Genomic DNA, 72,089 nt, shown 5'->3' with positions numbered 1-72,089 from the left:
GACCACTGATGATAAGCAAGAAGCAGCTCTACCTCCTGAAAACACAGTAAAAGCATATCAAGCTACTTATCAGCTACCGCCAGATGATGAAGGTGAGTTCAGTGTATCTGATTTGGTATGGGGTAAAGTGAGAAGCCATCCATGGTGGCCTGGACAGATTTTTGATCCTTCAGATGCCTCTGAGAAGGCAATGAAATATTATAAAAGGGATTGCTTTTTGGTAGCATATTTTGGGGATCGAACATTTGCATGGAATGAGGCATCTCTGCTAAAACCTTTCAGGTCAAACTTCTCTCTGGTTGAGAAGCAGAGCAATTCAGAAATATTCCAAAATGCTGTTGATTGTGCTTTGGAAGAAGTATCAAGAAGGGTAGAGTTTGGATTGGCTTGCTCATGCCTGCCAAGAAACATGTATGACAAAATTAAATTTCAGATAGTAGAAAATGCTGGAATCCGCCAAGAATCTAGTGTAAGAGATAGTGTGGACGAATCCTTGCATGCTGATGTATTTGGACCTGATAAATTAGTGGAGTATATGAAAGCATTAGGACAATCTCCAGCTGGTGGGGCTGATCGACTGGAGCTTGTCATTGCCAAATCTCAGTTGCTTTCATTTTATCGCTTGAAGGGTTATTCTCAACTGCCTGAATTTCAATTTTGTGGAGGATTGTTAGAGAATGCGGACACATTACCTGTTGAGGATGAAGTGACTGAGGGTGCATCTGCTCTTTACAAGGATGATGGGCAAAGTTCATCTGGTCAGGAAATTTTACAGACTCAAAGAAGCTCTTATCACAAACGGAAGCATAATTTGAAGGATACTATCTATCCTAGGAAGAAAGAGAGAAGCTTGTCTGAATTAATGGATGACTCATGGGATTCTGTAGATGATGAAATTGGTGCTGATGGGAAACCTAGTAATAAGTTACTTTCACCGTCTTCTGGGAAGAAGCGGAGGGGCTCTGATTCCTTTGCTGATGATGCAGCTATGATAGAAGGGAGGAAAACTATCTCCCTTGCAAAAGTGTCCACTCCTGTTACTCTTCCTAAACCTTCCTTCAAGATTGGTGAATGCATTCGTAGAGTTGCGAGCCAGATGACTGGGTCTCCCTCTATATTGAGGCCCAATAGCCAAAAGCCAGATGGAGGCAGTGATGGACTTGTTGGTGATGGATCTGACATATTGATCCAGCATTCTGAGGATCTTGAGATGAGGAGAATGAATGTTCCGACAGAATACTCGTCATTAGATGAATTGCTATCACAGCTTCTCTTGGCTGCTCGAGATCCTTTGAAAGGATATAGTTTCTTGACTGTCATCATTAGTTTTTTCTCGGATTTCCGGAACACAGTGATTATGGAGAAGCATCATGATAAAGTAGGTGGTAAAAGGAGACCAGCATTACCGTCCATTAGTGGTTCTCCTGAAACATTCGAATTTGAGGATATGAATGACACTTATTGGACAGACCGGGTTATTCATAATGGTTCAGAAGAGCAACCACCACGAAAAAGTAGAAAGCGGGATACCCATCTTGTGTCCGTGAACCTGGATAAGCCCCTTAACAGGTCAAATTCTAGGAAGCGTTATTCTGATGGTAATGGTGGTCTGTCATCAGAGAAACCAGTTGGTTATTCGGATGAGAATGCACCAGCTGAACTAGTAATGCATTTTCCTGTGGTGGATTCTGTTCCTTCAGAAACATCCCTCAATAAGATGTTTAGGCGCTTTGGGCCTTTAAAAGAGTATGAGACAGAAACAGATAAGGATACCAACCGTGCCAGAGTTGTTTTCAAGAAGTGTTCAGATGCAGAAGCCGCTTATGGAAGTGCTCCAAAGTTCAACATTTTTGGTTCAACTCTTGTAAATTACCAGCTTAACTATACTATATCTGTGCCATTCAAAACTCAGCCAGTGGCCACACTCCCAGGAGAGGAAGATGAAACACTATTTCTACAGTTTTGAAGAAGAGGATCTGGTTTAAAACTGGAGGTAGTTTTCACTTGGAATAAAACTTCCAACGTACTATTACAAGATTTTCTTGATTTTGCTTCTACATGTTGGTTACCTGTGGCTCACAGCTAATTTTGGGACATAATATAAGGTTATCCTAATGCATGATACCTGATATTAAGGTGGTGCCAAAAAAAGTGACTTTCTTAAATTTGCATTTTCAAATTTTGCCCTTTAAGTATCGTTAATTGCATGTATTAAAGGGCTAAAGGAAGTCTTAAAAGTGAGATATAGAAAAGAAAATTGGAATGTTGGAATACAATTGACCATTTGGAATAGAAGTCTCTGTAGTGGGATGATGTGCTTGCATGCTTAAATTTCTTTACTACTCATGTGATGTTAATGTGGTGGGCAATACCAATTATTTACCTAAAAACATTATGCCTTCAAATGATCACCGAACCATTTCTAATTAAATGCATCTTATTCGCCTGTTGTCTTTTGGAGCTATTTCCAATCGAATTGAGGTCATTAACCAGTTATAGCCCTAAGTTGTGGGGTTTCAGATGGGAAAATCTGGAGATGGTTCCAATCTTCAAGGTTCTAACATTTTTGCACTAATTGGTTGCTCTTAAAGCTTGTGTTATTGATACTAAATATTCTATGTCAAGGGATTATAAGATTCAGCAGCTGAACTATGAAACTGTTATCTTCTTGTGGAAGGCTCGATCATTACCTGATTTACTTTTTATTCATTTTCTATCTGGATTTCATTTATATACTGTTTTCTTTTCATGAAATGTCAGTGCAGATTTGAAGAATTGATGCAGATCAAGTACAGCTGGCACTCCTTTTACAGATGCTTAACCTGGCTGCCAGTGCTCCTCGTTATCTGCTGTATCCTCTGAAGGATGCCTTATTGCCATGTTTTGGGCCATAATGCAGAGGGTTGCTGCTGTTCTAAAATCTCAGTAGGTTCAATTAGTGCATTGTACAGCAGTGTTAGCTGATCTCTGTAGTTGCTATCCTTGATGAGTATGAGGTTGAATCATTAATTCTTGTTGCTTGTTTATCAGTTATGGTTCATCCATCTGCATGTCATATGAATTTCTTTCTGTATCAAAGCACAATGCTGAAAGTTTCAGCAGGGGTTAACCTTGGCACTGTAGAAGCATACCCATCCAAGCCATGTCTTTTTCTTCAAGATTTGCAAGATGATGATTGACGTGCATTTGCTTCGTGCCTCTTGACTTTGTAATCCTGTAAGTCGCATGGGATTGATATTTAGGCTATATGTTATCATAAAAGTAAAAAAAAATAACTTTGAAGATATTTGTTAAAGGGGAATGAGGAGAGTAAATGTCATCAGGTTTGGCAGGCTTGAATAGTCAAGACATATAAAAACAAAATTGTTAATCCCTAGTGTTTGGAGTTGTAGACAGAATTCTGCAGCATTCTTTTCATTACATCCCCATTGCTGCTCATGTATTCTGCAATGTTGCATGTCCCCAGTTATTTAAGAAGTCTTAGAGCCGTAAGTGTTAGATCATTTTTCATTATCCTTGTTTTGTTTTTCTATTAAAGTTACTTCCTCTGGATGTCTGTTGATGTAGTCCTTGGCACACTTTATCTGTGGCCAGGAAAGTGGTTTATGACTGCATGGTGTGCATAGCAGCATATGTGGAAACTTAAGAAGTTTGATGATACTTATAGTTGCATCTCTGCTTTACATCAGTTATTTGATAACTATCTGTTTAGTAACTTGAAGTGCAATGGAAATGACTATTTTAGAGGCCATTGAATGCTTGTGGGGAGGAATTCTAATATCTTATATTTGTTGAAATTAGACACAGGTGAGGAGCTTTCTTGATGGTTCTTTTGTATACAGTACTTGTTTTTTACTACTGGTTAAGCAGGCTTACTTGTTAAAAAAAAGATGCCAGCCGTTTTGGCTGACAGTTCTTAGCAGAGTGCTTCTGGCAACTTCTAATGTAGCAGCCCTTGTTAAAATATTTGATGTATTTAAAAGAGAAGAAAAGGTTGCCTAAATCCAATGAATGATGCTACCCAGGGAACAATGTAGTTTTTTCCCTATAATCCTAAGCCTGTGCCTGTGCCTGTCGGAAGATGATCTGAAGAGCTGCTGTCTTTTGGGTTTTTTGTTGGGTTTTTATTTTATTGTTCTTTTGGGAGTTCTGGAATGTGTTAAATTTAATATCATCTCATAATAAGTTTTTTCTCTGTAGTATTATCATTCAAAAATTGTCTTTTTTTTTCTTTTTTTATTTGCAATGAAAATCCAATTCCAGACTAATCTTGTGCCAAATCCCAGTTCTTTTGTAACTTTCTGCTTAAGAAGACACTGTGCGCTGGTAAAATTCTATCTTTTACTTGATAATGAGTCAGGTGGCATTTTGATAAAATTAAAAATTAAAAACAATAAATAAATATGATAGATATTAAAATCTTTTAAGTACTGAAAAGTAGAAATTTTAAACTACCTTATTTCGACTTACTGTTTTATTTAATTTTATTTAAAATTTTTGAGTATAAAATTATCACACAATCCCAAAAATCAAATAATTATTTACAAATTTTAATTTTAAATAATAAATTAGATTATTAAACATTTTCTAACTATATATTTTTGAAGGAATATTTTGCAGCATAATATGTGACATTATTAGCAATGCGACGTTAACCTTTAAAAATTATATATAAATTATGTTAAAAAAAATTTTAAAAAGTTTAATTTGTAGGTATAATAGTAACTTAAATTATGAACTGTATACTCTTTAATTATTTTATTCAATTACTTTAAAATTTTAAAATAAAATAAATATTTATTTTTTAATTTATTTTAAAAGTATTATTTGATCATAATTTTTAAAATTTTACAATAAATAAAAAATAATATAAAAAATCGATATGCCTATTAAAAAAATAATAATTATAAATCAGTAAAAATGATTTATTTTATATTTAATAATATGATCGTTAAAATACTCATACATATACATTTTTTTTATATATTTTACATCTAAATGTAATTTATTTTTTTACTGATTTACTAGTTTTTATAGTAGTACGTAAAATTGATTTGACATATTATTTTTTTTCATTATAAAATTAAAAAAGTTATTACATAAAATTATTTTTAAGAATAAATTGAAAGTATAAATATTTATTTTAAAATTTTGAAGCAACTGAATAAAATTTTAAAAAAATATAAAATATAAAATTTAATTAATAATTAAGTCTAATCTATAAGCACAGAAAAAGAAGAAAACTTATGTCTTTATGAAATGATCTTGAGTTGACCTCTTACTAAGGAAAAACAAATCGGTTGTAAAGAAGACTGAATTATCAAACAATTGTACATTTAAAGAGAAATCAATTTTATATAATTAATGACTTTTCGATTTTTAATAAGCAAAGATAAACATTTATAGGGGTTAATTTCATTTCTTTTTTACTCTGTAGCTAAATAAGTTTTTAATTTTAGATGAATTTATATATATATATTTTTTTAGAATAAAAGTTATTTTACCTTCGAACTTTTTTGGTAGCTAATTACTTTTTTTTTAATAAAGCCTCTATTTAATAAATATTTATTTGACTTTTATTAAAGCAAAAATCCCTTGATTAAAGCATGTAATTGAACCATTAATCTTTGGTCTTACCTAAAATACTTGGATGGTAGATCTTATTCTTAACATATCATTCTGACTGTTTCCAATTGTTCATACTTGAAAAACAAAATTTAAATAAACAATTGGAGGAAAAGGAATTTTTTTTTTTATTAGCGTTAAAAAGACAGAAAAATTGTGTGGGTAAAAAACATATATTAGTAATGAAAAAGCAAACAGAATGTTCAAAACTCCGCTCCTAACAGTCATTTTCAAATTATCTTTTATTAATAACTGTAATTATTCCCTTTAATTACTCTTCAATCATTCTCTCTCCAAATTTAAATTTTCCCTCGCATGCAAAACCGTCTTCTCTGTCTCCCTCCCTCTCTCTCTCTCTCTGTATCATTTTGCCAAATATAAAGAATCTTGAAAAAGAAAGCTTCCAGTTCATAAACATGTCCTCTGAAATGGATTTCCAAAAATTTCAATTTCCAGGTAATCAAGAAAGTGAGAAAATCGAATGTTTTTATTTCTCTGTCTCTCTTTCTTTATGTTTATATTCATTGAGTTCTTGATTCAAGGAAAACCAAGAATTGGTTTCTTGGTAGTTGGAATTCTGGATTGCTCGAAAAGGAGCTTCTTCAAGTGATTATAGCAGAAGAACTTACAGAATTGGGGTTGGCTTTTTTTTTTTTTGTTGTTTTGTTTTCCATGATGTTTATTATTATTATTATTGTTTTTATTACCAAAATCTGTGTGAAAAGTGTTTTTCTTTTCCTTGTGTTCACTTTGCAACAACTACATAAATTGAAAATAGTAATACCCTTTTGTTGTGTGCATCAATATATGCTTATATTGATTTGGGTATTTGTTACATCAGATTATTTTTCGTCATTACAAATTAGAATGCTCTTTAGTTATTCTAAATGCCTGATTGCTTTACCTTGCAAATTGCAATAAGCAATTATTAGACCCCTGAAATTTTTGGTGATATGTTTATACTTTATACTGGGCTGTTTGTCTGATAATGACAAGGTTCTGAATGATAAGTAGATACAAGTGTATGGTAAGATTGAATTTGGGTTGAATAGATTTCTTGCTGAACTTTGCAGTTTGCATTACTGCCTTTTGGAGATAGGTTTCCTCTAAATTCAAAAGCATGTTGATTTTGTTCAATTGAGTGCACAGTTAGTGCCATATGACTTGAGTTTCAATGCTGTTAGCCTAGAGGAATGTTATTACGTAGAGTTGAACCTTTTATTGCTGGTTCCATCTGTTACCGTTTTTGTTGCTGCCTACACTAATTTTCTCATGGCTCAATGTCACAGATGTTCTGGACAACAGAAAGAAGGTTGATGTTCAGTTAATTGAGACTCTAAATTCTCAACAAATGCGGAATACTACCCGTGTATTTGTGCATACGGATAGAGATTTTTTAAAATCTGAACCTGTGTTTGATTTGCGCAAGAGTTTGGCATGGGATAGTGCCTTTTCTAATAGTCCAGGTTTGATATATGGGTTGAAGAAACATGCTCAGCAGGTGCAATGTGCCAATTTCTGTTCTTCCTTCAAATTTTCCGTAGATTTTAACTTTATTTATCTGTTCTGCACTTGCTCAGGAGTTCTTGATCCAGAAGAGTTGTTTGAGACTCTTAATCTTGAAATAGCGGATAATGGAGTAGATATGACTGGGCACAGGAGACCAATTTCTTTACCTTCTGAATCCATGGCATCAGCAAGAACAAGTGGAATCAGTAGCTTGCGCAAAAGCTTAGCTTGGGATAGTGCCTTTTTTACAAGTGCAGGTATACTTCAGCTGCTTAAGAAGTCACATTTCATTCTCGTTTTTATCATTATCCTTTTACTGGATGGATTATGTTTAGTTCAAGTGGGGATAATACTTCTTGTGATTCTTAGGTGTCCTGGATGCTGAGGAGTTATCTGTCATAAATAGAGGATTCAGAAGTCCTGAACTGGCGTTGCATCCTGGGGTTAAAGAGGAGATCTTGAGGTCTGCTGAATCAAACTCTTTAGTAAATAGTGATGGTTATTCACTTGGAAGCCTTGAAATTGATCTTCCTGATGATATAAGAGCATCTATGCGCAAGTCACGTAATGCTTCATCCAATGGGGCAAGTTCAGCTTGCAAGCTGAAAAGAGAAAAAGGAAGGGAAAAGAGCCATGGTGAGTACATTTATATTTGAGCAAATATGCTAGTGGGAGTGCTTTAAGCAATTACTGGGAGTAAATACTGTGTGTTTGACAAAAATATTATATTATACCTATCTATTGTGTATTTGTGTTAACTTGGTTCTGGTATATATGTAGATAATTTGTGCAGTTTCATGTTCTTCTTTAATACCCTTTTTCTTTTTACAGTTTCAAGAATATTGGATGCTTCATCTCAAGTAAGAGTAAGTTCTTGACATGATCTTTTTCCATTTCATCCCAAGTTGGTACTATAGAATGAAGGACTCACCTATGCATCATCTGAATTGGTCTTAAAATCAAATTTGAAGCAATTAAGCTTTACATTTGACCTTTAGCCATTGAAGGAAGTATTTTCATTGCTGCATTCATAAATCAGATTGATGCACGGGTGAGTACTAAGTCTGGTACAATGGGAAGAAAACTTATAGTGATGTTTGAACTAACTTCAATTACCTTACTGGGCATATAAAGAATGCTGCTTCAAGTGGAGGATCCAATCCTTTGTCATCTCGTAAGCCACCAAAGATATCCAGCCGTGCTAACCCTTCGCCAATACTTCCCAGTAAAAGGGCTTCTTTGAGTGCAAGTCTTAGTAAAATGGATAATAAAGCTACTAAATCTGCTGATGGTAAAGATCCCAACTGTTTCAGGTTCGTTATTGTTTGAAAGCTGTTATCATTGTTACTGATCATTGATCTCTATGCTTATGTCAGGGAAACATATGGCCATATCAAAGAAAATGCGTTTGCGGGAGTCCTGCAGTAGCATTTCTAGTTCAATGCCATCTGCGAATTCTCCTTCTGCAGTTTTTCCTGCTGCCCCAGAAGAATTTGCAAGATTTTGTAATGCTTCAGCTGATTTCACTCGTAAATCTCCATCAACTCCTCTAAGGCGAACCGCCAATTTCAGCTTGGCTGCTTCTGATTCAAGGTTTCGAACTCCTTTGAAGTACTCGGTTGGAAACAAAAGTGAGTTGGTGAGTTCTAGCGACTCTATTCATTTACTAACCACACCCAAGTCCTCCATTTATACATCTCCTGCCAGTTCCATTGATGGCTGGTCCTCAGAATCATCGTCATCATCTGTCAAGCAGAGCTCAAATAGTTCTGTTGCCAGTCCCGTAAATACTCCATTCAGAGAGATTCTTGAAAGGCATCATTATGGTCGACCCTGTTTGGGGCATGAAATTTGGGAAACCAGGATCAAGAATCCACAGAACAACGATATCTTAGCGTGTAGCAGTCCTGCTCCTGGCAATGTTTCAAGAAAACTGAGACCTTCAGGTCTTCGAATGCCGTCGCCAAAAATAGGATATTTTGATGCAGTTAGTTACATATCTATATCTCTTTTCGGTTCATGCTTATTCCGAATACTGTATATTTCTCGTTCAACTACAAATTCCTTTACCAAAAATGCTCTGTAATTGATTAAGAATTTTTCTGTTTACAGGAAAATTCTACAGGTTTAGCACAAAATGGAGGTCTGAAATTTCACTCTGGTGGACAGGGTACTTCTTCCAAAACTGAAAGTGGTGTTAGCAAAGCCAATTTATCAGCAAATAGAATGAGATACAGCAAGCATCCGTCGGCAGGAACCATAACAGGACCTGTGAGTAAATCAGGCATGAAGAACGAGGGAAAGATCTGCTTAAGGGAGAAGAGGCAGCCCTTAAAAGAGCACAGAGTCCTCAGGGCATACCTACTTGGTGCATGTAACAAAGAAAACATTGTCAGTTTTGAGAATCAAGTTGATGATCTAAGTCAACGTATGGGAGCCATTGGTTTTAGCAGGGACTTGCCTGCTGGGAGGGTTCTTCATATTTTGCCATTTTTAGAATAATCTCAAGTTTGCTGAATTGGTATATACTCGTCCTTGGTGTATGAACTCGTTTTAAAGTATGGCGATTACTGAAAGTTTTGTGATGTGAATCTTTTCTTTTTTGCAGGTTGATTTTCGGGATCTAATAAGAGAAATTATAAACCTGTGCAATTCACAGATATAATATTAGTAAATCTCCGCGCTGCATGCTCATATGCATGTGAAGAGGTGCCATTGTAATGCAATTTTGATTGGATTGCCTTAAAAAAAAAAAATTAAAAAGATAGCTGACAGTAACAGAGCCAAATAGCCTAAAACAGTACATGTCCAAGGTTAATATCCATAAAATGAAATATACACTAAAATCTTTTTATACTAGAATCAAATTTAAATTTATGACTTAAAAAGAGAAAAAATTCTTAAGTAAACTTAATCTACCGTGTCATCAGTAGACCGATGATATGTGACTTTTATCTATTAATTGTTGCATTTTTATTAATGGAGGTTTGAATATTAATTTTTTTTTAAAAACTTAATATTTACTCTTATAAATGAAATGATACAAATTAGAGATAAAATATATTAATATCTTATCATATTATACAAATAAAATTAACAAAATAAAATAATATTATAATAACAAAAAAATACCAAAATATATATTTTTTTAAATTAGCTGTACAAATATTATTATATAGAAGAATATGTTTTTTTTAAAAACAGAACTTATAAATTTTATAAATTATTAAAATTTATTTCTATTTATAACTAATATAAATTAAAAAAGAATAATTTCTTATCATTGTAAAAATTATTTCTATATAAAATATTACTGCACATAAGTTTTACAAGCTGGCTTAGAGTTTGAATTAGAAAGCCTACAGCATTTATAAAATTATTGAATTGCTACTGAAAACTGTTCTTTCTTTTTCTTATCTTTTTCCAGAGAATTCCATTGGTACTGCAATAGCCACCACTGCTTCGATCAGTGGGCGATAGACTATACTTGCAATATATGAATTTGCAATATGAAACACAAATGACAGGAAGAGTGGATGTCAACCCGGCCGTCACAGTTAGAAAAGCTTTGCTGGTGAGGCGTATAATTGTTATCATATATGATAAAAAGGCACGATGAGATTGACAGCGAGCTTCAGAAGCCTCCCTCCACCACCGCTCTTTCCACATCGCCAGTAGCCCTCACTCCCGCCAATCACCACGACCGGTAGCATCTCATTGGACAACCCTTTGCGAGAGTTTTCTGAATACTGCCAGCACATACCAAAGCTGACTACAAATAGCCAGAAAAAAAAAAAAAACCAACTAAATTATGCACATATACCGCAGAAAAGATAGAGAAAGAGAAAGAAAAGACCTGACATTTGGCGCCAGTCTCTGAAGACCCCAAGTCTTTATACTGCTAATGATAAAGGAACTTTCAAGAGAGGAAGGACTTCTGGGAGAATTTTAATTTGCAGAGATGTTGAAAAAATCACAATATTAAGATTACATTTGCTTAATCTCCAGATCGTATTGGTTCCATATCAAAAATATACTTCAACGCTTGCATAGAAGCTCAATTTCTTGATCTCGTCTCCATCGTTCCTTTACAGTATATGCCACGAATTCATGGATGTAATGTGTGACTTCTTCTGTATGTCCACACGGGTATCTGAGAATGCCTATGCTGGAAGTTTGCTGAAGCGCCGGGACGGTTGCTCAGCAATTAAATAACAATTGGCAAATCAAGCTCAATTCCTGGCTTCCCGAATCCTGGCATTATAGCCAGTGGAGCATATACTAAGAAAATAAAAATTGGAGACCACACGCATGACAAAAAAACAAGCATGTTGCCAAACATAAACACCGTACATACTATTAAATAATTTTGAATGCTCATGACAAACAGATTCAGATTCTAACTTCAGAGATTAAAAAAGTTGTTCACAAAATTCTGCATTACATAATGCTCACTATCAGCTAGGTGAAAATGGGCAACTCGAAGAGGTAAAAGACTTCCAACAACAACCTAAGACCTAGGCTTTTCCTTCTTCTCTTTAAACAAAGCCAGAAGGGAGACACCAGAAACCTTGACAACCTTGAACCTAACTCCGGGAATATCTCCCACAGCATGCCCCTTTCGTCCAAATCCAGCAATCAAAACTTCATCCTGCACCAATCAAGCAACTTTAAGGCTAGAATCTTTAGGATCATATGATAGGATTTTTTACAATAATACAGTAAGTATTGTGCTTTCTCGGCCTGTTTCTTATAATATATGGCAATAAATGCAAAAGAAAATTCACAAACATGAAGAATAACAACTAAGTGGTAGACTAAACAGACATTTATAAAGTTTGTTAAAATTATTTAAGGTAGGCAACAGTTAAGTTTCAAAACTACAGCCAACATACAAAAGAACAAATTATCTTCCACGAATAACCATTGCAGGATTAATCTTTCCAAACAGACTTAAAGCTAAAGCTTAGTTATTGATCATCTATTATAATTCATTCTCATAAAAACTTAAAACTTAAAAGCTTAGTTATTACGTTTTCCTCAATGTAGTTCAAGCAACCATCATTAGGTACAAAGGCAGCAATCTTCTTCCCGTTTTTAATCAGCTGAACACGAGCACACTTTCTAATAGCAGAGTTCGGCTGCTTAGCTTCAATACCACTGCAAATGCCAATTAGCACAATGTTTATAAGCATCCCAAATGAAGGCAACATTCAGCAAAAGACAAAAGAGAAGTTATATACAAGTCTCACATTTTCTCTAGAACAATCCCTTTCGCATGAGATGACCCAGCAAATGGTTTCTTCCACTCATTCCCAAGATGAGATTTCTTATATGCCTTATCAGCCCACCTCTGTCTTCTGCGGTGAGATTTCAGCTTACGAGCAGCTCCCATTCCCCGTGTTTTCCTGCATTAGATTCAAATTATGTAAAAATCTCACAGCCAATATAAGGGAACAGTAGAAGCAGACCATCACACACCTAAATCTTACCATATTAAACAACAAACAAACAAACAAAACTCAGCTAAATGGATAATTAAATTAAGCTTATTATAGATTCTAAATTCAATACTACAAACAAAAAAAAAAGAATTAGAATTGCCAATACTATACGATCCATAAAAGCGAACACAAACACAAAAGCTAAGGTTAAATCCCTAAAAATAACATCATAGCAATTAGCTGCAACCCAAGTTAAACATTGTTAAGACAACCGATAATGCTCCATTAAACTAAACTTAATTAATTATATTTAAGCTATAGTTTCAACATCGAATAGAAAAATAAAAATCTTTCACCCTTAATCAAACTATTCGGAAAGCAAACACAATTTTAAAAAAAATGATGTTGAATCCTACAACGGAATAATAACATTTAGCTGCAAAAATCTAACTCAATAAAACAATTGAGATTGAGCCCATTACACTATGAACACAATATAGTGTCAGTCACCCATATAATAAAGAAGTGCAGCAATTAATATCTCAAGCCTTTTAAAATTCAGTAAAAATATGGCTCAATCTTCAGAAAATAGTAAAGAAAAAGCTCTAATTCTCACACAACCAAATTACGTAGAATTTCTAAAAGCCCGCAAAAATCCATAAAACCCGAAGAAAAATAAAGGCTAAAGAAAAGAAACAAAAAGGCATAAAAAAAAAAAAAACCAAAACAGAGTGTAAAGGGATGAATCTAACCCCATGTTGCCTGAGATTGAGCAGCAGCAAACAAGAGCAGATTGGATTAGATTACGAGAGAAAGAGAGAGCTGCACAAAATGAAAACCCTAATATTAGGGCTTTCAGTCTATTTATACAGTAGGGTTTGTTTGTGTTATTTTTTTTCTTAAGGAAAATTGGGTATTTTACGGATCTGCCCTTGGCGAGTCTTGTTGGCACAAAGCTTTGTCTTTTTGGGGAAAAGTGAAGAGAGTACAAAATAAACCTATTCGGACACATTTTGGTGCTCAATTCGAATCGATTCCACGGTGGTTTTAGCATTTTTGAGACCTAGATAATTCCAAAGACTAAAATTTTTAATCTCATTTTTTATATAAATATTTTGTAAATAATAAGTAAAATTATGTTAGCTCAATAAATTTTAAATATGTTATCATTAATAATGAAATAAATAAAAATATAATATTAGTATGTAATTTATTCAAGCCACGAAATTATCTTAAATACATTATAGAGAAATATAATTGTCTTAGTGTTACGTGAAGAATTTTTAGAGATCTCGATACAACATAAATTTTCATCCATAATTATTAATTACTAATAGTTTATTCATGCGTTGCACGACCATTATTATTATAAAATCAAATTTATAGATATAATTTAATAAAAAATTTAATATTTAATGTTAATTTATAATATTTAAAAAAAAATATAACAAACTAATCATATTAATTTTTTTAATTATTTTTATAAATATTAAGATTTTATTTATGCAATTATATAGAATTCATTTTAAAAATAGTCATTAATTAATTTAATGTTATATAAATTAATACTATCAATATAATTAATATTACTATGATTTAGGATTAGAGATTTACGATATAATTAAAAGGTTAATTTATTAGTTAATATAATCTATAATCTATAATATATATATATATATATATAAAAGGTTAAGTCTTTTTATGAGTGAGATTTTTATGAAGATATATTTTCCAATGAGAAAATGACACATGGCACATTCACGAAAATATTAATTATAAATTTCTATAAAGAATTATATGTGATCTTAAATGCTAATAATAAATATGGTATTTATAATTTATTTAAATATAAGATTATTATATAGTATAATAATTATTGTAGCTACTACAAATTAATAATAAATGTCATTATATTTCTATAAAATATATATTTATAAAAATAAAAAAAATTGATAAAATAGTAATAGAGTAGGAATTTTAAAGTCAAATTATAAAAATAGTTAAAAGAATTAGTGACATTGTTGAAAAACTTATTAGTCCAATGCCATAAATAGAAAAAATTAATTTACATATATATATATATATATATATATATGATACTAAAAGATAATAATAAAAAAATAAATAGAAATAATTCTAACAATTTTATTTATTAAAAATAATTATAATTTGGATGTATGAAAACTTATTAGTACTATGAAATAGATAAAAAAAATTGATAAATATATACACTTCTCTTATTTATTTATCTTGGCATATAAAAATATAAAATCTCATAAAAATATATTATATAACTTTTATAAAAGACTAATATAAATAAAAATAAAAATATCATAAATAAAAGTAAAATTTATCTTTGTATTAATATAATTATAAATTAAATTTTATATATAACATCTAAATATAAAATAAATAAAATAATCATACAATAATATGAACAAAGTGTTAATATATATATATATATACCGTTTTTTCTTTCATCTTACATATGTCACATTTTCATAATTCCACTTGCTATTACAAATCAATGTGATATCAAAATAGCAATTTTCTCTCAAACCTCCACATGTCACTTTCTCATAAATCCACTTAATTATACAAACCAATAAGAAAAGGCTTTGCCAATTAGTAAATATTTTTGAAAATAGCTATAATAATCTATAATTTATTAGGTTTTAATATTTAACCAGAGCATGTGAAACAAAATATTGTATTATTAGAAGAATTGATTCTAGATTATTTCTTCTTTAAATTTTTGGAAATGAATTATTTCTTCCTCAATAAGGGCTTTGAATTTAAAATATTTGTACAATTAATAGCTCATTTTCTAATTACTCCTTATTTGTTATTTTCTTAGTAATTGTATTCGGTGCATTATTAGGAGAGTTATTTCTATAAATCATTGAAGGATTCTAAATTATTTCTTCCTTAATTCTTTTTTATAAAGAAATTATTTCTTCTTTAATAAGTTCTTTAAATTTAAGATATTTTAAAATTACTAATTCAATTTATAATTACTAATTATTTGTCATTCTGTTAATTATTGCATTTAATGCATTATTAGGAGAGCTATTTTTCTGAATTATTAAATATTTAACTAAATAAATTCAAAAATTAATTTTAGAAATACTACATTAAATGGTAATTAAATACTCTTAATTGAAAAATATTATAATATATATACATTTAAAATCATTGCCTTCTAAACCCTTTGAAATTTAGGGCTTATATATATGAATGAAGAGTCACATCAAGTACAGTAGTTACTGAGCAAAACTTTCACTGTTTTGAAAAATTTATTCTCAAGTTTCACAATAATAAGGTTATTTTCTAAAAAATTTTACTAGTTCTAGATCCTCGACAGCGTATCAGTAATAATTAGCAAGGAACAAGATTGGTTAACTCTGTTCCGGACAACCTATGACCATAGTTACTTATATGAGGTTTTATATTTTGATTGGATTTTTTGCATTCTAAATAAGCCCAACAACTTTGATGGCAAACAAGATTTGTTCATAATAATTTGAGAAATTAAGCCTTTGATAGAGAAGATTGGAAGATTATGCTTTTCAGTATCATCATCACTCTTAAGCGTTACTATGAACCTTTTAATAACACAAACATAATTTTACTTACTATCGTCTTGTATGGATCGTCTAGGGTTAATAGGAACTCGATCATCCGTTACTCTTTTGAGATTAACTCCTCCAGCTTTGATTATTGCCTCCATTTAAGTTTCTGTTAATGTCAACTCGCAACAAAGTGAATTGATTGACACATTCTGTCAATTCTTGTTATTGATTCCCATTGTTCTTCAATTGCTCTTCAAACTGCAGGTAAGCCTTGATCTTCGTCATAGGCTTGATTGATACCATTACCACTAGTATTAGACATCTTGGATTGGACGAATTTCTACTCTGATACCACCTAATGTAACGAAACGTGCACTCAATGATAGATTAAAAATATAAAAAAAATAAGTTTTTATAACCAAAAAATTCAAAAATAATTTGAGATAATTATAAAAAGAATTGATTTGATAAAATAACAATATAAAATTATTGACAAAATAAATAATCTAAGATGGTGAATAGAGAAAATTACCGCATTGTAAATGATGATAAGTAGATGATGAAATTCCTGAGCAAAACAATGGTCAAAGAGGTTCAGATAGCTGATCCTAATATACCAAGACAATTGTTTGATTTTTTTTTTTATAATCTTGACAGCTACCTTATGTTTTTTTTTGGTTTATAAAAGTTTACTTTTGTTGCTCTTTAAGATTAATGTATTGTTGGTATTTAAATATATATGTGCTATGTTTTTCTTAAATTTTTATAAAAATAATAGACGATGGTATTTAAAGATTAATTTTTTATTATGAGCAAAAACATTATCATATACATAATTTCTATTGAAAAGAGAATCATTTTGCCTCCTTTCTTTAATGGAGGACAAAGATATATGATGTAGAATTACCAAGATGCAATCACAATTTGTCGATGGGTTGGAAATCTGTACCTGTTTCTTTTTTTTTTTTATGGTAAATTTAAAGTGGCTTAAACTGAGATATATAACAAGTAAAATTGAAAGGTAAAACGCTGAAAATGAATTAGATATTATATATAGAATATTTAAAATAAAACTTCAATAATTGTTACAATTTATAAAAGATAACAATATATTTTGAAGGATTTACACAGGTATGGACAATCTCACTTCAACCTAACTCTAATTTCAAAATAACTTATTAAGAGATAACAAAAGTTTAAAATCTATAATATATATATATATATATATATTGAAGCTTTTGATTTTCCTTTGGAAGAAGCGGTTTCTGACAATTGTTTGATCAACTGTAAGAAATCCTCTTCTGTCTGGGCTGCTGCTAGCTTTGGAATTATGAAGGATTTCTGTGCTAAGAAAGTGGTTTGTTCTTTTGGAGGTGGCAAGAAGCTATTTTTGGAAAGGAAATTTTGTACCAACTTTAGCGATAATTTATCTTGGTGGTTAAATTTATCCCACCATTTGACTTTGAACCTTCGGGTAAGGATGATTTCTCCATCTGTTGCTTGATTGAAATGAAAATACCAAACACATACCCAGGGGAGAAAAAAGTTTGAACAAAATAGAAGTAACGGGAGAAAACGTCTTTCTATTTTGTTTGGTTTGTAGTGGGCTTTGAAAAGGTTAAACAGAGGTAGAACTTTTGGAATTATGGTCTCAAGAATATTGCCATAAAGATTCCACCATTGTTTAAACCAATAGGGGATCTTTGAAGTTTGGATTGAGCTTGTATCGAAGTAGAAAAGCCAAGAATGGCTTTGTCCTTCGTTTTGGAGAAGAAAGGTATTAAACCAAGCTTGTTGGTAATTCCAATAGTTGAAGGAAGTGTTTAGGCTTGATGGGTAGGTTCTTTGGAGAGTAGTTGGAAAAGAGCGTGAAGAGTGTAAATCCATTCCCCAATCTGTAGGGTGGAGGATTCTTTGTATGGTGCATGTAGAATATGCAGGGTCTTTATGGTCTTTGTGTTTTTTGAAATGTTTGAACTTTGCAGAACCAGTTACCTCAAGGATAGACTGGTAATAGGATTGAGGCTTTGAAATATTCCAGGGCTTGAAATACCATCCTGGAGGGAAAATCTTTGAAATCAGTTTTGAGGGGCTTTCTGTACAGAATCCTTCCTCAATAGTTAAAATGTTTTGAAAATTTTGCTTTTCTATATATTCGTTGGATTTAAAAAGTTTTGTTTGTGACAAAACTATTTCTTGAGAGTTGGGCTTTGAAATACTTTTAGAGCTTTGAGATAGGTTTTGAGGGAAAATCTCTATCTCAGGTTTTGAAAAAGGGATAGAAAGTATACCTTTACCCTTGTTGGAAGAGGAGGATGACTTTGGAGAGGCTTCAGGCTGAAGTTGTATCATTTGCTTTGAATATTCTTCAACCCTTTTCAGGAATTCAGGATCTTGCTGCAAACCATTCCTGAATTTGTAATCATTGGTAGGATCGGCCTTGCTTTGGTCAATTTCTTCCTGGATGATTTCGGTCCAGGTTTTGATGGGCTTTGAAGAAGAAGGCAAAATTTCCTTCTTTGGACTTTGGACAGGCTTTGAACTAGCTGTCGACTTTTCCTCTTTTGCTTTTGATTTCCTTGGCATTTTCACTCCTGTTTTTGAAGAAACTCTCTGGTTAGAAAGTTTGGAATTGAATTCGAATTTCCTCTTATGTATTCGATTTCAAAGTAAAAAATAGAAAGAATAGCTTGCCATCTGGTAAAAATTTATTTGGAAGCTATGTTTTGAACATCTTTTTGTAAAACTTCTTTAGCAGATTTGCAATCAATCCTTAAAAGAAATTTTTGGTTTAAAAGATCGCTTTCAAATTTTGAAATGCATAAAACTATCGAAAGAATTTCTTTTTTGATAATGCATCAGTTTCAACAATTTTGAATGCAGATGGATTAGCTAGGTGCAAACATGGTATTTCTGAAAGTTGTTTTTTTATGCTTTGGACAATTTTTGTATGCTCATCGATCCATGCAGGGGGGTTTTTCTTTAACCTATCATGAAGGGGCTTTGTAAGATAGTTCAAATTTGGATAAAAATCCATAACATAATTTAAACTACCAAGGAATCTTTGTAATTGCATCTTTCCAAAATTTTGTCTGGAAACTTTGAAGTAAATGCTAGAGACCTTTCAATTGGGATGATAGTTCCCCGGGAGATATAGTGTCAAAGAAATCTAATTTTTGTTTGAAATAAAGATATCTTGGATTTTGAAACTACTAAACCATTTTTCTTAACAACATAGAAAAATGTCTCCAAGTGTTTGAAATGTTGCTCTAAAGAATTTGAAAATATCAACACATCATCAATATAGACAATGCAAAACTTTGAATAAGGATTGAAAATGTCATTCATGATTTTTTGAAATTCAGAAGGGGCATTTTTTAATCCGAATGGCATTACATTCCATTCGTACTGGCCAAATGGAACTGTGAAAGCAGTTTTGTATCTGTCTTTTGGATGAATCTGGATTTGCTAAAATCCTGATTTCATATCAAACTTTGAAAAAATAAAAGCAGAATGAAGCTTTTGAAGAAGATCTTTTTTGTTTGGAATTGGATATCTGATCCACTTTAGGGCTTTATTCAAAGGTTTGTAGTTAATCACCAACCTAGGTGTTCCTCTTTCTATCTCACTATTTTTGTTGACATAGAAAGTTGCACATGACCAGGGGGATCTAGATTTGGCATTCAAACCTTTTTGCTCTAAATCTTTTATTTCTATTCTACAATGGCTTTCTAGGGTTTCATTCATTTGGATGGGTCTTGCTTTGGTAGGGATTTGTTTATCAGAAAAATCTTTTTCATATGGTAGATCTACCATATGTTATTTTCGTCTCCAAAAAGCATTAGGAAGATAAGAACAAACTTCATTTTCAATCTTCTTTTGCAAATCAGAGATTTTTCTTTGGACGAAATCATTTTGCATTTGATTTTGGATTCTTTTTAAACCCATATCTTGTTTTAAGTGGAAAAGCTGGGTTTGTTTTCCTTTGATCAAAGCATTTATCTCAAAATTATAAATTGAGTGGGCTTTAATAAGATTGAGATTTCTCTTTTTGGGTTTTTCTATAAAAGAAAAAACAATATTTGAATCTTTAGCTTTAAAAATAATACCAGCAGTAGTTACTTTAAAAGGAGTAATCAAATTGATAAATGGAGTTCCCAAAATAACCGTTTGCTGAAGATCTTTTGTAAGAATAAAAATATTTTTTATAGCAATATTATTATTTAGAATTGCAGCCTCAGTTTTTTCCGCAATTCTAATCTTTGAACTATTGGCTGAAGTAAGCCTCTCTTTAGTTTCTTGATGATACCTTTTAGGAACTAGCTCATAACTGATACAATTTAGGTCTGCTCCTGTATCAAATAAAGCGATGGTTTCTATTTGGAAATCACCAGGGAAAATGAGCTTTATTTGAATCAAATATTTTCTTGAAGTAATTTCCTTTAAAACATTAATGAAGTTTTCTGGAACACTTTCAGAAACTTCAAGATTTTGAAAATCATTTTCCTCTTCAGAATCAGAATCACTATTCTGTTTGAGGATCAGACTTTGGAGCAAAACAGAATTATTTTATTGTTTTTCTTTCAAATCTTTGAGCTCTGTTTTGATAGCTTTGATTTCTTTTTGAAGTTTTTAAATGGTAGGAAGAGGGTTTTTTAGCTTTTTCCCTTTATCCAAAATTATAGTAAGATCATAAGTATTCTTACTAGAAGAAGGGACAAGGGTTTCAGTTTTTAAAATTTCTTTCAAAACCTGTTTTTGGATTTGAGGATCATTAATATGCTTGACTGCTTCAAGAAGGGCTTCTTGTTGCCTAGTAAGCATATTAATATTCTTTCAAATACTTTTAGAATCTGTCTCAGAATAATCGGATGAGATTTTGATTTCATCAATTTGAAATTCTTCCTCACTATTCGAAAATTCAGATTCATAGAAATCAACAAGAAGAGCTGAAATTTTTGTTAAAACTTCTTCTTCTATTTGGAGCTCATGGAGTTTTTTGGAAGACTTGCAATACTTTAAAGTATAGCCTTTCTTGCCACATTTATAGCAAGTAATTTTGCTAAAATCTTTTTTGGAATTTTGTTTTGCAAATTTAGAAGAGGATGGCTTTTTGTAGAAATTCTCCTTGTTTTTAGGAGTCTTTCTATTTTTGAAAAATCATTTTTTCTTAAAAGATTTGGAAAAATCTTCTTTGCATTTTCCTTTGCAAGTAGAGGAAGGTTCTATGGGATTGTACTCAAACTGGTTACAAAAACTACCTAATTCTTGCCTGGTCTTTTTCATTTCCCATTTGAGTTGTCTTTGGAGCTTAAGGTCATGGCATATCTTTAATCCTTCCTTCTGGATAAGGCTTACTAATTCACCATAAGTATAGAAATCATAAGGGATCTGGCAATTTTGGGCTTCTCTTATGGTATTCCTAACTCTTTCACCTAGAATCTTAGGTAAACCAGCTAGAAATTTCTCTTTCCAAAAAGGTTGGCTTGAATCTTCCCTAAGCATGACTCTGGTCAGGAAGGTGTCTTTGTAGGCTTAGAAATTGCTAAGCTTTTTGCAGGTTAGATTGCTAAGGAGCTCAGCATTCTTGTCTTTCAGAAGAGAAGGGTCTCCTATGAAGTGGAGGGAAATCGTTAGGATTAAGGTTGACACAACATCCTCAATTGGATTTTCTAATTCATCTAAGATGGGGGTCCCTTCTATTGTAGTTTGAATGGCACCTAGGATTTGGAGCTGTTGTGCTTGTGTGAGATGGTAATCCCACCATCCTTTAAGTTGGCCAGAAAAACCAGCTATGAGGAGTTCATCAATGGCTCTATCAGAGGTACCACTTTGGGTTTTGTAAGCATTGGCCGCCATGGTCATCTGTTGTAAGAGACCAAGAATGTTGTATTCTGACATTCCATCTATATTCCATTCATAGACGGAGGATGCATTGAATCTAGATTGGGTTAGGATATTGTTTCTATTTTCTATTTCTAGATTTGGGGCAGTATTCCTAGGAGTATGCCAGGTCAATCTAGGGGCTTGCCATCCTAATCTGTTGATATTGGAGGGTTTGTCAATGACACTTTCAAGCTCTGAATCATCGAATTCATCGCTTTGGGCTTGATCTAAAGCACTGATATTCCTACTGCTTTGAGGAGTATCTGGTACTAGGTTTTTGGAGGACTCGGAAGTTGCTAATTTGTTAAGCTGTTCTCTGACTGCTCTAACAAACTCAGTTTGCTTTTGAAATTGATCTTGGCTAGGCTTTGAGATTTGGTAGGGTTTGAAGACTGAATTTTTGAGCTTTTCTAATTGGCTTGTCTCTTTTGGATGTTCAGTGTTGGGGATTGGAGAGGTGAAGACTATAGGAGATTTTTGGATCTGGCTTTCTATCCTAACAAGCTGCTTCCCTATTGTGTTAAGATAGGTATTCGAGAAATTGTTCTGCTGAACAATATTCTTGACATTTTTCGCAAGATCTTCTCCTACCAATTTATAAGGTGTAGCCTCTATCTCATTCTCTCTATAAGAAATGGTTATCTTCCTAAGGGGAGGATGTTCAGACTGGATGGTTAGGTTTTCTCCGACCTTCCATTCTGGAGCCTTATTTCTTACCGTGACAGGACTAATGATCTTTTCTTTGAAAAGATGAAGAATACTATTTTCTTTGCAATAAATTTGAAACCAATCAAAAAATTTGATTTGGACTTTGTTTTGAGTACAAAATTGATAGTATCTTTCTTGAATACTGTCTTTTTCTTGTAAAAAATTCTTAAAAATTTAAAATTTTTTAGAATGGTTTTTCTTTGAATAAAAATCTTCATGTAAAAGTTTTTTATCAATTTGAAAATCTTTTGAAATCATATTGATTTCTGCTTCTAGATTTTGTGTTATTGCAGATGGTGATGGTGAAGAGGGGGTAGAGACGATCTCTATATCCTCATCTTCTTTCTTTAGTTCATTGTATACTGGTCTGGGGATATTGCTTTGGTAATCAACATTCTGAAGTATATTGTTTGTATTTGGTAAATCAGATGTTGAAAATTGGGGTTGCGTTTGAGATGGAGTTGGTTCTTTGTAAGGAGCATAAATAATAGAAGGTATTTTTGATACCCTTCCAATATCTATGGTCGATGTTGAAGAATCATCATAAAAAAATCTAGAAGAGGTTGATTTCCTATTGAATGTAAGCTTTACCTTTCCATCTGGGAATTGGGTTATATTTTTGAGATTTGTATTTGATTCTGTTTGCTTTGGGGATCCAGGTTGGGTTGCACTTTCAAGGATCCATTCTTCTGGAAGAGTGATGTCTTTCCATTGAATGATTTTTGGAATTGTTGCATTGTATTTGGAGAGATCTGTTTGTAGGAATAAGATTTCTTCTTTTGGTGAATGGAGCTTGTGTTTTGAACTAAAAGCAGAAATTATGGCTTTGTAATGTATTTTAAAAATCAATGCTATCGGAATAGATCCTTCAAGCATTTTGTAGTTATGTGTCTTTATTTGAAGAACAATGCTCTTTAAAATATTTTTATCATTTAGTGAAATTGTAATGTTTGGAAAACAATTGAAAGAAATTGGTCCTTTATTGAGGCTCGACTCAACAGTACCTAATAAAGAATCATAAAAATTTGTAAACCTAGCATCTCTAAGGACTGCTAAGATGGAAGTATCTAAACCTTCTCTGGTAAGGGGCTTTATTCCTACCTGGACAAGGCATATATGGATATACTTATAATCTTTTTCTTTATACTTCTGGAGGGTCTTTGGATTTAAAAAATAAATTTCTTCAAAAGGCTTTGAAATCTGAATATCTCTTTCTTCAGTTTTGATAGTAAAATCAGATTTGAAAAGATGAAACTTTGAATACTCATAAATTTGTTTCTTTTGAACTTTGGGTATTTTTCAATCATCAATATACTTTGTAAAATCTTCAATAGTGATCTCTTCACTATGTACTAGACCTTTGTACCTTGAAGACTCAGAGGTAGAAGAGTTTGAAAAAGAAGAAGATCTACAGAAAAATAGTTCTAAATTCATTTTAAAATAAACCAAAATAACTTAAACAAACATGAACCAAGCCACCAGTTTTACTGCCCTTACACCTTACGGGACTTACTACTGTGCATAAATGAATAGTGCTTGTTTATTAGTGATATGATGCAGATTAAAATGAGTTTAAAATCTTCTTTATGCAGATGATGCTTCTTTCCTGGAACCCAAATGGCTCTGATACCAAGATAGAGAAATACAGAAACAGATCAACAAGTTTCTGGTGTGCAGGGTCCTCAGACGAGGCAAGCACAGAGCATACGCTTGTTAAATCTTAAAATGGTAGATAAAGAAGATAAACTTTATTGATGATCATAAACTTTTAAACAAATATACAAACTTTGAAAGCTTTTAAAATGAAAGCTTTAAACTAAAGAAATATAACTTACAAGAGGAAGATAAGAATATAAGAGGAAAGTGTTTCTCTCACTATCTCTCTCACTCTATACTCTCTCTTTTCATTATATTTCTTCTTCTTTGATGGACTTGAAGAATACAAGAAGTTATTCTTCGTATTTTTCAGTCTGCCTTCTTCTAAGAGGAACTTCTCTATATATAGAGGTCTTCAAACTTTGGATGCTCTTATTGAAGCTTTGGATGCTCTTCTTAGTGGAATAAAGAAGGCTCCACTTGTTCTTATAGTCTTGTGATAATGCTTGTAGTCTTTTGAGAAAGCTGTCGGTCATGCTTTGAAAAAGAATCTTTTGCTTTTCTTTTGTCTTTTTTCTTTTCTTTCTTTTTTCTTTATATGACTCTTTTTTCCCTTTTTTTTATTATTATTATTATTGGGCCTTTTGGCCCATTACAAAATATTTTTGGGCTGCCATTTCTGGTTTTCAACCCACGGGCTTTGCAGATATGTCATTTAATGGGCTTAAAAATTCTAAAACAGTCAAGTTTGTTCCGATCTTCCTAATGGTTTTTGGAGACGAAAACAACATATGGTAGATCTACCATATGAAAAAGATTTTTCTGATAAACAAATCCCTACCAAAGCAAGACCCATCCAAATGATTGAAACCCTAGAAAGCCATTGTAGAATAGAAATAAAAGATTTAGAGCAAAAAAGTTTGATTGCCAAATCTAGATCCCCCTAGTCATGTGCAGCTTTCTATGTCAACAAAAATAGTGAGATAGAAAGAGGAACACCTAGGTTGGTGATTAATTACAAACCTTTGAATAAAGCCCTAAAGTGGATCAGATATCCAATTCCAAACAAAAAAGATCTTCTTCAAAAGCTTCATTCTGCTTTTATTTTTTCAAAGTTTGATATGAAATCAGGATTTTGGCAAATCCAGATTCATCCAAAAGACAGATACAAAACTGCTTTCACAGTTCCATTTGGCCAGTACGAATGGAATGTAATGCCCTTCGGATTAAAAAATGCCCTTTCTGAATTTCAAAAAATCATGAATGACATTTTGAATCCTTATTCAAAGTTTTACATTGTCTATATTGATGATGTGTTGATATTTTCAAATTCTCTAGAGCAACATTTCAAACACTTGGAGACATTTTTCTATGTTGTTAAGAAAAATGGTTTAGTAGTTTCAAAATCCAAGATATCTTTATTTCAAACAAAAATTAGATTTCTTGGACACTATATCTCCCGGGGAACTATCACCCCAATTGAAAGGTCTCTAGCATTTACTTCAAAGTTTTCAGATAAAATTTTGGAAAAAAAGCAATTACAAAGATTCCTTGGTAGTTTAAATTATGTTATGGATTTTTATCCAAATTTGAACTATCTTGAAAAGCCCCTTCATGATAGGTTAAAGAAACCCCCCCCCCCCTGCATGGATCGATGAGCATACAAAAATTATCCAAAGCATAAAAAAACAACTTTCAGAAATACCATGTTTGCACCTAGCTGATCCATCTGCATTCAAAATTGTTGAAACTGATGCATTATCAAAAAAGAAATTCTTTCGATAGTTTTATGCATTTCAAAATTTCAAAGCGATCTTTTAAACCAAAAATTTCTTTTAAGGATTGATTGCAAATCTGCTAAAGAAGTTTTACAAAAAGATGTTCAAAACATAGCTTCCAAATAAATTTTTGCCAGATGGCAAGCTATTCTTTCTGTTTTTTACTTTGAAATCGAATACATAAGAGGAGATTCGAATTCAATTCCAAATTTTCTAACCAGAGAGTTTCTTCAAAAACAGGAGTGAAAATGCCAAGGAAATCAAAAGCAAAAGAGGAAAAGTCGACAGCTAGTTCAAAGCCTGTCCAAAGTCCAAAGAAGAAAATTTTGCCTTCTTCTTCAAAGCCCATCAAAACCTGGACCGAAATCATCCAGGAAGAAATTGACCAGAGCAAGGCCGATCCGGCCCAACAACAGTTGCAAATTCAGGAATGGTTTGCACAGCAAGATCCTGAATTCCTGAAAAGGGTTGAAGAATATTCAAAGCAAATGATACACCTTCAGCCTGAAGCCTCTCCAAAGTCATCCTCCTCCTCCAACAAGGGTAAAGGTATATTTTCTATCCCTTTTTCAAAACCTGAGATAGAGATTTTCTCTCAAAACCTATCTCAAAGCTCTAAAAGTATTTCAAAGCCCAACTCTCAAGAAATAGTTTTGTCACAAACAAAACTTTTTAAATCCAACGAATATATAGAAAAGCAAAATTTTCAAAACATTTTAACTATTGAGGAAGGATTCTGTACAGAAAGCCCCTCAAAACTGATTTCAAAGATTTTCCCTCCAGGATGGTATTTCAAGCCCTGGAATATTTCAAAGCCTCAATCCTATTACCAGTCTATCCTTGAGGTAACTGGTTCTGCAAAGTTCAAACATTTCAAAAAACACAAAGACCATAAAGACCCTGCATATTCTACATGCACCATACAAAGAATCCTCCACCCTACAGATTGGGGAATGGATTTACACTCTTCACGCTCTTTTCCAACTACTCTCCAATGAACCTACCCATCAAGCCTAAACACTTCCTTCAACTATTGGGATTACCAACAAGCTTGGTTTAATACCTTTCTTCTCCAAAACGAAGGACAAAGCCATTCTTGGCTTTTCTACTTCGATACAAGCTCAATCCAAACTTCAAAGATCCCCTATTGGTTTAAACAATGGTGGAATCTTTATGGCAATGTTCCTGAGACCATAATTCCAGAAGTTCTACCTCTGTTTAACCTTTTCAAAGCCCACTACAAATCAAACAAAATAGAAAGACGTTTTTCCCCGTTACTTCTATTTTGTTCAAACTTTTTTCTCCCTTGGATATGTGTTTGGTATTTCCATTTCAATCAAGCAACAGATGGAGAAATCATCCTTACCCGAAGGTTCAAAGTTAAATGGTGGGATAAATTTAACCACCAAGATAAATTATCGCTAAAATTGGTACAAAATTTCCTTTCCAAAAATAGTTTCTTGCCACCTCCAAAAGAACAAACCACTTTCTTGGCACAAAAGTGCTTTATAATGCCAAAGTTAGCAGCAGCCCAGACAGAAGAGGATTTCTTACAGTTGATCAAACAATTGTCAGAAACCGCTTCTTCCAAAGGAAAATCAAAAGCTTCATCTTCCTCTTCCAGCACCAGCTTGGTAGCAATAGACCTAGATGGTGACTCAAATGAAGATGACTGTTTTGGGATTTTCAAGCCCATTAAATGACATCTCTGCAAACCCGTAGGTTGAAAACCAGAAATGGCAGCCCAAAAATATTTTGTAATGGGCCAAAAGGCCCAATAATAATAATAATAAAAAAGGGAAAAAAGGAGTCATATAAAGAAAAAAGAAAGAAAAGAAAAAGACAAAAGAATATATATATATATATATATATATATATATAAAATTTTTGATTGAGACTTTACATATTAAAATTTTATAAAGCTATGTTATGTCGTTTTTTAATGAGAAAATGACACATGGAGTATTTATAAAAATATTAATTATAATATTTATAAAAACATTAAATATGATCTTAAAGACTAATAATAAATATAGTAAAAATTTATGACTTATTTAAATATAACACTATTATGTTCTTAAAAAATAATTATAATAAATATAATAATTATCATAGCTACTATATATTAATAATAAATCTTATTATTTTTCTAATAAAATATATACTTATATTTATAAATAATAATAATAATAATAATAATAAAACATAAAAATTTTAAATTTGGATCATAGAAAAATAATTAAAAGTAATTTGTAATATGTTTGTGAACTTATTAGTCGAATATAATAATTACAAAAAAAATTCAATATAATATGTATGTAATATTAAAAAGTAATAATAATAAAAAATAAATAGAATTCTAACAATTTGATTTTTAAAAAATGTTATTATATGGACGTATGAGCACTTATTAGTGCAATGAAAGAGATACAAAATTAAAATTGATTAATATATATACTTCTCATGTTTATTTGAGTTAGCATATAATAAGTATAAAAATTTAACAAGACTATATTATATAATTTTTATAAATGACTAATATAGAATAAAACTTATATTTTATACTAATATTATTATAAATTAAATTATATATAATATATAAAATAATAATTTTAAATATATAATAAATAAAATAATCATGGAACAATTTGAGTAAATTACTAGTATTAGAATATAATTAATATGTTATTTCTTGAGATATAATTAATATCATTATTCTAAAAAACTATTTATTAGTTAATATAATATTAAAATATAAATAATATGTTATTTCTTAGAATTAAAGTCAATGTTTAATTAGGAATGTAACTTATTCATCAATAAATTAATAGAAAAACTATATAATTACACATAAACTTAAATATCATATGACAAAAGCAAGTACACATGTCAAAACAAAAATTCTAAAGCTATTGTAGCAGCTCATGCATGATTGATTTAGCACCTTCGAATATCTCAATTTTCAAATTCTCATCACGCTTTTTAATATTTATGATTTTTTTAAAAAAATAAAAATAAAAATACCGAATTTCTTATGTTAAAAAATAAGCACACATTTCAAAACAATTCGGATTTAAAAAATTTATATATATATATATATATATATATATATATATATATATATATGATGCAACAAATAAAATCAAATAATGCGTAACTAAATTTAGAAAGAGAAGTCAAAAGTTTCTCATTTTTTAATTTGCAAAATTTTTAATTAAATTGTTGTAATTAAGTTTTTGCTATCATTTTTTAATAAACAATATGATCAAATTGTTCTATCTCTATTATAACATAGTTGCTCAGAGTTAGTTTTTGAATTAAAATATATAAATATATTAAACGTTGTATGTTTGGATATCATAGAGAATTATTTCTAAAATCGTATAATATAATGAAAATTCAAAAAAACTAAGTCTATATTAAACCACTTACAAAAATGTGAAAGTCTTATTATTTGGGACACCTTAGGATACTACCTATGCAGATAGCTCTGGTTGATTCAAATACAAAATGTATACGACAATTAATTATAATTTGTGCTAATTTTTTCTAGACTCATACTCTAACAAAGTCTAAGATTTTCAATCTTAGTTACAAAAGCTATTAATCCTTATCCAAACACTCAACCTAACTCTTTTGAGCTTTGAATACAAGAATTAATTACTTAACTATCCAAAAATTCAAATCCAATCTTGAATCTTTAATACAAGATGAAATTGATGAAGATTTTGAGATTGTTGAGAGTTAATACAAATGGAGGTTTAAAATAAATACTCTTTCTTAATTTAGAACCATTAAAAATAAAATTTAAATAGTTCTAGGTGAAATAAAGATGTGATTTCTAAATAGAAACATTCCTTCACAGCCATAAAGCATCAGCGTGAAAAATAGATTTAAAAATCTGGAACCAGCCATGGGCGTGAACAAAAATTCACGGCTGAGAAGGTTTGCTTTCATAATTGGAAACTCTGGCCATAAACATTATTGTGATTTCTAAAGATTTAAAGAGTTAGCATTTTTTCACGGATGTGAATCTTTCTTCACGGTTGGAAATTCTCTCATTCATGATTGGAAACTCTAGGCGTAAATTCTTCTATGGTTTCTTCAAATTTTGGAGAGGAAGAATTCTTCACAGTGTGAATCTTGGTTCACGACTGGGAATGAGGCCGTGAATACTATTATCTTTTTATATTTGTAAGTTATTCATGGCTAAGAACTTTTCTTCACAGTTAAAAAATTGAGTTTTACGATCATGAATAAAAGTTCACTAGAGTGAATTTAACATATTTTAGAAAGATCAATCTTCTTTCCTTGCACATAAATACTCAATAAAAATATAATTTACCTTTACCATCAAAATATGATTAATAATTCTCAAGATTCAATAGATTTTGTAATAGAAAATGAGCTTGACTTAAGTTTGTTGGAATGCTCTAAGAGCCACTTTCTCCTTTCTTAAATATAAAGAGAGAATAATACTTTTAAGTCATTTTAAAGAAGAAAATAAATGATAGTATTTTAAAAGCCTAGTTTTTTTGCATATACTTTATAATAAAAAAATGAATTTGTTAGGATACTCTAAAATCTTGACAATTTACTAAAATTTTAAAATTATATTATACTTATATAATTACATAAGCTAATGAGACAAATAATTATCTAAAGAACATAGTTATATTAATTAATTAATTTTATTATTTTAATTATTTATATCACTTATTAAATAGAAAATGGTATTAAATTAAATATAATAATAAAAAATTTCACTAAATAAGATTATTTATTGTTTACTTTTATCATTTATCAATTCAGATTTTTTCATTTGATGAAGATTCTTTTAGGTAGATTCAGTCTACCACATCATTTGTAGATAAAATAAATTATATATAATAATTTATGGTATTTATCTATTAATTTTTGCATTTATATTGGTTGGTTTCTAATCATGAATGATTAATGATAATAAATAAACCAACTAATACAAATACAATATGGAATAAAAAATGTCATACGTCATTATATAATTCGTTAAGTAATATTTACCCTTAAAGTTTGATCTAATATATGATTCAATCCTTGTATTTTTTTATTACATTAAAATCCTCTTAAGTTTTAATAAAACTAACTATTACCCCATTCCGTAGGCGAATAACTAAACTGGTAATTTAAGATTATAATTTGATCTGTAAATTTATATCAAACTCGTTTAAAATTAATTTTATTATCAAATTAAAGTAAAATCTTATTTTTAGCATAAGTTAATTTTGAATTCTAATTAAAATAATACATCTAGTATTCTTTTACTTGTTTATATCTTTTATTTCTTACCATAATTTAATTCTAAAAGTATTTAAACGTATTAAAAGCACTTATTTTTTATTTAATATTATAAAACTATTATGTATTTAATTTAGTCTTAAATTTTTAAATAAAATAAATATTTACATATTATTATTTTTATCAAACATTAAAATTAAACTATATTAAAAATAAATTTTTTACTCGTATTAGTCTTATTTGAATAGTTGATAAAAAAATCTCAATTTTAACATACAAGATTATCATGATCTTCTTCACCGATAGTAAATTTTTCAATTTAGTATCTAGATTATTTCACTAGGTTAAGACATGATTGTTTATTTTAAATTTTATTTTTTATAGAGTTTAACTATAAAATATAATAAAAATAACAATAGAATGATATTTTTTAATTAGAAATATTTATTTTATATTAATAACTAAAATTAAAGTATATAATAATATAATAATATTATTATAAATATAAATAGTTCTAAAATATTTAAATTTATTTGAATCAAATTGAATTGAAATAAAAAATTAGAGCAAGAAAAAAATATTTAATTTATTATTTTAGTTAGACACTAAAACTAACTCGTGTTAAAAATAAGAATTTATTCTAACTTGATAATATAATTAATATTGGACGTGTTTGATACTTGACAATAAGTTTAATAATTAAATTATAATTTTAAATTACCAGTTTAGTTTTTCGATTAATGCAGAAGGTGGTAGTAGTTAATTTTATTATTATTTAAAAGTATTTGACATAATAAAAAAATAGAAAACTGACTCATAAATTAAACTAAATATGAGATAAATAATATTAAAGTTTATGGCAAAAGATACATGTAGAAATGCAAACCCGGACTGCTTCCATCACAAAAAAAAAAAAAAAAAAAGGTTTGACTCCACGTTTCACTTTCAGTCTTTGGCCCTTTTCTTTTAGGTACTAGCCGTTGCACAAAAATTTGACCTAATCATCAAGACACCATTATTATTGTTTCGATCACCTGTTTATACCGTTAGAAGGCAATTGGAATACAGCCATGCAATGCAACTGCAATCTTAATCTAATTTAACGTCTGCTGCTGACCCAATAAGACTTACATATGAAGCCGGCAGTAACATCTGGATTACCCACTAAACAAATCAAAGCTAATAATACTCTTTAACCTAATTATAACTATACATTAAATCTACAGCTAAGTATAATGTTCCCAAATATTTAAATTACTTGAAAGTTGGAAATAAGATTATTAAATTGGGGTACTTATTATGACTAATTATCTAGGCCAGCAGGATTCTAACTTTCTTTTCTCTTGAGAAAACCAAGGCAGCCAGCCACCTTTATTCCTATCCTATAGACATAACGGTCTGTATTGTGTTATATTATATAACATAGAGAAACAAATCAACAGCTCCTCATCAAAACCGTCAAGAGAAAGTAGGAAACAGAGGCAGAGGCAAAGCAAATGGCAAAGAAGATATGGTCGTTGAAGAAGATTTCATCAGTTCTCAAATGGAAGCATCTTGATTTTCAGTTTCAGTTGAAAATTATAGACAATCTGGTCTTCAAGATTCTTTATGTTGTTGAAGCCGTTGTTCTTGTTTCTACTCTTTGTTTCTTTTATCTTTGCTGTGGCTGTCACATTTGATCATTCATTCTTTCTTGATTGATTCTGTATTTATAAATAGGTCCTTTTCTTTCTTAAATATGTTGCTTTACAAGAGATTTTTACAGGATTAAGCTGATTGTACTTTTATACAAATGATTCTTTGATTATTTTTAGCCTGCCTGGAAAAATAGTATAAAGTATAAAGTGATTGCTTCTATTGCTCCTTTGGATTCATTTGCTTGCTTTCTTACATCTTAATTCAAGAATTCATTTCAGTTTAGGCTTTCCAGCTTAAGACATGACAAGTGATTCATGGCCATACAGTATGCACTTCAACCATTATGATTTACAGAAGCATCCCTTAGAAGTTCTTGAAAGCCAAAGGGTTACCTGCTATTTACAGAAAATGAAAGAAAGTTGGTACGTACTTCTAAATACATTAATCTTTCCTTTTTTGGGATAAAAATATAACTAATTTCTACATAAAACCAAAATAAAAAGTTCATACATAGATATTATTGTATTTTGCAAATTTTTGTGTGGTATAAATGAATTTCATAGATGAGCTGGTTCAATTTCTATGCAATGTTATCTGTCTCAAATATACACAAAAACTCGATTTAAAAAAATGTTGTTGTAAACATATTTTTATATTTTATGGGTGGGTACGGTATATCTGAAGTCCTAGAAAATTGATTAAACTTAAGCTAAATTCTATAAAATCTTGATGAATTACAGAATTAGCTTATACCTTGAAGATGTCCTAAATTTCTAACAAACCCAACAAGCATTTTACCACTTCCATCACATATGAACATATCTTCAGAATTCAGTGATTCACAAACAAAAGAGTTTTCTACAAGGTGAAAATTTGAGACAATGAAATGCTGTAATTATAAATTAAATAACAAGAAAGTCCTCCATTAATCATAAAACCGTACTAAACAGATAATAATCTGAAAAGATAGATACACAAATGACCTCAAAACATGTACATAAACAGAAAAAGAGAAAACATCAAATCTTTAACTATCCAACCAATACATAAATTGCATATATAATCCCAGGAATATATCCCAAAATTGTCAGCAACAAATCTATCCAGAACTCCACCTGCATTAATTTCCAAGACAACCAGCCAATACTAGTTAGATTTTCAAAAGAAGAAAGAAGAGCATGAAAAATGATCATTACATGATGACTAAAGAAAAGGGTTTTGTTCAAAGTTGAGAAATAATTACTCCACATCCATAACGTAGGAAGACCCCAACAGGAGGTAGCAGAATGGCCAGTATCACCTCTAAGAAAGTCTCTGAACCCATTTTCTTCTTCTTATTCTACTTGTTCTTGATGTTATTGCTTGCTGTTGATGATGATAGTTTGTATTGCCGCTTCCTAAATTTGGTAGGTGGTTTTTTTTTAGCTCTTGCTAATTTTAGCCAACTGCCCAGTGATATAGAGGATAGAGCAGAATAAGTGGCACTGTTACAGAAACTTAGGGTGACACGTGTGTGAAAGTCTGAACACGTGTAAAGTCTTTGCAATATTATAGTTGTCTGTTTTGACCTTTTATTAACATGAACTCTGAATTTTGGATCTGATCCACAAATCTACGAGAGGTAGTTTCTGTTTCAGTATTACAAAATGCTAATCTTTTCACAGAGATTTTTTTCCATTTCTTTGTATTTGGATGAGATGGAAATAATGGCATCTTTAACTTGGAATGGACTAAGTTATGCGTTATGACATTCTTAGAAGGAAGTAAGAGCTCAGTAGACTAGTTGTGTTCTTTTCCTTGGCTCTTATTGGCTTTAGAGGTGCTGCTTCCCCGACATGGGACTTGCAATTTTACCCATTTTCACTTGCTGAACAAGAAAATATTTGATAGAATTCCAACCCCCGAGCATGCATAAGAGTGAAGTGGTTGGTATGGTGCATCCACAAAATCCAGGATCTCATAGCTCATATACAATGCCAAAGGAGTGTCATCAGGGTAATCCTGATTGACAAATTATGTCTTTGTCGATTGTTACTTGTTTACATTTGATTAAAATCAAAGCTTTGATGTTTAGCAGCTCTCCATAAAATGTCCCTTCAAATGCAATTGAAGTAAGTCCCTTCAAATGCAATTGAAGTAAGATGCATTCCGGTTCAACCTGATGGGATTTCTGATTCTTGTAATGAGCGCTCAAATGGAGGTACTGAGAAACCGATTTGGATATATTAACTCAACCCTCAGTTTTCTCAAGGTTGACTCTAGAAACAAATGGTAAATCATTCTAATGTCTGTAGAAAAAAAAAGTACTCTGACAATGTCATAATGAGGCAGGGTAAAACTGGCATCTTTTGGCGGTGATGCCAAGAATCCTGCAAACCCTACTCATTGGGGTAAAATCTTCAAGAATCTGGCTTCTCAAGTGTTTTTATTTATACAAATATGTGCCCATAGCCTTCTTCCTCACTGCAAATGAAAGAAAGAAATGGAGAAAGAAAGCAAAAAGAAACAAAAAGTTTGGAAGGAGAAAATAGGAATAGAACTTCCAGCTTAGAATTGATATCTAATAACATAACTACACAGAACTAACAATTCTCAGACTCCACAATGGTCCTAAGTTAATTTAGTACATTTAGTTGGACTGCAAGAGCATGCAAACGGTAATGGCACAACATGATTTATGATTGCATAAGCAAAGACGTCAATAAGGTAGACAGATTCATTTATCATCCTTTCAAGAACAACATAATTTTTATAGTATAGTAGTTCAGAGAAAGCAGCTACTAGATTTATGAGAATATAAATTTCCAAAAACTGGCACATCCAAAGTTACTGACCTAAGTTCCATCAGAATGAACAAATCAATCCAAATCTTAGGTTTAGGCAAATCTGCACGAACCAAATTCCTAGTTCTTACAGTACCTTGAACGCTGCATGCTCAAAAGGATATAGAATAAAGAGCAAAAATTCTTCACCATCAAGGCTGATAAACCTCAGGAAGCTGAAGACCTACGCTGGCAGCAGATTTTCCTAATATTCTTTTCATTTCATCTGACCTGTCCACAGCAATGTTGTAAGAAAACAGCAAATCCTGCAAAAACCATTGCCACCTTTTCAGGAATGTAGTTTTAAAATTAAAAATGCTTTTAGTAAATTAAGGAATTGGAGAGCATAAACTATTATTGCAGGCAGGAACAGAGAACATAAGACATGCACCAAGAAAGAACAAATCCCTAGTAGGAGGACTACATCACTCATCACATTCCCCTCAAAAGAAAGAAAAAACCTACATTACATACCAAAAAGGAGTCCCGACTATTGACTTTTCACAATCTCTTGATTGTTTAAAGGAAATTTGTATTGTCAATCTAATGGAAAAACCAAACTCATTTCATTGTGCCACAATAAAGACAATACCTTCAAGCATGCAATGTAGAACATTTTACTCCATCGTAACAAAGGGCAATGAAAGAGAAGAGTACCTTGTGATGGTGCACACTATTAAGCAGAAAAGTATAGTTGCGGGCAAGCTTGATTTTCTGCTGAATGGCAGAATGATCAGAGAGATTGGTGTTCTTTCGGAATTCTAACATTACAAATTCTCCAAAATGCTTCTTGTAATCTTCCTGGCCAATATGTTTCTTGATAGCTTTTAGAAGATGTCGGTACACTTTCACAGCATGTAAAGCTTCAAAACTCATATTTCCAACAACAATTCACAACTTCTTTCAGAACCCTTTCCTTGTCACTCTCCTGCAATAAGACCCGCATAATTAATCACTAACTCCATCAAAATCAACTCCTCCCCCATTGCTGCAAACCCGCACAGACACTCATAGCTCATATACAATGCCAAAGGAGTGTCATCAGGGTAATCCTGATTGACAAATTATGTCTTTGTCGATTGTTACTTGTTTACATTTGATTAAAATCAAAACTTTGATGTTTAGCAGCTCTCCATAAAATGTCCCTTCAAATGCAATTGAAGTAAGATGCATTCCGGGACAAGCCTGAAAATCATAACACCAGCTCAAACTGTAGTCTGCTAATTCAACCTGATGGGATTTCTGATTCTTGCAATAACTGCTATTGAGCTAGTAGTTTAGTGGTTGATTACACATGTTTATGGTTGTGCGGGTTTGCAGCAATGGGGGAGGAGTTGATTTTGATGGAGTTAGTGATTAATTTTGCGGGTCTTTTTGCAGGAGAGTGACAAGGGAACAGTAGAAGCAGACCATCACACACCTAAATCTTACCATATTAAACAACAAACAAACAAACAAAACTCTGCTAAATGGATAATTAAATTAAGCTTATTATAGATTCTAAATTCAATACTACAAAAAAAAAGAAAAAAGAATTAGAATTGCCAATACTATACGATCCATAAAAGCGAACACAAACACAAAAGCTAAGGTTAAATCCATAAAAATAACATCATAGCAATTAGCTGCAACCCAAGTTAAACATTGTTAAGACAACCGATAATGCTCCATTAAACTAAACTTAATTAATTATATTTAAGCTATAGTTTCAACATCGAATAGAAAAATAAAAATCTTTCACCCTTAATCAAACTATTCGGAAAGCAAACACAATTTTAAAAAAAATGATGTTGAATCCTACAACGGAATAATAACATTTAGCTGCAAAAATCTAACTCAATAAAACAATTGAGATTGAGCCCATTACACTATGAACACAATATAGTGTCAGTCACCCATATAATAAAGAAGTGCAGCAATTAATATCTCAAGCCTTTTAAACTTCAGTAAAAATATGGCTCAATCTTCAGAAAATAGTAAAGAAAAAGCTCTAATTCTCACACAACCAAATTACGTAGAATTTCTAAAAGCCCGCAAAAATCCATAAAACCCGAAGAAAAATAAAGGCTAAAGAAAAGAAACAAAAAGGCATAAAAAAAAAAAAACCAAAACAGAGTGTAAAGGGATGAATCTAACCCCATGTTGCCTGAGATTGAGCAGCAGCAAACAAGAGCAGATTGGATTAGATTACGAGAGAAAGAGAGAGCTGCACAAAATGAAAACCCTAATATTAGGGCTTTCAGTCTATTTATACAGTAGGGTTTGTTTGTGTTATTTTTTTTCTTAAGGAAAATTGGGTATTTTACGGATCTGCCCTTGGCGAGTCTTGTTGGCACAAAGCTTTGTCGTTTTGGGGAAAAGTGAAGAGAGTACAAAATAAACCTATTCGGACACATTTTGGTGCTCAATTCGAATCGATTCCACGGTGGTTTCAGCATTTTTGAGACCTAGATAATTCCAAAGACTAAAATTTTTAATCTCATTTTTTATATAAATATTTTTTAAATAATAAGTAAAATTATGTTAGCTCAATAAATTTTAAATATGTTATCATTAATAAATAAATAAAAATATAATATTAGTATGTAATTTATTCAAGCCACGAAATTATCTCAAATACATTATAGAGAAATATAATTGTCTTAGTGTTACGTGAAGAATTTTTAGAGATCTCGATGCAACATAAATTTTAATCCATAATTATAAATTACTAATAGTTTATTCAGACGCTACCCACCATTATTATTATTATTATAATTATAGAATCAAATTTATAGGTACAATTTAATAAAAAATTTAATATTTAATATTAATTTATAATATTTTAAAAAATTATAACAAACTAATCATATTAAAATTTTTTAATTATTTTTATAAATTTTAAGATTTTATTTATGCAATTACATAAAAATTTATTTTAAAATTATTCATTAATTAATTAAATATTATATAAATTAATACTATCAATATAACTAACATTATTATGATTTAGGATTAGAGATTTACGATATAATTAAAAGATTAATTTATTAGTTAATATAATCTATAATATATATATATATATATGTCACGATCCTATCCGTGGGCCTGTGACCGGCATTAGGGAATGGGTAGGCGTAAGGCCACCGAATTCCGTAGTAAGCCATAAATTATGGTAACATTAAATCTTACACAATTGAATCGGTCTGCCAGAAGAATTAGGCGAGACCCGAAACTCATAAAATTTACAACTGATATATATATTATTACTACTGCGGAGAATCTAAGAATTTACCAATTTACATACCAAGTCAAATACATCACCCGATGATGCAGGAGTCGGGTTACTGAATAAGAATCACGGGAAGACTAACAGTCACGCATTTGAAAAAAAATAAATTGAGACTATCAGTCTCGAGAGTGAGTTAAAATCAAATAATCTGAAGACTATTGCATTCTTCACATAAAATATTAACTATTCGAATCAGTATATCAAACCATGCACATAAATACAAATCATATTATAATCATACCATAATAAATAAATAAATAAAAAATATATATTTTTACTTTTACGGGACGAGTGGCTCAGTAGAACCCTAACCCCAAATTCTAGTAGCCTTTCGTCTCTTTTAATCCAACAGGTCTGGCGCCTAGTGAGCAAAGCTCGACTAGGGTCCTTATCTCCAGCCTGAACACTTGATTCCAACCAAGCCGGCGCCCGGAGAGCATCGCTCGACCAGGGACCTTACCTCCGGCAATTTACTTAAATCAACCCAGAGAGCCATGCTCGACCAGGGCAAAACTCATCATAATCTTATTACCTGTCCATGATCATTACCGGTGCGCACGCAGTCCTGATGTAACCCATCAGGCGGCATGTTCTACAAGCCATATTTCCCAAATCGCATTCACCACATTTAATAAATATCATTGTCTAAAGAAATCATTCAACCATATCGAAATAACGATTAACAATTTAGAGTAAGACATCATACAGCTCGTGTGGAAAACTTATAATATTTGATATTATTATAACATTACTATAATAATATTTATATTATTTTTAATAATTAATAATCAAGTGAAATTATTTACGTTGCGATACTAATAACCATATTAAGCATAAACTTCCAAAATAGCATATTAAATTCAGATTTAGCAATAGTGCAACGATTAAGTGACTTTAACTCACAGATTTGGCGACCTCCTAGCTCTGCTATTGTACCTCAGTTGGAGCAAGCCGAACAGACAAATCATCTAATCACGGAAAATAATTTATCAAAATGCTGAACAATTACAATTGACCCTAGGTCTAGATTCCTAGGACTGACTGTTTAAGAATCTCGACTCGGGTAAATTCTACCGAAAAATCGGCAGAACCCCCCCTACAACATGAACATTTACACCAATAAAAACGGGTTCAGGACCTACCAGAAAAACACTTCAAATATCCAGCAATTCAAAGAACAGGAGTTGAGTCCCCAAACTTCACTATTTTTCCTGACTCCCCCACACAACACAAAAACACGACTACGCAGGCAGTCCGACAAACAATTATTTTTGACTCACAAATATCATCTAATACTCAACACAATCAATAGACACAAAATTAACGTGTCACGACCCAGTCTGTGGGCCCGTGATCGGCACTAGGAAATGGGTAGGCTTAAGGCCACCAACTCCCATAGTAAGCCTTACCGAACAAAATCCAGATAAACAGTTAACATCTTATAAAATAATCACGATTGACATTCATAATTAAATGCTACTAGGTCTTTATAACTTCACACATCCAACATGGACTAGAATGATTATAACAATTTTAAAATTTCCCACTGTAGGTAATCTAGAGTAAATATTAAACAAGTATAATAGTACAAGGAGATTACAAAGTCCGAAGAGGAAGAAGTCAGACTGTTAACAATGTAGACGGCGAAGGTCTTTAACTATCACCTGAAAAAAAAATTACAATTGAGACTATCAGTATCGGGAGTGAGTTAAAATCAAATAATCTTGTGTCTATTGCATTCTTCTCAAAAGAATATTAATAACTTGAATCAGTATAACAAACCATGAACATAAATGCGAATAAATAAATAAAATAAAATAAATTAAGAAAAATAAAATATATATTTACTTTTACGGGAGGAGTGGCTCAGTAGAACCCTAACCCCAAATTCTAGTAGCCTTTCGGTTCTCTTAATCCAACAGGTCTGGCGCCCATAGAGCAAGCTCGATCAGGGTCCTTACCTCTAGCCTGAACACTTGATTTCCAATTAAGCCAGCGCCCAGAGAGTATTACTCGATCAGGGACCTTACCTTCGGCAATAAACTGTACTCAGCCCAGAGAGCAATGCTCGATCATGGCAAAACTCAATATAGTCTTATTACCTGTCCATAATCATCACCGGTGCGCACTCGGTCCTGATGTAACCCATCAGATGGCATGTTCTACGAAAGCCACATTCCCAACTTGCAATCATCACATTCAATAATAATCATTTTCTAACAAAATCATTCAATACATATTGAAGTAAGGATTATAAAATCTTAAGTAAAGCATCATGCAATCTGTGTGGAAAAATAATAGATTTTGTATCAGCATAACATTACTAATATTAGTAATTAAATTATTATCAATAATTAATAATTGAATGAAATTATTTATATTGGGATACTATTAATCATATGAACATAATTTCTAGCGTAGCATTTTAATTTCAGTCTCAGCAATAGTGCAACGATTAGGTGATTTTATCTCACAGATTTGACGCGTTCCGCAGTCCGCTCTTATGCCTCGGGTGGAGCTGGCGGGAAGGCTGAATTATCTAGTAACAAAAGATATACAATTAATAGGCATTCGGAAATTTTTCTAAAAAACTTAGAGCCTAGAGTAGACTGCCTAGAATTAAATTAGACTCGAGGAATCTGCCGAGAATTCGGCAGAATCTTCCATAAATTACGGATATTTACCCCCCGTAAAACGGGTCGAGGACCTGCCAAAAACATATCAAACATACTGGAATTTAATAACATGAGTCGGGCCACAAGAACTGCATTAATATTTTTCCCGACTCCTCAGCACCACAGCACAAGCAATGGCACCGGTTTTGTGGTGATCGGACTTCATTTGCAAATCGACGGCCGAGATCGTCCGTAAATCTCTCCGGATGATCGGATGTCGGATCGGAAAATCAGAAGCGGAGATCGTCATCAACGTGACGTTGTGAGTCTGATGGTGTGTTCGGATCGTCGATCGGACTCCGGCGGCCTGAGGCGAGTCGACCGAGCGATCGAGCGTCTCGGTAATTTTCTTTGGCCCATTGATCTTGGAAATCCTTTGATTTAAAATTGTACTTATTATTTTGTGTTGAGTATTTAATATTTGTGAGTCAAAAATAATATCTGTTAGTTTGCCTGCCTCGTATTTTATGTTGTGTGGCGGAGTTGGAAAATAGTGAAGTTTGGGGACCCGACTCCCATTGTTTAAATTGTTGAATATTTGAAGTGTTTTTCTAACAGGTCCTGGACTCGTTTTTATGGGGGGTAATGTCCGTGTTGTAGGGGAGGTTCTGCCGGATTTTGAGAATTCTCCGTCGAGATTCTTAAATAGTCTAGACCTAGGATTAATGATCGATTGTTTCAGCGTTTTGATAAATTGTTTCCGTGACTAGATAGTCCGTTTGTTCGACTCGCTCCAACCGAGGCACCAGAGCAGAGTTAGGAGGCCGCCAAACCTGTGAGTTAAAGTCATATATCGCTTATGCACGTATCATGCATAAAATTTGATTTGTTACTATGATTGTTCATTTGCAATTTCAATTATTCATTTAATTATTATTATATGCATGATGCTTTTTAATTACTATTTAAATATGTTTCTTCCTTTATCACCAATTTTAATATAGCATGATGACTTGGGATGGGACGGCAATAGAACATAGGAATTGGATGAGTGTTCCAGTATAAAACTGAGAGAGATAGGAAAAGGGTAAATAGGCAAAATTTCTAAGAAAGAAAGATTAGATCTTGCCCTGGTCGAGCATCGCTCTCTGGGCTTAGCAAAGTGTGGTTGCCGAAGTAAATGTCCCTGGTCGAGCATTGCTCTCTGGGCACCGGCTTATTTGAAAATTTAAGTGACCAGACTAGAGGTAAGGTCCGTGGTCGAGCTCTGCTCTCTGGGCGCCAGTCTTATTGGATAAGAGAGCCAAAAGGCTAAGGCTGAGATTTAAGTGACCGGACTGGAGGCAAGGTCCTTGATCGAGCTTGCTCTCTGGGCGCCAGTCCTGTTGGAATGAGAGATTTGAGATGTTAGAGTTGAGGTTAGTCGAGACATAAGTGTTGAAATAAATCGAGATGTTAGAATTGAGATTAGGGTTCTACTGAAGTACTCTGTCCTGTTGCATGTGGAATTATTTTTGTATAAGCATGGCATGACACGTATGGTTTGCATGACTTATTAATTATTTTAAAATTAAATAATGTGATACTGAGATGTTTGAAACTGTTTTAGATATATGATTTTAACTCACTCTAGGGTTCCATTTACCATTTTTCGATTCGTGATCATAGTCTTCCATGACTCTTACTCGGTAACTGACTTCTTCATCATCGGGTGGTGTTTGATTTGGTATGTCAAATTGTAAAAATCTTAGATTCTCCGCAGTAGTAATAGTAGGGATATCAGTGGTAATTTTCTGTAGTTTCGGGTCTCGCCTAATTCTACGGGCAGATCGATTTAATTGTGTAAAATTTAATGTTACTGTAAATTGTGGCATTAATAATGGTAAAATTTTGAATGAGATTTGTTTGAGTTGTGAGTGTTAGGCTTACTATGGGATTCGGTGGCCTTACGCCTACCCATTCCCTAGTGCCGGTCACGGGCCCATGGATGGGGTTGTGACAAAGTTGGTATCAGAGCTTAGGTTTAGATTTCCTTCGACCTAAGTTGAGATTTTTCTTGGTACTGCGGAGTTAGGATCAAGTTTTTCTTGTTGTTTTCATTGACTCTAGTGTCTCAGCCTTCAGTTAGAGAGTCAGTCTTTCCTTCCTTGTAAGCTTGTCTTTGGTGCTGTGTTGAGAATGAGCATTGTAGCAATGGAAAGATTCGTAGCGCGGTAGACTCGTGCCGTTTTCATCAAGTGATTAGTGCAGTCCGCCTTTGGAAGCTTTGATTGTTATTTCGATGGTGGGCGCCACAGTCAGATTTAGTGCTTGCAGTCGTGTCATGAACTGCATCGTCGTTGCATCCGGCATCGCCTTATTGAGTAGCGCTGGAGTTAGTGCCTAGAAAGTCGAGCGGATGTCAGAGCTTTTATGGTTGAGTTGGTGATTGTAAGGAGCTTAAGAAAGGTGGTAGGAGTGTTTTCGGACGTTCGAAATCTAGAGAAACTTGAGCGAACATTATTTATTTATTTTCAAGTAGAACAAGTGTTTTTTTTAAAATACAATATTGCGCCGAGTCCCGTAAGAGTGCATTATGGCATTTCACTATAGGCATACACTATTTCATTTTTAGGGCATGCATCATACATCGTGCATTGCAACCCTTGGTGATAGGGGCATCATCACCCTGGTGCGCGATATTGTTGAATTTTATATAAAGAAAATGACTAGAGATTTTACGATTTTACAAAAGTGTTTTTCAAGATAATAGTAATTTTTATCAGTGATGATTATGAGGTAAATAAATAAGTAAATTTTTCAAAGTAAATGGTGTTAGCTTGAGAATTCTCTAGATGACGAGCTGAGCTGCTGTGAGAGTAAATCTGTGGCGCTGTAGGCCCCACGTTGGATTATAAGGAGGCTTCTGGATTTCAGTCAAGGAGGAATCTTGTGTCAGGATAGCATAATTTGTGTTGGTGGTTGCAAGAATTTCAAGATTATGGGATGCGAACATTTCAAGATTATTAAGCCTTTGATAGAGAAGATTGGAAGATTGAGGCAAGAATTTCAAGATTATGGGATGTGAACATTTCAAGATTTGAAGATCTGTTTCCTACTTATTGCTTTATATTCTCTTGACTCCCACCATCAATAATTACATCAAACCTTTTTCCTAACACTTATGTCTTTCAGTATCATTATCACTCTTAAGCGTTAACATGAATCTTTTAACAACACACACATAATTTTGCTTATCATTGTTTTGTATGGATCGTCTAGGATTAATAGGAACTCGATCATCCGCTACTCTTCCGAGATTAATTCCTCCGGCTTTGATTATTGTCTCTATTTAAGTTTCTGTTAATGTCAACTCTCAACAAAGTGAACTGATTGACAAATTCTGTCAATTCTTGTTATTGATTCCCATTGTTCTTCAATTGCTCTTCAAACTGCAGGTAAGCATTGATCTTCGTCATAGGCTTGATTGATACCATTACCACTAGTATTAGACATCTTGGATTGGACGAATTTCTACTCTGATACCACCTAATGTAACGTAATGTGCACTCAATGCTAGATTAAAAATATAAAAAAAAAAGCTTTTATAACCAAAAAATTCAAAAATAATTTGAGATAATTATAAAAAGAATTGATTTGATAAAATAACAATATAAAGTTATTGACAAAATAAATAATCTAAGATGGTGAATAGAGAAAATTACCGCATTGTAAATGATGATAAGTAGATGATGAAATTCTTGAGCAAAACAATGGTCAAAGAGGTTCAGATAGCTAATCCTAATATACCAAGACAATTGTTTGATTTTTTTTTTTTATAATCTTGACAGCTACCTTATATTTTTTTTTTTGGTTTATAAGAAGTTTACTTTTGTTGCTCTTTAAGATTAATGTATTGTTGGTATTTAAATATATATGTGCTATGTTTTTCTTAAATTTTTATAAAAATAATAGACGATGGTATTTAAAGATTAATTTTTTATTATGAGCAAAAACATTATCATATACATAATTCTATTGAAAAGAGAATTATTTTGCCTCCTTTCTTTAATGGAGGACAAAGATATATGATGCAGAATTACCAAGATGCAATCACAATTTGTCGATGGGTTGGAAATCTTTACTTGTTTTTTTTTTTATGGTAAATTTAAAGTGGCTTAAACTGAGATATATAACAAGTAAAATTGAAAGGTAAAACGCTGAAAATAAATTAGATATTATATATAGAATATTTAAAATAAAACTTCAACAATTGTTACAATTTATAAAAGATAACAATATATTTTGAAGGATTTACACAGGTATGGACAATCTCACTTCAACCTAATTCTAATTTCAAAATAACTTATTAAGAGATAACAAAAGTTTATATATATAAATAAAATTCTTTGATTGAGACTTTACGTATTAAAATTTTATAAAACTATGTTATGTCGTTTTTTAATGAGAAAATGACACATGGAGTATTTATAAAAATATTAATTATAATATTTATAAAAATATTAAATATGATCTTAAACACTAATAATAAATATAGTAAAAATTTATGACTTATTTAAATATAACACTAATATGTTCTTAAAAAATAATTATAATAAATATAATAATTATCATAGCTACTATATATTAATAATAAATCTTATTATTTTTCTAATAAAATATATACTTTTATTTATAAATAATAATAATAATAATAATAATAATAATAAAACATAAAAATTTTAAATTTGGATCATAGAAAAATAATTAAAAGTAATTTGTAATATGTTTGAAAACTTGTTAGTCGAATATAATAATTACAAAAAAATTCAATATAATATATATGTAATATTAAAAAGTAATAATAATAAAAAATAAATAAAATTCTAACAATCTTATTTTTAAAAAATGTTATTATATGGACGTATGAATAATTATTAGTGCAATAAAAGAGATACAAAATTAAAGTTGATTAATATATATACTTCTCATGTTTATTTGAGTTAGTATATAATAAATATAAAAATTTAACAAGACTATATTATATAGTTTTTATAAATGACTAATATAGAATAAAACTTATATTTTATACTAATATTATTATAAATTAAATTATATATAATATATAAAATAATAATTTTAAATATATAATAAATAAAATAATCATGGAATAATATGAGTAAATTAAAAATGCTTTTAGTAAATTAAGGAATTGGAGAGCATAAACTATTATTGCAGGCAGGAACAGAGAACATAAGACATGCACCAAGAAAGAACAAATTCCTAGGAGGACTACATCACTCATCACATTCCCCTCAAAAGAAAGAAAAAACCTACATTACATACCAAAAAGGAGTCCCGACTATTGACTTTTCACAATCTCTTGATTGTTTAAAGGAAATTTGTATTGTCAATCTAATGGAAAAACCAAACTCATTTCATTGTGCCACAGTAAAGACAATACCTTCAAGCATGCAATGTAGAACATTTTACTCCATCGTAACCCAGGGCAATGAAAGAGAAGAGTATCTTGTGATGGTGCACACTATTAAGCAGAAAAGTATAGTCGCGGGCAAGCTTGATTTTTTGCTCAATGGCAGAATGATCAAAGAGATTGGTGTTCTTTCGGAATTCTAACATTACAAATTCTCCAAAATGCTTCTTGTAATCTTCCTGGCCAATATGTTTCTTGATAGCGTTTAGAAGCTGTCGGTACACTTTCACAGCATGTAAAGCTTCAGAACTCATATTTCCAACAACAATTCACAACTTCTTTCAGAACCCTTTCCTTGTCACTCTCCTGCAATAAGACCCGCAAAATTAATCACTAATTCCATTAAAATCAACTCCTCCCCCATTGCTGCAAACCCGCAGAACCATAAATATGTGTAATCAACCACTAAACTACTAGCTCAATAGCAGTTATTGCAAATATTTTTGTCTTTTTTAAATATCGAAAAATTAATTATGAAGATAGTCTCTCGAAGTTCTGATTTTTCTTTAACGATTCTATCAGAATGCTGTAAAGATTCGTTTTTCTAATGCCAATTACTCAAAAAAACTAGAAAAGCTGATGTGGGTATATCATATATGCATTACATTTCATTTAAATCCCCAAATATACAAAACAGTAAGTAGTTAATTAAGAAACAGCAAGCAAACAAACAAATTGGATAACCGTAGAAGCAACTATAAACCAAGACCAAAAGCCAAAAGCCAAAAGCCAAAAGCCAAAAGAAAATAAAAGAGAAGAAAAAACCTGTTAGTGCTTTTATTGGTTGCAAACTATCCAGAAGCCGACTTGGTCATTGATTCGCCTAAGAGATGGCTTAGGCGAATCAATAGAACATAAAAACCGGGTAATGGGTTTGGCCAGAACCCAATATAGAAACCCAACATATACCAAAACTAAGACGACACCGTTTTAAAAACTCTCTCTCTTCTTAAAAAATTATAAATCTGATTAATGTTTTCTATTTTGTTTTTTTTTTTTTTTTCAGTTGGAGCGTTAATCAGATCTTTCTGCGTTTGTTATTATTATTGAAGAAAAGAAAGAAGAAGAAGAAGCGAGAACGACATGTCGCGAGAGAGACCAAGAAGAGCTAATCTACCTCCTGTTCAAGAGGTACCTTAAAACATTTGCCAAATTTCCTGAATCTTTTTCTCGCTCCAATGTAAAGTTTAGGATTTTGAAGATTTTTTGCTTGACGGGTGTTGAATTGTAGAATATAGAGAAGTTAGAGAATGTGATAAATGAAGGTAATTATTATGGAGCACAACAGATGTACAAGTCTATTAGTGCAAGGTATTAGTCATGTGCAAATCTTTATATAATAATTATTATTATTCTTTTGATTAAAACCTTTGATTTTGGCGTTTATTATATGGTTAATTAATAAAAAGTTGTTTTTTCTTTTAAGATATTCATCTGCTCAGAGATATTTTGAGGCTTTGGATTTACTTCATTCAGGTGCATGCCTCCAATTGAAAAATGGCCAGGTTAATCTTTTCATGTTTTTTTTTTTTTTTTTGTGACTTTGTAACTTTGTATGCTTATTACATTGATCTGTTGAACCCAATTGGAGTATGGCAATTGGTCCATTTTAATATTATATCTATAAGCTGCCAATTGGCCTATGAATTGAAGCATCTGAATGTAAATTGTTAAGACACTTTATCAGACTTCAGTAATGAAGATGGATTAATATGGAAGTTGGATGGTTAACAATTAAAAGAAGATATGAAAGAAAAAATTGCTAAGAACTTACAATTTATTGGGTTTGGTCACACACTAACATTCAACCATGCATATTTTCGATGTTTGGATCCAATATAATGGATTTGGTGACTTTGGATTACCTGGTCTGGGGTAAATATTTTACAATTAAAAGACAAGTCAAGAATGGTCCTCATGACCATAATAATTTTGTTTTGCCGAGCAGTTATTATTTGTCGTAAGGTGAATATTGATAGGTTTGTGCTATATGGGAGAAGCATAAATTATTAGTCACTCTGTTTAAAGAAAGTATGTTACTAAACTCTCAATTGTTTTCTTGTTCCTATAACTGATTTTCATGTTTGGAAATGAAATGATTTCAGGTTACTTGTGGGTCAGAGCTTGCTGTGTTGTTCGTGGAGACACTTGTTAAGGGGAAAGTTCCTTATGATGACAATACCCTTGGTCAGTGCAATCCCCCTGAACTCTCCCTTGCTCAACTTTGGATGATATGAAATGATTACAAATGATTTCCATCTTTCCATTTAACTATTTTGATCACTTAATATTTAATTCTTATATGAAAATAACTTGGCCGAAGAATGCAGTTTGGTTTTCTCTGGTTTTAATCTTTCTTATTCTTAAACAATTCCTATGCACTGTGTCTTAAATGTTTACTTATTTGGGATCATGACAATATCTATCTTAGATCGTGTCAGGGAAATTTACAAGATGTTTCCTCAGATTCCTTTGCCACAACGCTTGGATGATTTCGGGGATGATGAAGAAGTGCAACAACTCACTGAAGCCATTGGCGCAGCAAAAACACGTGTAGAGTGCTGCTCATCATTTTTAAGAGCTGCTATTAGGTAAGATGTAATGCTTTTTTTTCTTCTTTTCTCCCTTTTTGATACTTATTTGGGGATTAGATTTCCATGTTGGGTGTGTAAGGTTGCTGATATGAAATTATGCTTTCAGTAACCATTCTATTCAACGCCTCTGACTTTCCTTATTATATACTTAGATGCCATTTTTGAAGGCAGATGGAGTATTTCATTTTATTTTTCTACACTTCTCAGTAATTTATGTTGTTCTTCTACAATTTTACCATGTGTGGCTGTTAAGAATTGGGTTTAGATGCTTTAACTGGAGAATGTGAGAAATGGGGCGATAAAAGAATGGCAAGATTAAAGGGCAAATAAATTATGATATGGGACTAAGGTGGGGGAAGAGGGTGTGATGTGAGGATGAGAGGGAAAAAGTTTGGAGGAAGAAATATGCATATATAACTGCTTGTGCTTGAATAAATGTTTGTGGATGTGGCTGCTAAATACAAGAAATATGCAGAGAACTGACCTGTCGCACTGCATTTACGTGCATTGCTTAAATTTTTAGTGTTTTTGTTTCTTAGGTGGTCTGCAGAGTTTGGAGCTAGTAAAAATGGATCCCTGCAGCTACATGCTATGTTAGCTGAATATCTATTCTCTGAATCGCCTGAAGTGGTAGGTTTAACATCAAGGTTTAGCCTCCTGGGTTGTTGCTTCTTCTTCCTCGTTATCACTGTCAACTATCACTTGCTTTATCCTGATTCTGTTTCCTGAGCTCTCTTTTGATGCAATTGATCAGGTTAAGGGATATTGTACATAGCTTAAATGCATCAAAAAAATTTGTGAACAATGCAATTGTATTTGACCACCTTGTCTCATGCTAATAATGCAAGGGACATGTATGATGCCTGTTTGAAAAAATCATACGAATTTTAACCTTGTAACAATCATTTTGTTCGCTGAGAACTAGCATTTTGGGTTTTGAAGTACACAAAAAAGTTTTTCACTCATGTTCTACAATTCTCATGAACAAACTAAAGAACTGTACATTATGGAATATTTTTTCTCTGCTTAGTACGTGCTTGTAGTTTACATTAATAATCTTACTTGGGTTTCTTTGAATCATTTCACATGTTTGATGTAACTTTATGTGTCTGTCTTGTGTTTCAATGGGTAAACATGCTTAGGTTATTGACAAACAGATAGATTGAATTTATGCCAAGGTCATCTGCTATGCTTGTTCAGAACAGATGTTGCTTGTATATTCTTAGAACCAACTTTGCAATATTCAATTATGGATGGATGTTTTGTGCTTTAAAATGTTTAATAAATGTACAGCAATGGATTTATTTCAGTAAATGAGTTTCCATTGATTCTGTTGATTTAAGTTATTCAATTCATTAACCTGTACTGTTACATTGGTGATTTGGAATCTAAAAGTCCATATCATGCCATGTGCAATGATGAGGCTATTCTTCTGTGACATGGTCAGTAATAGATATTGGCATATTGCTTCTCTGCAGCTTATTTCTAGAGCAGATCTTTTTGTTTGAGGTCAATAATATACCTTGTATAATTCTGAGCCTTTCTTTTCATGGTCTATTCAGCATCATATAATGTTTTCTTTGCAGGACATGACCAGAATATCATATCATTTTGTTAGAGGTGATGACCCAATGCAGTTTGCTTCTACTTTGGTGAATTTTATGGGCAAGGTTAGTCTTTTGAATTCAATGGTAAAGATGATAGGGCATAAAGTAACTGAAATTGCATTTTCATGTGGAAGAGATGGGAAGTTATATACTGAACTTTTTTCTGGCTATGTATAATGCTAGTAACTTGTACAATTTGCCATGCAGTGTTGCCTCCATTTCTAATATCCGATCTCTAATGTCTAGTTAATATTTCAGTTAGTGTAGGATTGTGATTATCATAATCGATGTTATTCTGACCACCCCTGGAAACTACTATTTTGTTTCTGTCAGTTTAGGATAGGAATTGCCTTTCTTGCTACTATTTTAGTAGGTTGAAACTAATGTTCTTTTCAACTATGCAGTGTTATCCTGGGGAAGATGATTTGGCTATTGCACGGGCAATTCTACTGTGAGTATGCTTTGAAATTGGATGTGGTTTTATCGTTTTTATTTTTATGACTGCTGTCTTTAGACTGGGCAATTTTGATTACAAGACCCTGGAATTCCCCTTGACAAGTTATGCATGCGAGTGTCAACTTACAAGGTTATTTTTATTCATGTGGTAGGTATTTGGCTTTGGGTAATCTGAGAGATGCTAATCGTCTGATGGACGAGGTAAAGAAACAAGTGGAATCTAAAAAGCTCGACTTTCCCAAATCCGATTTGATCCAGTTCATCACTTATCTTTTGCCAACGTAAGTGTATCTATGTCTCATGTTCCTAACAAAATATACTTTCTTGACCCACGATCATTAAAATTGCCTGCACTTGTTGGACTTAGGAGGCTTTGGCTTGCTCTAAGTATGTTCTGCAAAAGCAGTTGCTCTGGTTTTAATTTCCTTCATTTTGGCATGCCTTGTTTGAAGTTTGTACCAATTCTTCCGTGTGCAGGTTGCAGAGAGATGCTTTTCCTCTGTTTAACATGTTGAGAGCCAGTTACAAGTCAAGTATAGACAGGGAACCTGTATTTAATGAGGTGTGTAGCTCTAGAACATCTGTTACTGGTTTTTAGATTGTCAAAAACCATTTCTATATTCCTACCAATAGATATTTTGAGTGGGTGTAAAACAGTGTTAGTATTATTTATTTATGTCTTGGCTTTCTGTAGAAATTTTTGTGGATGGATGAGTTCTGACATTGTTTTGGTTCAGTTGCTAGATGAAATTGCAGAGAAGCTGTACGGAATACAGCGGAGAAACCCCCTGCAAGGGATGTTTGGAGATATATTCAAGGTAATAAATCTTTAGAGTTGATGTCTCCAAAATCTGCTTTATAATATAATCTCTCTTATCTTAATGAGTTGTTGTGGGAAGTGGAAATCTTAAGAACAGCGATGTCTGATTTTGCAGATGATATGATGACAGCAACATGAAGAGAGTATCAAATATCTTAATAAGTTTGATGCTTCTTTAATTGGAATATTTGATAATTGTTTGATGCATGAGGGGCTTAAGCTTGAATTGTGGCTGAGTTGTAATATTTGATATTTTGTCAAAAAGTAGAAGATTTTCTTTGGTAATTGAAGAAAAATGCCTTTATATATTTTCCTCATTTTATTGTAAAACTCGAATTGGGTGAAATTCTTTTTGTGGTTTCCATTTGCTTCTTATTGTTATTATCTTTGTTTTATGCATATATCCTGGGATGAAGTGTCTATTTCCCTTTTAACTTGGTCTAATGCAAATTTATCTTTTCTGTGGAAATTTAAATTTTTTAGTATTTAAAGTTTTGACACTCATAATTCTTAAGTTTTATAATTTCTAAAGTTTAATGTTCTTAATAGATGGATTTTATAATTCTATTGTTTGTTTTTCATATTAAGAATTACATAGAAGTTCTGTAATAAATTAAAACAGTTTATATATTTTAATATTAATAAACATATTTATATGATTTTAGTTTTTAATTATTAAATTTTATTTTTAATATATTAAAATATTTATATTAAAAATCACAATTTAATAAACAATTGAAATCTAATATAGAAAAATAAGATAACTAATTTTTCTTAAATAAAAATATTTTATCAATATAAAAAGATTAATTAACTAATTTTTTTTAATTTAAAATGTATAATTTTACATTTGGAGTAATATGTAAAAGATCTAAGGCTACATAGAACAATAGAATTATGTGAATTTCTTCCAACTCTAAATTTTATCATTACTTTTTTATTAAAAAGTAAAAAAAAATTATTTTATCGAGTAAAAGACATAAAAGAAAATAAAATAGAAATGATAAAATTAAAAAAATATTAATAAATTAATGTAAAATTTATTTAAAAATTCTATTTATTTATTAAAATTTAATTTTACCGTAACTAATCTTACATAAGTTTAATTATATAAAATTTTAATAAATTTCTTATTTATTTAAAGCACATAAATTCTAAATTTGAAAATAAATTTTATAAATTTAAACAAAAATAAATATACATCTTTTTATTTTCCCGGTTAAAATTAAATTAATCATCGTTTCATCTCTATTTGCTTTTAATTATAACAAAGCATTAATCATTCAAAATCACCAACAAACACAGATATTTTAAACTCTCAGTTATCTCTAACAGACAACCATACTTAAGAAAGTGACTTCTGTGGGCGAGTTTAGGATGCATATCAGGTTGAACCACTCCTATATAATGATGTCCTTCCACTATTTGTAATATTGAAGTTTCTTGTTATGGGTTCAAAGTTTCAAATATGGTAAGCGGTTAATAGTTGATGGAAGTAAATGGTACGGAGTTATTAATTCAATTTTTAAAAAGTAGAGCTAGACTTATAAATTATGGCAATTCTGATAAGGGTAATAGCAATTTTTCAAATTTCTAATACGTTTGGCTTTTAATTCAGTTTGATAATGTTTATTGTGATGGTGGTGCGATGAAGATGAATGAAAATGATGGTGAGTAGTGAAGATGGAAAAAATGGTAATGATGGTGAATGGTGAATGGTAAAAGTGGATATATGGGTATACATGAAGTCTAGGGAGATACTGTAATTTAGATGAATATACAATTTGCCATATATAAAATCTAATTTTTAAAGCAATTGAGAATTATTCAGATTTATATGCATTTTTTTTGTGTATTTGCTCTTGGTAATGATATTAAAAAAAAAGAAGGATTTATATGCTTGTTGAATTATAGCTATAAATTTAACAAGTTTGTGATGATTGAATCAACTGAATTTAGGTTTGTAAATGTTTAAAGAAAAAACAGAAAAAAAATTAGAAAAATAAATTAAAATAATATTATAACTTTAAATTTTGTTAGAGTACCATTGCGGTACTCTATCATTATAAATCTATTTTTTAATTACAAATTATTAATTAATATTATTTTTAATAATTTATTTATGTTATATGTTCTTCTACTAATATAGATTATTAATGAATTTATATATAATTTTTAATTATTTATATCAATCAAAATTTTATATTTAAATTTTATAATTGTCAAGTACCAATAATTAAATTCTAAAAATAAAAAATAATTTTGATAAATAAAAATAATATATTTAATTGCTCAATAATTAAATACTATATAACTAATCTAGTATTTAATTATATTAATAAATTATTAAAATTAAAATAATATCAATATTTATAGGTTTACATGGTACCTTGCACCTATAGTACATTAGAATGAATGTATAACTTTTGATTCCATCTCATCTCTGTAATACCCGAAATTTTTATTTAATAATGTTAAATATTAATAATCATTAATAAACTAGTTTTATTCAAATAAATTTTAACTTTATTTTTATTTGGTTTAATTGAAATTAATTAAATAGAATTTTAATGCTAGATAAATAAAATGACTATTTCCTATATCCTATTAGTTTGGGTTTTTAAGAATTAATTAAGTAAGTTATTTGGAAAATAAATTATATTGTCGGTTATTCAAATTTTTTCTAAATACATATTTATATAAATAAAATTATATATTGAAAAATTATGGAGAAATTGTAAAGGTTGTTTTTATAAAAGGAATTTTGGAAAAGTTGGTATTTTAATTAATTAGTGGTATTAAATTTTAAATTGAAAATTGATTATTTAAATTAATTTTGTGTTAGGACTAAATTGAAAAATTATTTTTGGATGAGGGTTAAAAAGTATAATTTTATTAAATTGGGGTTTTAATAAAAATTTGTAAGTTTGGTATTTTTTGTAAATAATTTTGTCAGCAGGGGTATATATGTAATTATATATTTTCAATAATTCTAATTCGGCCCAAATTAATTAATTAGGGGCTTAATTGAAAGGCTAAAAGAAAGTTTAGGGGTTAAATTGAAATTCTTCTGGGCGAAATTGTAAGTAATTAGAGAAGTTGAGGGACCAAATTATAATAAGAAAACTTTCGGGGGCTCAATGTCGATATAGAAGAAGGAGATCGGGGAGAGAGAACGCGGGGAGGAGAAGAGGAAAGGAGGTCATGGACGGTGGTGGCCGGACCGGTGGGGTCGCTGGTTCCAGCCAGCCTAGCTCGGCGGAAGGCAGCGGGGCGGGTGATCCGGCCCTGGTGGCGTTCGGCTCCTCGGCAATGGCATGACACAGGGTTCTTAATTAGAAGATCCGGCGAAGTGAAATTAGTGGAGGCAGCCGACTTTTTGGGCTTTTCCGGCGAGCTCCGGCGATCTATGGATGATTGGAGGGCGTATCCCGACTCTCCTCAACTCAAGCTTCGTAATGACACCGGTTTCGTGGCGATCGGGCTTCGTTTGCAAATCGACGGCCGAGATCGTCTGCAAATCTCTCCGAACGATCGGGTGTCAGATCGAAAAATTGGAAGCTGGGATCGTCATCAGCGCGTGAGTCCGATAATGCGTTCGGATCATCGATCGGACTCCGGCAGCCGGAGGCGAGTCGACCGAGCGATCGAGCTTCTCGGTAATTTTCTCTGGCCCGTTAATTTTAGAAATCCTTGACTTAATTTGTGCTTATTGTTTTGTGTTGAGTATTTGATAATATTTGTAAGTAAAAAAAATAATTGTCTGTCAGTTTGCTTGCCATAGTCGTGTTTTTGTGCTGTATGGTGGAGTCGAAAAAAAAAATAGTGAAGTCTGGGGACCCGACTCCCATTATTTTGAATTGTTGGATATTGAAGTGTTTTTCTGGTAGGTCCTAGACCCGTTTTACTGGGGGTAAATGTCCGTGTTGTAGGAGAGGTTCTGTCGGATTTTCGGTACAATTCTCCCGAGTCGAGATTTTTAGACAGTCAGTCTTAGGAATCTTGACCTAGGGTTAATTGTCATTTGTTTTAGCGTTTTGATAAATTATTTTCCGTGATTAGATAATCCGTCTGTTCGGCTCGCTCCAACCGAGGCACCGGAGCAGAGCTAGGAGGTCGCCAAACCTATGAGTTAAAGTCATATATCGCCTATGCACGTGTCATGGATAAAATCTTGATTGCTATTGTGATTATTTTATTAGAACTTTAATTATTTATTTAATTATTATTCATATGCATGATGCTTTTAATTACTTTTTATATATGTTATTCCTTTATCATCAATTTTATTATTGCATGATGACACAGGATGGGACGACAGTAGAACACATTAGGTTAACAAGTGTACCGATATAGGTCCGAGAGTTATGGAAAAGGGTAATTGAGTAAATTTAGAGAAAGAAAGACTAGGATTTGCCCTGGTCGAGCATTGCTCTCTGGGCTTAGTTGAGTGTGGTTGCCGGAGTAAAGGTCCCTGGTCGAGCATTGGTCTCTGGGCGCTAGCTTATTTGGAAATTTAAGTGACCAGACTGGAGGTAAGGTCCCTGATCGAGCTTGCTCTTTGGGCGCCAGTCCTGTTGGAATGAGAGATCGAGATGTTAGAGTTGGGCTTAGGGTTCTACTGAAGTACTCCGTCCCATTGTGTGTGAAATTATTTTGTTTAAGCATGGCATGGCACGTTTATTTTTGCATGACTTAGCAGTGAATTTCAAATTAAATAAATGTGTTATTGAAATATTGTAACTGTTTTAGATATATGATTTTAACTCACTCGAGACTCCATCGCTTTCAAATTCGAACGTTAGTCTTTCCACGACTCTCATCCAGTAAACCCGACTTCTTCATCATCGGGTGGTGTTTGATTTGGTATGTCAAATTATAAAAATCTTAGATTCTCCGCAGTAGTAATAGTAGGGGTATAAATGGTAAATTTTCTGTAGTTTCGGGTCTCGCCTCATTCTTTTGGCAGAGTGATTCAATTGTGTAAGATTTAATGTTAAGATAATTTGTGGCTTAAATAATAGTAAAATTTGAGATGAGATTTATTTGAGTTAGTGAGTGTCAAGCTTACTACGGGATTCGGTGGCCTTACGCCTACCCATTCCCTATTGCCGGTCACGGGCCCACAGTTGGGGTCGTGACAATCTCACTTGCCTTTAAATATGCATGTTGCATACTCTCTTATATTTGGGTGTAATTTGCTATTTTCTCTAAATATTTTTGAAAAAATGGCTAAAGAAAAGTAAATTTGGAGTAAATTAGACTTGGCTTATAAGTTGAGGGGACAAATTGATACTTTAACCCTAAATCTTGTATTGGTAGGCTTTCGAGTTTTTTTTTTTTTATTCTTATTTTGTAACAAGTTTTATTATGATTCTCTTTATACTTCTTTTCCAAAACTCTGTTAGAAAGGCCTAATATGGTACGGGTAAAATAACCCTTTCATTTTTTTAATTATTTTCCTAATATTATAGGAATACTCTTCTTCATAATAGGAGATTTAGTGTATATTTGAAAATTTTATTGGATGCTAAAAGAATATATCAAACTCTTTTTTGATTCAATTAAATTTTTTAATTTTTTAATTAATTATTATTTTAAAATATATTTTTTAAAAGTTATTGGTTTATCTATATTTTAAAAGATAACTTTAGAAATTTAGAAATAGAATACTTTTTCTTTAAAAAAAGCGCATTTTATAGGTCTAATGCCAAAAATGCCCCCTTGACGTATTAAAAAAGTTTAACATAAAACAACAATAATATACAATAAAAAGTTAGAATTTCGTTATCTATATTTTATAATCTATAATATATAAAAAAAAAATGGAGGAGTTTTTGAACTGACTAGATCACCATTAGAATTAATTATAGTTACTAATTTTATTATAATCTTAATTTTGTATATAATTAATTGAGTTTTCTAATCTTAATATAATTAATTAGTGATTAATCTAATTCAATTCTAAATTATATATATATATATATTTATAGTCTTATAAAAAATTTATGAATTTCTATATTGTATATATACTTATGATGGAGTTTAAATAACTCAATACAAATTTTTGTAAAAATTAAAGATAAAAAATCATAAAAAGGATATGATACTTTTTAATTTTAATTTATTTATAGATTAATTTATATGTTCATTACTATTATAACACTTCATTCATAGAATTATTTAATTTTTTTGTTAATATTTTACTTCTTTCATCATAAAAATTTAAAGTTGATCTCTTTTAATATTTTCTTAATATGTTTTTAAGATAAAAATTCTATTTGTTTAACTATAATAATATTACTATTACAAGTACAATATTGTAAAATTAAATAATTACAATACTTTTATTAAATAATTATTAAAAAATAAATTAAGTTATTTTAAGAAAAGAAATAAAATAATTATTCAATTAAAATAATTTATTTTTGATAAATGATAGTCTTAATAAAAAATATAATTAGATAAAATAAACATATAATGCTTAATATTGCTAATAAGTCATTAAATCAAAGCAAAAAAAATTTAAAAATTTTATGATTTTAAATAAATTTATTTGAAAGCTAATTATTCACTAAGTTTATAACGTATATAATTAATTAGTGATTAATCTTTTTAATCCTGAAAGAGTTAGTGAGCAGTCTAATTCAATCATAATTTCATATACATTCCTAATTTTGTAAGAACTTGACAAATTACTCATACTATTGATATATATACTTATGATGGAGTTCAAATAATTTAATACGAATTTTCACAAAAATTAAAAAAAGAAGTTAAAAAATATGTGAAATCTTTAATTTTATTTTATTGATATATTAATTTATTTGTTCATTATCATTATAATACTTTATTAGTTATTTAAAGTCTAAATGTCTATTACATTTATAAAGTATATTATAGTATATGAGTTCTTACTATATGGTAAAAGATACTCATAAAAACTTAAATATTTTTAATAAATATCATTATTATTTATTAATTTGTCAAATATTTTTATATTATAATTTTTATAATAATAATTTGTGCTCGTAACGCACGTGATAAACAACAAGGGAGAATTTTTGAACTGACTAAATACCTTTATTTATAATTAAGTTAATTTCATAATCCTAATAAGATGATCTACTATTTAATATTTTTTATTAATATTTTTCTATTTTTATTATAAAAAATTATTATTTTCATATTTATATATTTTCACTATTTTTTGAGTTTTTTTTCATTTAATTATAATAATATTACTATTAAAAGTATTATATAATAAATTTAAAAATTATCTATAATTAAAAGCATATTTTATGATGATATTTCTTGTTAAAGTATTATATTATAATATATTTATTAATAACTTTTATCCAATCTAATATTCTCTTTTTATCTGGGTATGAACACTAAATGGGTGATATATAAGAATTATATATAAAAGGTACTAAGAAAATGAAAAAATTTCATGGTCCACTATTTTTTGCTGAAATCTTTTATTTATATAATATTTTTTTATACGAATAAAATTGCTTTTATACTGTTATTTTCTTTTATCTTTCATTTATATTGTTTTTATTTTATTAACTTTTAATTCCTTTGTTTTCAACATGTTTCTCCTTTTCTTTTTATATATCTATCTTTTAAATTTAGACATTAATTTATTTATTTTTTTCTAATTTTGAAAATTGATTTTTCTCAATCTGTTACTTAAAATTAAGAGTAATGATGAGCTTTTAATGGATAATAACTCTATAAATTCAGTTCTTATTGTGAGATCTAATAGTGAGATTTTGAAAAGTTGATTCAACTTTTCTTTTCTGAAAACGAAATGGGTAAGAAGAAAGTTAGTAAGGTTAGATAAAAAAAAAAGAATGACGTTGTTGAAGAAATAAAGAAAAAATCGAGTAAGAAGAAGTTGCATGCAGCTGAAGATTCTCCAAAATTATTAAAGAAAATAGAAAATGTAAGTGAGGATTTTGAAGTGAGGCGATCGAAAAGCGAAAAAGTTGTGGCTGAAGAAGTTGTTCTTGATTTGAAGAAGTTTTAATCTAAAAAATATGATAAAATCTCCATTAACGAACCTATTTCTCGTCCTTTGAAGTATTTTTTTTTAAAATTTGAATAGATATGTATGAGAAGATTTTATATACTTCTTTATTGTGTTCTATTTTTATTTTTGTTAATTTTTAATCTATTTAAAATATATTCGAATAATACTACTAAAATATTTGAAATATTTTATTATTATTTTTGTATAAAGTATATATCTAAAGTACACCTTTGATATATCTGCCTTTTCATTTTTAATTTTAAATTGTTAGTAGATAAGATTTTATTACTTTATGTGTGTTTTGTAGTTTATTGATTTTGTAGTTGGATTCTTTTAGTCTTTCATGAACTTGATTTTTTTTTTGAAAAATATACATTTAAGATAATAAAAAGATATGATAAATCAATATATTGTTAAAGTAATTGAAGTTTATTTTGTTTTTTGATTTTTGTATATCAAAATATTTAAAAAAGAGGTTTTTGACACTAAAAAGATGTTATTCACTAAAATATTGTTAAAATGATTGAAATATATATATATTTTTTATAAAATATGGTACTTAAAGTATACTGTGTATTTATTATTATTATTATTATTTTATTCTTTTGTATATAGTATATTAGTAATATTTTTATGATATACTGTTTTTTGATTGATTACTTTAGTTTTATCTGAATTTGTTGTTATCTATGAAAAAGATATTATTTATATATTAAGAAGATATAATATATCAATATAATTTTAAAATAATTGAAATTTATTTTGTTTTAATTTATCTAAAGTAGGATATCTAAAGTATATTGTTTATATATTGATAATGTACTAAATATTATGATATTATTGAAGTGATTGGAATTTCTTTTTTGCTTTTTATTTTTATATAACATTATACTTAAAGTATACTCTTGAGATACTTAGAGGATACTATTCACTAGTATACTATTAAAATCATTAAAGTATATTTTTATTTTTATTTTTGTAAAGCAATATACTTTAATTTTGTTCTTTCGTATAGAGTATACTAATAATAGTTTAATAATATATTTTATTTTTCTTTTCTTTTGTTTATATGTTTTATGTACCTTTTTTCCATTGTAATTTTAAATTGTCAAAAGATAAGGTTTTGTTATTTTTGTATGAGATATGTAGTTCATTGATTTTATGGTTGATTTCTTTAGTTTTATCTGAATTTTTTATTGCCTATAAAAAAGATACTACTGATATTACTAAAAAGATGTGATATATCAGTATACTGTTAATGTCACGACCCCATCCGTGGGCCCGTGACCGGCACTAGAGAATGGGTAAGCGTAAGGCCATCGAATCCCGTAGTAAGCCTGACACTCACAACTCAAACAAATCTCATCTCAACTTTTACTATTATTAATCCATAATTTACAATAACATTAAATTTTACACAATTAAATCGGTCTGCCAGAAGAACTAGGCGAGACCCGAATCTCAGAAAATTTATAACTAATACATCTACTATTACTACTACGGAGAATCTAAGATTTTTACAATTTGACATACCAAATCAAACACCACCCGATGATGAAGAAGTCGGGTTACTGAGTAAGAGTCGTGAGAAGACTAACAATCAAGGATCTGAAAGAAAGTAAATTGAGACTGTCAGTCTCGAGAGTGAGTTAAAATCAAATAATCTAGAGACTATTGCAGTCTTCACAGAAAATATTAGTTATTCGAATCAATATATCATACCATGCACGTAAATACAACTCATATTATAATCATACCATAATAAATAAATAAACAAATAAATAAAAATATATTTTTACTTTTACGGGACGAGTGGCTCAGTAGAACCCTAACCCCAAATTCTAGTAGCCTTTTGGCTCTCTTAATCCAATAAAACTGGCGCCCAGAGAGCAATGCTCGACTAGGGACCTTACCTCCAGTCTGGTCACTTAAGTATCCAAATATGCCGGCGCCCAGAGAGCAATGCTCGACTAGGGACCTTTACTCTGGCATCTCATTCCAATAGGACTGGCGCCCAAAGAGCAAAGCTCGACCAGGGTCCTTAACTCCAGTCCGGTCACTTAATATTCACTATCTGCCTAAGCCTTTCAGCCCTCTTATTCCAATAAGATTAGTGCCCAGAGAGCAATGCTCGACCAGGGACCTTACCTCCGGCAATTTACTCAAAATCAGCCCAGAGAGCCATGCTCGACCAAGGCAAAACTCATAATAATCTTATTACCTGTCCATGATCATTACCGGTGAGCATGCGGTCTTGATGTAGCCCATCAGACGGCATATTCTACAAGGCCACATTTCCCAAATCGCAGTCATCACATTTAATAAATATCATTGTCTAATGAAATTATCCAACACATATCGAAGTAAAGATTAAAGATTTAGGGTAAAGCAACGCACAATTCGTGAGGAAAAATAATAAAGTTTGTATTATTATAACATTACAAACGCTTGATCGATCGGTCGACTCGCCTCCAGCCGCCGAAGTCCGATTGACGATCCGAACACACCATCGGACTTGAAACGACGCGCTGAGGACGATCCCTGCTTCCGATTTTTCAATCTGACACCCGATCGTCCGAGAGATTTGCGGACGATCTCGGCCGTCGATTTACAAATGGAGCCCGATCGCCACGAAACCGATGCCATTGCGAAGCAGCGAGAGGAGAGCCCATCCTCCTCACGGAGCTCACCGGAACTCCTCCTCCCACCAAAATCGGCCACCAAAGGAAGCTCTCTTCGAGGGGAGCCGACTGCCACTAAGATCGGTCACGCCTTTTTTCATTTTAGCTCTCGGCCGACCGCCACGCCATGGCCCGCCTGATGGACGCCACCTTCCTCTCTCACACACTCTCTCTCTCTCTCTCTCTCCCGGCGTGCCCGACTTCTCTCTCTTCCTCTTCTTCTTTTTCTTCTTTCTTTTTCCTTCCATATCCACATCAGGCCCCTGAACTTTTTCTTATTATAATTTGGTCCTTAATTTTCTTAATTACTTACAATTTCATCCTGCAAAATTTTCAATTAACCCCTAAATTTTTCTTTAGCCTTTCAATTAAGCCATTAACTATTTAATTTGGGTTAAAAAGAATTATTGAAAATACATAATTACCTAAATACCCCTGACCGACATATTTATTAACAAAAATACCAAACATCCAAATTTCCATTAAAACCCATATTTAATAAAATTATACCTTTTAATCCTCATCCAAAAATAAATTTTCAATTTAGTACTAAAACATAATTAATTTAAATAATCAATTTGCTAAATATTTTTCAACTTAAAATTTAATACCACTAGTTAATTAAAATACCAATCTCCCCAAAATTCTTTTATAAAAGCATGCTTACAAATTCTTCCACAATTTTCTAATATATAATTTTATTTATATAAACATACATTTGGAAAAAATTTGAATAACCAAAAAAATATAATTTATTCCTCAAATAATTTACTTAATTAACTCCTTAAAAATCAAACTAATTGGATATGGAAAATAACTCATTTATTTGTCTAACATTAAAATTCAAAATTTGTATTTAAATCCTTCCAATTAAACCGAATAAAAATAAAGCTAAAATTAACTTAAATAAAAACTCATTATTAATCATTATTAATATTATCTTTATTAAAGAAAAATTTCCGGGTATTACAGTTAAATCAATTGAAATTTATTTTATTTTAATTTTTCTAGAGTAGAATAGCTAAAGTATATTGTTCAGATATTGCAAAGATACTATATATTTGGATAGTATTAAAGTATTTTAGTTTTTTTTTTACTTTTTATTTTTGTATAACATTATACTTAAAAGTATATTATTTTTTTATTTTAGTTTTGTTATTTTGTATACAATATACTAATGATATTTTGTTATTTTTTTCCTGTGTTTTGTTAATATGTTTTTCTTTGTTTGTTTGTAATATACTAATAATATATTAATGATATACTTTATACTGTTTTGTTGTAGAAGTGAGATTTCAAAACTAAATCCGAAGACCATTTTCTTGCTAAAGTTGGATATTTTATAGAGAAAAATATAATTAGCCATATTGGAAAAACTCTTTCAAAATCTCAGTTAGAAATGTTTAGAAAGACATGCTTTGAACAAATTTAGATATGAACCAATTAGAACTTCAACCTTAACTCATTTTCTGTTGTTGAGAGAGATTGAATAAGATAGAAATAATGAGCTTTAGATTTGTATCGATGGAGTTAAATTAAGATTTTTTCTTTCTAAATTTGTTGTTATTAGTGGATTGAAATGCGTTGCTGGAGTTAAGAAGTTGAGGTTTGATTAATTCTACCAATGGATTATTAAAAAAATATTTTAAAAGAGTTAAGCAAATAAATAAATAATGTCACGACCCATTCTGTGGACCCGTGATCGGCACTAGGGAATGGGTAGGCTTAAGGCCACCGAATCCCGTAGTAAGCCTTACAAACAAAAAATTCAAATAAACAGTTAACAAAATATAAAATAACCATGATTGACTTTCATAATTAATTCTACCAGGTCTTTATATCATCATACGTCCAACATAGACCAGAATAATTATAACAATTTTAAAATTTTCTACTACGGATAATCTAGAGTAACTAATAACAAAGTGTAGTAGTACAAGGTAATTACAAAAGTCCGAAGAAGAAGAAGTCTAAGTGCACGGCGAAGGTCTTTAACTCACACCGAAAAATACAACCTACCCCGGAGTGAGTTAAAATCAAATAATCTTGTGACTATTACAGTCTTCACAGAAAATATTAATTACTTCAGTCAGTATAACGAACCATGAACATAAAATACGAATTATAATATAACTATGACATAATTTTAAAAATAAAATATATTTTTACTTTTACAGGACGAATGGCTCAGTAGAACCCTAACTCCAAATTATAGTAGCCTTTCGGCTTTCTTAATCCAACAGGTCTGGCGCCCAGAGAACAAAGCTTGACCAGGGTCCTTACCTACAGCCTGAACACTTGATTCCAACCAAGTCGGCGCCCAGAGAGCATTGCTCGACTAGGGACCTTACCTTTTGCAATTAACTCAACTCGACCCAGAGAGCCATGCTCGACCAAGGCAAAAACTCATAATAATCTTATTACCTGTCCATAATTATTACCGGTGCGCACGCGGTCCTGATGTAACCCATCAGGTGACATGTTCTACAAAAGCCACATTTTCCAAATCGCAATCATCACATTTAATAAATATCGTTGTCTAATGAAATTATTAAACACATATCAAAATAAAGATTAAAAATTTAAGGTAAAGCAACATGCAATTAGAATTTCATAGCTTTACCATTTCTAATGGATACAGGAGACAGACCGGAATGAAGAAGGGAGGAGAATACTATTAAAGAAGGAGTATAAAGAATTTAGAATGCCATGAAAGATATGAAGAAAAGATAGAGGTTTTATTTCTCACGACCTGTTCTACAAACTGGAGAGCTCTTCCTTATATAGAAGAAGAGGTACTCTTTAGAAATCCACACTGACCATAAGAGATTGCCATCTGGCAGTCTTATCTAACACGACTCTTAGAGCTTATCTCTATACATGTGAAGGAATATATTCTTTCTTACAAGAATCCAAAACATATGTGTCCAACAGACTATAATAATAGAGACTTTAATAATGACATACAAAGCCAAAACATATAAGGCCAAACAACTCATAATGATGGAGACCATAATATAGAATATTGCTGTTGAAAGTGCATCATGACATCACTTATTTTGTCTGTTTGTGGATCCACATTCTGAGTAGTTATCATCAGAATCATCCGAGTCATTATCCTTATAGCTTCGACGTCTTCTTCTTGATGGGCTGGGCTTGTCAGATGGACAAGGCCTAGAAGACCTTAATGGCGCCATTTGGGCCAAAAGCTGTAAGGCTGATAGAAGGGATTCTTCTGGCTGTGACCATGGTTCCTGAAAAGCTAGATTCATTGTTGTTGAAGATGTAGCTTCAGATTGTTGACTAGCTGGTTGTGATTGTGTTGAAGAAGTAGAGGTGAACAGCTCCCGGCCTGGCTTAGAGAACGAGTTACTGGTAAAGAAGGAGTGCCCTTACACATAGAGTGTCTCTACAGATTTACAGTTATCAAAGTCTTATTACTCTCTTCTCGGTCTATCATCTTTCTATTAAGCGTATGCTCTGTGCTTGCCTCGTCAGAGGATCCTGCACATCAGAAACTTGTAGATCTTCTATTCACCCCCCTATTTTCAAAGTCTTATTACTCTCTTCTCGGTCTATCATCTTTCTATTAAGCGTATGCTCTGTGCTTGCCTCGTCAGAGGATCCTGCACATCAGAAACTTGTAGATCTTCTGTTCACCCCCCTATTTTGGTATCAGAGCCTTGGTTGTGAAACATGGAAACCAGTACTAGCCCTATTTCTATTGTTCAAACTTCTTCTCTTACTCTACCTACTTCTTATAAAAAATATATTACAGACAAGATAGATAACCTGGTAGAAATATCTCATATACCTAATACGCCCTGCATCCGTAACTCCTCAGGCCTATACTTAATCCCTACTCCGCCTTCCCATCAGAATCGCCTTTTTCCGATCTCTAAGACCCTCTACTGCGTTGAAAGAGTATGTTCACCATCTACTCTTTCTCAAAGGTGTTCTTTCTTCCGCCATGTGAACAATATGCAACTTTAGAGATCCCTCCACACTTTATTCAAAGTGGAGACAATGTAAGTATACCCATCTCCACTTGGAGCCATCGGACTTGTTCTCTCCTATCACGGGAGACAAGGACTTCCGATTATAGCAAGACTCTCCTTGTTAGATGATCTAAATTATGAACATGTCAGAATCGGCTCTATTGCTACAACTTTGAATGCAGGGAGCATAGTGCTAACGTTCTTCCCTAATTTCAACATGTCGTTGGAAGATTCACATCTTAGTCGGGGCCTTCAAGGTTCAAGTCCAAATTACAGGCACACTGTGTCAGCCGATACTATTTCGGCTACCCTTCATCACCGGGGATGGTTTACAGTGCTTCAAGACCATGCAATAAATCTGCAGACTCGGTCTCTAGCGAGACGACCGCTTATCTTTCACGATGCTGGTCTTACTCCCACCATAGTTCAGACTTAGCAGCTGCCTGTAGAGGAGCTAGAGAGGTTGATTCCCTCAGTATGGATCACAAATTATGAGAAGCTTCATCAAAGCTCACAGCCTGTCCAAAAACAAGATCCAGATTCATCAAACAAATTGACAAGTCCGCTGGGTTTCATATCTATCATCCACAATATCATCATCTTCAAATCCTCATACTATCTCTATGATTCAACCAGTACAGAGATCCTATGAGAAGAAGATTCCCATTCACAGCTTCAGATCAAACGGATGGGAAGTCTATAAGGGCAAGATTAATGGTCACTTTATCTGGGATGTTAATCCCTCCATATGCGATGTTGGATGTAATTGCCAAGATGATCTGGATGATCTAGAAATCAGATCAAAGGGGACTAAGACTTGGAAAAGAAAGCATACATATACTAGTCCACCTCGATATGATGACAAAGACGATGATCAACCTGATTCCATTCAGGTTCCTGTACAAACCAGGAAAGGAAGACCCTGGATTGGTCTTCCACCAGAAAAGAGCAAACCAATGTCCAATGATGATTATATGAAGAGATGCTTTGAAATATTAAAGGAAGAAGGACTTTGGATTTGTCCTCCTCCTCCAGTAGTTTGCTCTTGTTCTTTTGAACCAGTAAAAATCCCAGAGCCAATCGTAGTGCCATGTTTTATGGTTAACTCAGAGGAATTTCCTCCTCTGGTGAGGAAAGAAAATGAACAGATCAAAGCTCCCGCCTGGCCCTTTCATCAGAAGGATATACCCAACCCGCAGCGCTTGGCCCCTCTCACCGCAGAAGAAGTTTTGAACTGGCAGACAAACAATGTTGTTGCCCAGAATTACTACCTGGAAAAGATTGACAATAGACTCTCGGAAGTCTATGAAAAAACCAGTTTCATAGAAGCTCATGTCACTTCATTCAGAGAAGAAGCTTTACGGATGCACACGAAGCTTTCATCTAGGCTATTTAAGCTTGAACAAGAGATGGAACAGATTATGGCAACTCAGCCTACATCACCTTTGTTCTGGCAAAAGGACAAAGAAATCTTAAGGCTGAAAGAGCAACTCCGGGAAATAGAAAGAGATCTTTACCCTTCTAAGCAATCTACCTCTTCTCCACTAAATTTTCCCATTGCTACACCTCATCCTTTCATGTCTACAGTTATGCCTGTTAAACAATATGCTACAGTCTTAGACTTGGTGCCTCGAGCACCTAAACCGGCATCCAAACCCGCAAAAAGGACATCCTCTACTCCCTCATCCTTTCCATCCAAGCTTTCCATGGATAAAGGACTTGCTAAGCCACAGATGGCTATACAGCAAAACCCTCCTGTCTTTACGGAGTCGACTCCTTCTTCAACTGAGTCGTATATTTCAGATTTAGACCTGTCTCAATTTGAACTACAACACTTCAGCTCTTCCTCTTCTGATCGAGGGATATTTCAGATCAGCAAATGAATCTAGAACACAAGGTCCTCATGTGTTGATGAACACACCGCAAGAGCCCGAAATTACAGAAGAAACTGAAGAATTAGAATCTCTTGCTCCAGAACATCCTTTCCCGCCAAAACCAGGTTTTGGTCCCTGGTTCTCTTTGGATATTGTGCCTCCATCACAATGGCGTAACAAAATCTTGGAATTCAATGCTTGGCTTGATCTCCAAATGATAAACCCCCAAACTAATCTCCAAGAATCGAATTCACATCAAGGTTCACCGGCACATTACGGAATGGTTTTCTCACCGTCCGAATATCAACATTTCAATTTGTTCAACTTGGTTCGCCACTCAAGCTCTAGCACATATCCATCGCCAGCTTCTGTGAGACTACAATTTGATTTTCGGATAAAGAAAACAAGAATACTTTGTGTGCCCATGAAAAGAAAAGATCTTGAAGACCACTATGTTCATATGTCTAAACTTTACTATGAACCAGCCGGTCCAAACGTTGATGATCTAAAGTACACCTTCACCTAAGAAATGCACCCCGAGATTCAAAATGATGACACACATCGAGATATCACTCAAATCTCTCTTGGAGAGATTTGGCAATTTACAATGGCTACTCTGGATAAAATGTGTGAGCAGCAAAAGCTATTCAAGAAGATTGCAAAAGGAGAAGCACTGTTGAAAAATCTCTGCAATCGAGATTATTTGCAAATCAAATGCAAGGATAAGCATTGTACGTGCAAGACAAAGAAGAAGAAGCATTTTTCTTATTCAGAGAAATCTCCCCAGTATAAACAGAATAAAGGAAGGAAATTACGCTGGTTCATAAAGAAGGTAACAAGCAAGCATAAATCCGATCGATGTTACATCTGTGGTCAATCAGGACACTATGCAAAGAGATGTCCCAATAAGCCTAAGAAGACTGTTGCACTTCTTCATCAACTAAAGACTTCAAATCCAGATGACTTATCCGATCATGATCTTGAATCTCTCTTTTCAGAAGAAGAAATGGCGTCTTCTCAGACTCTATTTGCTATTCCATATTCAGATACCAGCACAAACGGTGAAAGTTCTTCGGACGAAGAAACATCTGTTTTTACTATTGGTCCTGCGCTTCAGGTAACACAAGAACTACCTGATCTCTCATCAATTTCTGAAGTTTTTCAATGGTCATCACCCTCACCCTCACCTGATTATACTCTTGCAAATATAGCTTACTGTTTCCCTGAGATAGCTTCTCCAAGAAAAATACTCACACCAGCCCAAAGCAACTTTTCTTTTATACCATTACCCATTCTTATTTCTCCAGAAAGTATGGAAGGTTCATCCTCACCAAAAGTTACATCAGCATAACCTATTCATCCTACACCATTGGTATCCATCCATGTTTTAGCTGGCAAATATGGAAAACCTATTCCTGTCACTGCTTTAATGGATACTGGATCTCACTGTACAATGATGAATCCTGATGTTTTGCCTAGCTCAGCCTGGAAGAAAAAGACTTATCACTTCCTAGCTCCTGATGGCAAGAATTTTCAAATTACAATAATCTCCAAGGATAAGATTGGAATACAGTTTTTCCCTGGCTGTATTGTATGGATTCACATCATTGGTTCTTATCTATTTGGAAGAGATCTTCTAGTTGGGTTCGACACTTATCATGCAGCAAAAAGGTTACAAATCCTGCCAACAGGCCTAAAGTATAAACGAGAATTTCTCCATTATACTCAGGATCCCAACCAGTTCTCTGTTTCAGAAGTCCCACTGAACTTTGCTCACTTGAAAGAGTTGTTCGTACCATGCTGTGCTGATTCTCATAGAAACTTCTATCACCCTTCTCCACTATACAAGAATTCAGACTTCTTTATCACTCTCCCTTTCAAATTAAATGAAGATGTCAATCCTACTAAAGCCAGCCATCCTGGAATGTCCCCAACAGATTTGGCTTTAGCAAGACAAGAGTGCCAAGAGCTCCTCCAGTAAGGTTTAATTGAACCTACACAATCTCCTTGGGCATGTCAGGCGTTCTATGTGGAAAAGAGATCAGAAAAATTAAGAGGAAAGAAAAGGCTCGTCATTAATTACAAGCATCTGAATCATTTCCTTTCGGATGACAAATTCCCAATTCCTAAAATCTCTTCTCTTTTGATCCGTCTTCAAGGAGCAACCTATTTCTCTAAGTTTGATCTAAAGTCAGGATTTTGGCAGTTAGGCATTCATCCTGAAGAAAGATACAAGACCGCCTTTTGCATCCCAGATGCTCAGTATCAGTGGACTGTTATGCCCTTTGGGCTTAAAATAGCTCCTTCCATCTTTCAGAAAGCAATGGTCAGAATTTTTAAGTCAATCCTAGACACCTGTATCATCTACATAGATGATATCCTACTTTTCTCTAAGTCAGCAAAAGAGCATGATAATCTTCTCAGAAGATTCCACAATTTAGTCCACTCCTTTGGGATAATGCTTTCTGAAAAGAAATCTTACATTGGACAAACTGAAGTTGATTTTCTCGGGCTTAAACTAAAGAATGGGCAGTATGAAGCAGGCTCACACTTAGCCCAAGAATTGTGACACTTCCCCAATGAAAATTTATCCAAGAAACAGATTCAACAGTTTCTGGGGATCATTAATTACATTCGAAATTTCATCCCAAAAGCCGCAGCCCATACAAAAGCCCTGACTGCACAACTAAAGAAAGATGCGGGCCCATGGACTTAAGCCCATATTGAAGCTGTTAAAACATTGAAACAGCTGGCCCAAAAGACTCCAACCCTCTCTATTCCTGCTGATGACGCATAGCTGATCCTTC

The 72,089-nt window shown here is 31.8% G+C and overlaps 5 protein-coding genes and 1 long non-coding RNA gene across 15 annotated transcripts in view; 3 read left to right on the top strand and 3 right to left on the bottom strand.

Annotated features, from left to right (window-relative positions):
- Positions 1-4,195, top strand: part of LOC8263371 — a 7,646-nt gene extending 3,451 nt beyond the window's left edge. For 3 of the 5 annotated variants that reach the window (XM_015722215.3, XM_048375969.1, XM_048375967.1), the window contains 2 exons: positions 1-1,993; positions 2,766-4,195. The exon at positions 1-1,993 is cut by the window's left edge. In XM_015722215.3, coding sequence (XP_015577701.2) covers positions 1-1,966 — 1,966 coding nt within the window. In that variant the 3' untranslated portion in view covers positions 1,967-1,993; positions 2,766-4,195. Of the gene's footprint in view, positions 1,994-2,760 lie in introns of all 5 variants that reach the window. The other 2 variants (XM_015722216.3, XM_015722217.3) reach the window with 2 other exon arrangements.
- A 1,715-nt stretch (positions 4,196-5,910) lies between these two features.
- LOC8263370 lies at positions 5,911-9,742 on the top strand. 4 transcript variants are annotated; one of them, XM_048375462.1, is made up of 8 exons: positions 5,916-6,081; positions 6,915-7,091; positions 7,206-7,391; positions 7,504-7,770; positions 7,966-8,000; positions 8,269-8,425; positions 8,511-9,121; positions 9,247-9,733. In XM_048375462.1, exons 1-8 carry the CDS (start codon positions 6,042-6,044, stop codon positions 9,634-9,636), a joined length of 1,863 nt encoding a protein of 620 aa, XP_048231419.1. In that variant the 5' UTR covers positions 5,916-6,041; the 3' UTR covers positions 9,637-9,733. The 4 variants fall into 4 exon arrangements, with proteins under 4 accessions (XP_048231420.1, XP_048231417.1, XP_048231419.1 ...); XM_048375463.1 differs by having other exon boundaries at positions 5,911-6,081; positions 6,915-7,391; positions 8,511-8,773; positions 9,247-9,742; XM_048375460.1 differs by having other exon boundaries at positions 5,914-6,081; positions 6,915-7,391; positions 9,247-9,735.
- Positions 9,743-11,465: 1,723 nt separating this feature from the next.
- On the bottom strand, positions 11,466-13,483 carry LOC8263368 (40S ribosomal protein S23). Its single transcript, XM_002523856.4, has 4 exons — positions 13,331-13,483; positions 12,387-12,542; positions 12,168-12,294; positions 11,466-11,785 (listed from the first exon to the last, which is right to left on the bottom strand). Exons 1-4 carry the CDS (start codon positions 13,333-13,335, stop codon positions 11,645-11,647), a joined length of 429 nt encoding a protein of 142 aa, XP_002523902.1. The 5' UTR covers positions 13,336-13,483; the 3' UTR covers positions 11,466-11,644.
- A 20,445-nt stretch (positions 13,484-33,928) lies between these two features.
- On the bottom strand, positions 33,929-38,112 carry LOC8263366. Of its 3 annotated transcripts, none has more exons than XR_007216352.1 (5): positions 37,992-38,112; positions 36,513-36,783; positions 35,868-36,121; positions 34,277-35,496; positions 33,929-34,148 (listed from the first exon to the last, which is right to left on the bottom strand). XR_007216352.1 is itself a non-coding variant. In XM_002523854.3 (3 exons), the coding sequence occupies exons 2-3, from the start codon at positions 36,729-36,731 to the stop codon at positions 36,008-36,010; spliced, it is 333 nt and encodes a 110-aa protein (XP_002523900.1). In that variant the 5' UTR covers positions 36,732-36,783; positions 37,992-38,112; the 3' UTR covers positions 35,732-36,007. The 3 variants fall into 3 exon arrangements, 1 of the variants encoding a protein (XP_002523900.1); XR_007216353.1 differs by having other exon boundaries at positions 35,953-36,121; XM_002523854.3 differs by lacking the exons at positions 33,929-34,148; positions 34,277-35,496 and having other exon boundaries at positions 35,732-36,121.
- Positions 38,113-46,920: 8,808 nt separating this feature from the next.
- On the bottom strand, positions 46,921-48,112 carry LOC107261627. Its single transcript, XR_001535535.3, has 2 exons — positions 47,980-48,112; positions 46,921-47,520 (listed from the first exon to the last, which is right to left on the bottom strand). It is a non-coding gene; the product is annotated as an uncharacterized LOC107261627 (long non-coding RNA).
- Positions 48,113-48,220: 108 nt separating this feature from the next.
- LOC8263364 (protein GET4) lies at positions 48,221-53,055 on the top strand. The gene is made up of 12 exons (XM_015722208.3): positions 48,221-48,345; positions 48,446-48,525; positions 48,641-48,719; positions 49,320-49,401; positions 49,646-49,805; positions 50,348-50,438; positions 51,395-51,478; positions 51,820-51,866; positions 52,024-52,152; positions 52,349-52,433; positions 52,609-52,689; positions 52,807-53,055. The coding sequence occupies exons 1-12, from the start codon at positions 48,298-48,300 to the stop codon at positions 52,813-52,815; spliced, it is 975 nt and encodes a 324-aa protein (XP_015577694.1). The 5' UTR covers positions 48,221-48,297; the 3' UTR covers positions 52,816-53,055.
- The last annotated feature ends 19,034 nt before the right edge of the window (positions 53,056-72,089 follow it).

The sequence above is a fragment of the Ricinus communis genome, chromosome 6 (assembly GCF_019578655.1).
Source record: "Ricinus communis isolate WT05 ecotype wild-type chromosome 6, ASM1957865v1, whole genome shotgun sequence".
NCBI lineage: Eukaryota > Viridiplantae > Streptophyta > Magnoliopsida > Malpighiales > Euphorbiaceae > Ricinus > Ricinus communis.
This window is presented reverse-complemented; position numbering and strand designations above follow the sequence as displayed.

Bases quoted from the DNA above. Each gene is read 5' to 3' on its own strand.
- LOC8263366 (XM_002523854.3), bottom strand. From the start codon at position 36,731: ATGAGTTTTGAAGCTTTACATGCTGTGAAAGTGTACCGACATCTTCTA. The intron at 36,122-36,512 runs GTACTCTTCTCT...TGGTTTTTGCAG, and splicing joins ATAGTGTGCACCATCACAAG to GATTTGCTGTTTTCTTACAA.
- LOC8263370 (XM_048375460.1), top strand. From the start codon at position 6,042: ATGTCCTCTGAAATGGATTTCCAAAAATTTCAATTTCCAG. The intron at 6,082-6,914 runs GTAATCAAGAAA...TCAATGTCACAG, and splicing joins CCAAAAATTTCAATTTCCAG to ATGTTCTGGACAACAGAAAG. The intron at 9,122-9,246 runs GTTAGTTACATA...TTCTGTTTACAG, and splicing joins AAATAGGATATTTTGATGCA to GAAAATTCTACAGGTTTAGC.
- LOC8263368 (XM_002523856.4), bottom strand. The intron at 12,295-12,386 runs GTGAGACTTGTA...TGGCATTTGCAG, and splicing joins GGGATTGTTCTAGAGAAAAT to TGGTATTGAAGCTAAGCAGC. The intron at 11,786-12,167 runs GTAATAACTAAG...TGATTGGTGCAG, and splicing joins TGAACTACATTGAGGAAAAC to GATGAAGTTTTGATTGCTGG.
- LOC8263364 (XM_015722208.3), top strand. From the start codon at position 48,298: ATGTCGCGAGAGAGACCAAGAAGAGCTAATCTACCTCCTGTTCAAGAG. The intron at 48,526-48,640 runs GTATTAGTCATG...TTTTCTTTTAAG, and splicing joins TACAAGTCTATTAGTGCAAG to ATATTCATCTGCTCAGAGAT. The intron at 52,434-52,608 runs GTGTGTAGCTCT...GTTTTGGTTCAG, and splicing joins GGGAACCTGTATTTAATGAG to TTGCTAGATGAAATTGCAGA.